The sequence below is a fragment of the Lathyrus oleraceus genome, chromosome 4, assembly GCF_024323335.1.
Source record: "Lathyrus oleraceus cultivar Zhongwan6 chromosome 4, CAAS_Psat_ZW6_1.0, whole genome shotgun sequence".
Lineage (NCBI taxonomy): Eukaryota > Viridiplantae > Streptophyta > Magnoliopsida > Fabales > Fabaceae > Lathyrus > Lathyrus oleraceus.
The window spans coordinates 11,103,183-11,175,271 of record NC_066582.1 but is presented as its reverse complement, the minus strand read 5'-3'; positions in this window follow the sequence as shown (position 1 = coordinate 11,175,271).

Here is a 72,089-nt window from a genome sequence, read left to right as displayed (position 1 = left end):
GTTAAGAGAACAACTTACCCCATTCCAGTTGACTTTAAAGTCTAACCTTGCTTGAGCCAAATTGCTTGTATATAGTGTGTGCTAATTGACTTGTGTGTTCGCTTACTTGATTCATCTGTGCATATTTGCTTGAGCGTGCCTTAGTGCATTTATCATCATCATTTGTATGTCATTTCATAACTTTGCTTTATAGCATTTTTTGCTTTGTCCATGGAGGAGACAAGCATAAGTCCATTACTTGGCAGTTGTTCCAATGATATGGTGTGAGACTAGTATAAGTCCATTGATTGGCATCTGGTATCATTGTTTTGTTTTAGGAGATTGGTGTAAATCCATTGATTGGTATCCGGTATCCGCCTTTGTTTGTGAGATTGGTATAAGTCCATTGATTGGCATCCGGTATCATTGTTTTGTTTTAGGAGATTGGTGTAAATCCATTGATTGGTATCCGGTATCCATGTTTGTTTGTGAGATTGGTATAAGTCCATTGATTGGCATCCGGTATCATTGTTTTGTTTTAGGAGATTGGTGTAAATCCATTGATTGGTATCCGGTATCCACCTTTGTTTGTGAGATTGGTATAAGTCCATTGATTGGCATCCGGTATCACCTTGCTTTGCATTAGCTTATTTGCTCTGTTACCTTATTCCAAAGGACACACTTGAATCATCTACATATGATTTCAAGAGGTGAACATCTAAGAAGTTTTACTTCCTCACCCTTCCATTTTTATGTGTGTTTTCAAAACTCCCTTTTCACATGTTAATTCAAAAACTTTGACAAATATTATGCAAACATTCTCATCTCTTTTCAAATTAGAAACCTAGGCTTTAGGCTTTTGATTTTTTCAAAACTCCATTTCATAATACTTCTTTGAATTGAATTCTAATCATACTTTGACCACTCTTTTGTGAATAAATCCTAATTGGTTAATCGAACTCATTCAATTGTTTTTGTGGCTTTGTCCATTCTTGATAAGTTTTCTTACGTTAGCCATAGGTTTGATTTATCCTAGTTGGTTGATATTAATCTCACCTTCTTGTCCTTAGTGATTGAATTGTAAGACTTCCTTGCTTATTATAGGGTTAACCCCTCACTAGCAAGTTGAAGTTGTTCTCACATGGTGGACCCGTTGTTTGTATAAGGTTGAGTTTTCTCCCGTGGATAACGAAAGACCTTAGGGCTTTTGTTTTAAAATGAACCCACTCATATTTTTTGGAAATTTTTTAGCCGAACTACGGAGTTTTGATCCTTACCTTCTATGGAGAGGTACGTAGGCAACGGGTTCCTCCGTTCAAACACAAAAATAATAACTTGTATATTCTTTTCTCATCTTCCCAATCATGTTTGCTCAATATGTCATAAACAAATAAACTTTTTATACAACAAGTGTGAAAAGGGCTCCCTAGGAGTACCTAGGACGTTTTGGGTGCCTAACACCTTCCCATTGCGTAATTAACCCCTTACCCAGATTCTCTGATCTTTTCATTAGTTTTCTATGTGTAAAACTTCTTAGGCTTTTGTTCGCTTTTTAGCCAATCCTTTGGATAAATAAAAGTGCGGTGGCGACTCGATTTCTTTGTATGCTTTGCTTTTGGTTTAATCAATAAATCATAAAGTGACGAATACACCGCTACAGAAAAGTGGCGACTCTGCTGGGGAATATCATTAGACCTTCCTTGGTGGTATTGCCTACTTTTCACCCTTGTTGTATGATATTGTTTATTTGTTATTTGACATATTTGTGTACAATTTGGGATAACTGTATTGATTGTAATGTTTGAATTGCTTGATATATAATTGCTGTTTGCTTGGTGATCTCTGTGAGATGAGTTCTATACCCGAACTCGAGTGCACTCTAGGATAGGAGAATGGCATAGTCTTGTCGACTGGTGTGGAGTATTCCTTAGCCAGTTGACTTGCGAGCCCATTCACTTGGTGGAGGTCATGTTGGATTAATAATGTCACACAAGTTATTTGTGGTTAGGCATTATTCTTTCAATCATGTGCCTTAGAAGCCAAGGACCTTAGTTTACCAAGCCCATCTTGGCCTATTTTTAGGACGTAGTGCGGAGGTCGTTCAGATGTCAGTTCTGATACGATTGTTATGCGATACTACACTCATAAGAGTCTCTCTTGGGAATATTTTTGGAATACGAGTATTCGTTCCTCCGATAATATCCGAAAGATGGGATGATGACTATGGGAACCTCTGGTAGAACATGCTCGTGACTCTCAACAAACCCGTGATTCATGGTTGAGTCGTTCAGACATCCTTAATATCAATGGAACTTGGGTGTCGATAAGGTGAAAACCATAATCCACCAAAATGGATGATTGATATTAAGGATGATTGAGCCGGTTCATGTACCGTTAATATCAATGGAACTTGGGTGTTGATAAGGTGAAAACCATAATCCACCAAAATGGATGATTGATATTAGGGATACAATGAGCTTTCCCATGACCTTTGTCTGGTGTGACTTGCTTGGTCCTTGAGTGTGATTGCTGCATTCATACATTCATGCATTCATCTACATTCATGTCATCAGAAAAATCAGAAAATTTTCAAGGAACTTAAAGGGTTTATTTGCAAAATTTTCAGACATGGAAAGACCAAAAAGGCATACAAAGAAGTACAGCTTTAGACAGCCCGATGTGAAAGAGTTAAGGAATCTGACATCCTATGTATTAGATCCCTTGGGTTTCAAAGCTCGTTATGGGAAGCTTCTTCCTCTGTTGACTACTCAGGTTGATGAAGGGTTGATGAGTACTTTGGCTCAGTTCTATGATCCTCTGTATCACTACTTCTCATTTCCGGACTTCCAGTTGTTGCCTACGCTTGAGGAGTATGCTCACCTTATTGGGATCCCGATTCTGGATCAGGTGCCGTTCAGTGGCTTAGAGAGTATTCCTACTTCTCGAGAGATTGCAGACTTGTTGCACATAGATGAAGCCTTGATTAAAGCTAGTCTGACCACCAAAGGTGGAATTCAGGGTCTTCCTTCCGATTTCCTCATCACTCAAGCTACCATTTATGGGAAGGCCAGGAGTGAGGATGCCTTTGAGGCTTTATTTGTGCTGCTCATCTATGGTTTGGTATTGTTCCCCAACATCGACAAATTTATGGATGTGAACGCCATTAGGATCTTTTCTGTTCTTAATCCTGTTCCGACTTTGTCGGGTGATGCCTATTTCTCTTTGCATCTGAGGAATGCAAAGGGTGGAGGAGTTATTGTGTGTTGTTTGCCTCTGTTGTATAAGTGGTTTATTTCTCACTTACCACAGACGGTTGCTTTCAAGGAGAACAAGGGATGTCTACGGTGGTCTCAGAGACTCATGTCTCTCACTAATGATGATATCTCTTGGTATGATCGCGTGTATGATACTGTGCAGATCATTGATTATTGTGGTGAATTCCCTAATGTGCCTCTTCTTGGTACATGTGGTGGGATCAGCTACAATCCTATTTTAGCATGTCGTCAGCTTGGGTTCCCCCTAAAGGATAAACCTCATAACATTCTGTTAGAGGGTGTATTCTTTCAGGAGGGTAAAGATCCCCAAGGCCTGAAAGCCAGATTTGTCCGCGCTTGGCGCAAGATTCAGAAGAAGGGTAGGAATGAGTTGGGTCCGAAGAACTGCATTGCTTTGGAGCCATATACCTCTTGGGTCAGACAGAGAGCTTCTGAATATTTGATGCCGTATGATTATCTGAGACCTACACCGTTGGATGTGGCTGGGCCTTCAACCCTCCCTAACCAAGATGTAGAGGAGTTGAGAGAAGAAGACCTTTCACGTGCCTGGATCCGTGAAAGAGAGGAGTTGCTCCATCAGCTTAAGGAGAAGGACGCTCTGATCGAGTTTCTCGAGCATCAGGTGATCGATGATCCGAATGATACTTGGACTTCTCTGCTTCCTCAGTCTTCCAAATTGTGGAAGAGGAAGTATGATCGACTTGCAAAGGAGAAAGCGGATATGGAAACAGCCTATGAGAGAGAGATCAAGAAGCTTTGTGCATCTCGTCTTCCAGCATCCCGAGCTTCTAGGGATCCATAGGATGTTTATTTTCCTTTTCCCTTGTAATAATAAAAAATGATGTACTTCTTTGTTTTGAATATATTTGATGAGATGTTTTCCATATGCTATTAAATGCTTAAAAAATTCAAATTTGCAAATAAATACCCTAAAAGTTCCTTGAAAATAAAAACAAAGCATATGCACAAGCATTGCATGCATCATTTTGCATAAGCAGGTATTGTTCTGGTCTTCTTGTCTGTGGCCTAACTCTGTGCTCTTCATTTATTTTGAAGACAAGCTGACTCATCGGTACTATACCAGAGCCAATTCTGCTAGAGTGATGGATCAACTTGAACAAGAGAACAAAGAGCTGAAGGAAGAAGTCGCTCGCCTGAGTGCTCTGATGGAGCAGTTTTTGTCTGCCCAGAACCAACCTTCTCCACCTCCTGCAAGTCCTCCCCAGAGGACGGTTATATCTGAAGTCGTTGCTCCGACTGTGCCAGCTGCCAGTGCTCATTTCATGCCGCATGCCATGCCAGCCGGGTTTCCGTGGGGTATGCCTTAGGGTTTCATGCCAGATATTCCACCTCCGACTTTTGCTTCCATGCCGGCATCTAGCCCGGTCCTTGCTGCTGCTCCTCCTGTCGTGCATACCATTCCCAGGGTAGACGACACCATCTATCATTCTGAGCCGTCTGAGGGCCCAGATGTTAATGAGAAGATGGATGCAATGAATGACCAATTCCTTGAGCTGCGTAAGGAATTGAAGACCCTCCGAGGGAAAGATCTGTTTGGCAAGTCTGCTGCTGAACTTTGCCTTGTTCCCGGTGTGAAGATTCCGGTCAAGTTCAAAGTGCCTGACTTTGAAAAGTATAAAGGGAACACCTGCCCTCTCGCTCACCTGGTCATGTATGCCAGGAAAATGTCTACGCAAACAGATAATGATCAGCTTCTGATTCATTATTTCCAGGATAGTTTGCCTGGTGCGGCTCTTCGTTGGTATATGAGCCTTGATAGCGCAAACATCCGATCCTTCAACGATCTTAGCGAAGCCTTCGTCAAGCAATACAAGTATAATGTTGATATTGCGCCTGACCGTGATCAACTCAGGGCCATGTCTCAGAAGGATAAGTAGACATTTAAGAAGTACGCCCAGAGGTGGCGAGAGTTAGCAGCTCAGATTACTCCTCCGCTGGAAGAGAAAGAAATGACTAAGATCTTTTTGAAGACTCTTAGCTCATTCTATTATGAGCGGATGGTTACGAGCGCTCCCTCTGATTTCACCGAGATGGTGAACATGGGGATGCGTATGGAGGAAAGAGTTCGTGAGGGACGTTTGTCAAAAGATGAGAGCTCTTCTAAACGGTATGGGAGTTTAAGAAGAAAGATGGGGAGGCACATGCTGTGCAGTCCCATGCTAAACCAAGAAGACCCTTTGTCAAGAGGAAGCCGGCGCGTCATCAGCACCAGGTGGCTCATATAGCACCTGTCTTCAGAGATAATGCTCAGTATCAGCATCCTAATCAGCATCAGCAACAACCTCAGTATCAGCAGCAACATCGTCCACAGCAACAGGCTTACCAGCCTCGTGGCAGTACCAGCAATCAGGCCAATCTGAATTATGATAGGAAGAAGATCAGCTTCGATCCCATTCCTATGTCATGCTGAATTATATCCTTCCCTGTTGGAAAGGAAACTGGTTACTCCCAGGGATCCTCCAGCTGTGCCTGCCAACCCGCAGTGGTGGTATAAGCCAGATCAACACTGTGTTTATCATTCCGGTGCTCCGGGACATAATATTGAGAATTGCTATCCGTTGAAGACTAAGGTTCAAGACCTTATGCGATGCGGTATTCTGAGCTTCGAAGACTCAGACCCCAATGTTACAAAGAACCCATTGCCCGAGCATGGGAAATCAGTAAAGAGTCCCATTTGGTAAAAAGGTTTTACACGTGAAAACAGAGAAGAAACTGAGAAAGGGAGAAGAAGAGGCTAGGGCTCAAGAGGAGAATTCACGATTGTTGAAGGTCAAAGAAGGATTTGCCGGATTAACTCAGGTAAGGGGGGTTTATCGTCGTTTAATGGGTATTATGGGTTAACATGTAATGGGTAGTAATAAGCCATTGAATCGACTCTAATTAGGATGATGAATGTTGCAAATTGTGAACTTATGGATGGATGAGATATGGGTTTATAATTGAAGAAAATTCGTAGGAATTAGATGTAATAAGGTTAGAAATTGTGAAATTGAATGGGTATGATCTGTGTTAGATAATATGAACGAATGCTGTGTAAAAAATTGGACTGTGGGAGGTTGGATCTGAGAAATCTCGTAGCAGAGAAAACCCATAGCAGATCTGGAATTTGGTTTCTGGTCATACGCGTATGACACTAGGCCATACGCGTATGAGATGGCCTGGTACGCGTATGGGGTGAGGCCATACGCGTATGAATGAAGAAGATGATGTTCTAACGTAGTTTTGTCTCTGTTGGTACGCGTATGGGAGAAGTGATACGCGTAGCATACGCGTATGAGACAGGCCATACGCGTATGGGCTTGGCTAGGAAATGTGTCATACGCGTATGGGCATGAGGCATACGTGTATGGGCAAAAGTTTGATTTTTCTGAGCTGTTGTTGTGCAGTTTTGGTCGTTTCAGTTGAGTGATGTAATTTAGCTGATGTATGATATAGTAGGGATCATTTCCCGTTGTTTTGAGCAGTATAAGTATTAGTAGAGTGTGTTAATACTGTGATTTATTATTTGGCATGACATGATATGATTATGTGATAAATATGCTGATGATGTATGATGGTATGCATAATGCTGTGAATATATCTATTATGTATGCAATTGTGGATGGACTGTTTATGGCTTAGAGTGTGAGCATATGTCCATTGTGGATTGTTGTTGATGTTTGCATGCAGGGTGATTTAGCGTGCATAGCATGGCTTTTATGGTGGTAGCTAATTCCCATGGTGAGGAATTAGTGAGTGAGTCACTAGGTCTCAAATGAGTGGGACTAGTGAGCTTGGTAGCCGTATCTGGGTTTGATCGGTGAGGTTGAACCATGTGTTCACGAATAGTCGGTACCGCATGCATGGAGTCTCATTACATAATGTATGTATGGCGTATAATATGAATGGATGTATTCCAATATTATACGTGTGTTTTGTGTTTGTGTTGAGTATGATTATGAGTTGATGTTGCCGTTGCTGAATGTGTGATATGATTAGGGTGATGAATGTGTTAATTTACTTAACATTACATGATATTTTATAATTCTTATTATATCGATTGAGGAACTCACCCTTACAACTATGTTTCAGGTAACGAGCAGTGATTGAGTAGAAGCTAGTGCTTGGAGTCTAGTGTAGTTCCTTAGTGAGTCATGCTCTGGTATATGTAACATCGGGACGGGATGTTTTATTTTGTTTTCATTTTTTTTTGTTGAACAATTTTACATGTAATGTGATACATGGTTTGTATGTTGTTAGATTTCTATCCGCTGCGAATTGTGCAATGTTTTATTTTGATTAATAAATGAGCATGACAGGTTATTTTGGTGAATGGTGTGAAGTGTCGAGTGTGACACCCTGAAATTGCATATCTACTCTGATTCATATATTGTTGTTTTAATTAATTATTGGGGTATTTTAGATGGGTGTTACATTAGTGGTATCAGAGCATAGTCGGTCGAGTCGAGTCGTAATTATTCTGTTTCCCTGTATGTGATAGGTGTTGTGTAACCCTATCAGTACTTATTGTTTTAGCTTGTTGGATTAACTCAGAATAGAGATGGCTGGAAGAGGTAGAGACGATGCTGCGATTGCGGAGGCTCTGGGTATGCTAGCTGGAGTACTTGGAGGGAATCCGAATGTTGTGGGATTAGGAGCTGCTCGTCAACTGAGTGAGTTCCAGAGGAACAATCCTCAAATGTTCAAGGGAGCATACGATCCAGATGGTGCTCAGAAGTGGTTGAAGGAGATCGAGAGGATCTTCCGAGTGACTGAGTGTGCCGATAACCAGAAGGTCAGGTTCGGTACGCATATGCTGTCAGAGGAAGCAGATGATTGGTGGGTTGCTGCCCGCACTGAGTTGGAAGCTGCTGGGAGTGCTGAGATCACTTGGGCGGTGTTCAGAGAGAGATTCCTGAGGAAGTACTTTCCAGAGGATGTCAGAGGAAAGAAAGAGATAGAGTTCTTAGAATTGAAGCAGGGCAACCGGTCTGTTACTGAGTATGCTGCTAAGTTCACAGAGCTGTCAAAGTATTACACTCCCTATGATGAGGCTACTGGGGAATTTTCAAAATGTGTGAAGTTTGAGAACGGGTTACGTCCCGAGATCAAGCAGGCTATTGGGTATCAGCGGATTAGAGTGTTTTCTGACTTGGTTGACTGTTGCAGGATTTTTGAACAGGATACCAAGGCCAGAGCGGAGAGCTATCAGCAGAGGGTTGATAGGAAAGGCAAGAATCAGAATGATCGTGGGAAACCGTATGCAGCTGGCAAAGGTTTCCAGAGACAGAGTGGGATGAAGAGACCTAGTGGGGGAGACTCCAGTGCCCCTGCTAAGTGTTACAGATGTGGTCAGGCTGGACATCGTATCCATGAGTGTACCAGTACTGAGAAGAAGTGTTTCAAGTGTGGAAAAGGTGGTCACTGGCTGCAGAGTGCCGGTTGAAGACTATGACTTGTTTCAACTGTGGAGAGGTGGGTCATATCAGTCCACAGTGTCCTAAGCCTAAGAAAGAGAACCAGTCGGGAGGCAAGGTCTTTGCTTTATCGGGTTCTGAGACTTCTGCAGATGATCGTTTGATCCGAGGTACGTGTTATATTAATGGCTTTCCTCTTGTAGCTATTATTGACACAGGTGCGACTCATTCCTTTATATCTTTGGATTGTGCGGTGAAACTTAAATTAGAGATATCTGAGATGCATGGGAGTATGGTGATTGATACTCCTGCGAAGGGTTCAGTGACTACTACTTCAGTTTGTTTAAATTGCCCTTTGAGTATTTTTGGTAGAGACTTTGGGATGGACCTCGTGTGTCTTCCACTAGTGCAGATTGATGTTATCCTGGGTATGAACTGGTTGGTGTTTAACCGAGTTTATATCAACTGTTTTGATAAGACTGTGATCTTTCCTGAGATTGAGGAAGGAAAGAGTTTGTTTCTATCAGCAAGGCAGGTGAATGAGGCAGTAGTAGATGGGGCAGAGTTGTTTATGCTGTTAGCGACTTTGGAGGCTAAAGATAAACTGATGATTTGCGATCTAGCCGTGGTGTGTGATTTTTCTGACGTGTTTCCTGAAGAAGTGAATGAATTACCGCCAGAGCGTGAAGTTGAGTTCTCGATTGATTTGGTACCTGGTACTAGGCCGATATCGATGGCTCCGTACCGTATGTCTGCTGTTGAGTTAACTGAATTGAAGAGTCAGCTGGAAGATCTGTTGGATAAGAAATTTATTCGTCCGAGTGTGTCACCGTGGGGCGCACCAGTGTTATTAGTTAAGAAGAAAGAAGGTACTATGAGGTTGTGTGTGGACTACAGGCAACTGAATAAAGTGACGATCAAGAATCGGTATCCTTTGCCGAGGATTGATGATTTGATGGATCAGTTGGTTGGTGCGAGTGTGTTCAGCAAAATAGATTTGAGATCGGGGTATCATCAGATACGTGTGAAAACTGAAGATATTCAGAAGACTGCTTTCAGAACAAGGTATGGACATTATGAGTATTCTGTAATGCCTTTTGGTGTGACTAATGCGCCTGGGGTATTTATGGAGTATATGAATAGGATTTTCCATCCGTACCTAGACAAGTTTGTTGTGGTGTTTATTGACGATATTTTGGTGTATTCGAAATCTGAAGAAGAGCATGCTGAACATTTGAGAGTGGTTTTAGGAGTTCTACGAGAAAAGAAGTTATTTGCTAAACTGTCCAAGTGTGAATTTTGGTTAGAAGAGGTTAGTTTTCTTGGTCATGTGGTTTCAAGAGGTGGTGTTGCTGTTGATCCTTCTAAGATAGAAGCAGTATCTAAGTGGGAAGCTCCGAAGTCAGTTTCTGAGATAAGGAGTTTTCTTGGACTTGCTGGTTATTATAGGAAATTCATTGAGGGATTTTCTAAGTTGGCGTTACCGTTGACGATGTTGACTAGAAAGGGGCAAGCGTTTGTTTGGGACTCAACATGTGAAGAAGGTTTCCAAGAGTTAAAGAGAAGGTTAACTACTGCTCCTATTTTGATATTACCAAGTCCGTCGGAACCATTTGAGGTTTACTGTGATGCTTCATTGTTGGGTTTGGGTGGTGTTTTGATGCAGAATAAGCAGGTTGTAGCTTATGCTTCGAGACAACTGAAGGTTCATGAGAGGAACTATCCGACACACGATTTAGAGTTGGCAGCTGTGGTATTTGTTCTGAAGTTATGGAGGCATTACTTGTACGGGTCAAGATTTGAGGTTTTTAGTGACCATAAAAGTTTAAAATATTTGTTTGATCAGAAAGAGCTGAATATGAGACAGAGGAGATGGTTAGAGTTTCTGAAGGATTATGACTTTGGTTTGAATTACCATCCGGGTAAAGCAAACGTAGTGGCTGATGCATTGAGTCGGAAATCATTGCATATGTCTATGTTAATGGTTAAGGAATTGGATTTAATTGAGCAGTTTAGAGACTTGAGTTTGGTGTGTGAGAGTACTCACAATAGTGTTAAATTGGGAATGTTGAAGTTAACCAGTGGTATTCTGGATGAGATTAGAGAGGGTCAGAAATCCGATGTGCTTTTGGTTGATAAGTTGACTCTAGTGAATCAAGGTCAAGGTGGTGAATTCAGAGTTGATGAGAATGGTGTTTTGAAATTTGGTAATCGGGTGTGTATTCCGGATGTTACCGAACTTAAGAAGAGTATTCTTGAGGAAGGACATCGTAGTGGCCTGAGTATTCATCCTGGGGCTACGAAGATGTATCATGATTTGAAAAAGTTATTTTGGTGGCCGGGAATGAAAAGGGAAATTGCGAGTTTTGTTTATTCTTGTTTGACTTGTCAGAAGTCAAAGATTGAGCATCAGAAGCCGTCTGGGCTAATGCAACCGTTGGCTATTCCAGAGTGGAAGTGGGATAGTATCAGTATGGATTTTGTTTCTGGTTTACCGAGGACAATTAAGAATTTTGAAGCTATTTGGGTGATTGTTGACAGATTGACAAAATCGGCTCATTTCATTCCGATCAGAATGGATTATCCGTTAGAGAGATTAGCTGAGTTGTATATTGAGAAAATTGTAAGTTTGCATGGTATTCCGTCGAGTATTGTTTCGGACAGAGATCCTAGATTTACATCGAAGTTCTGGGAAGGTTTGCAGAGGGCTTTGGGAACTAAGCTGAGATTGAGTTCTGCATATCATCCGCAGACTGATGGTCAGACTGAGAGGACGATTCAGTCACTGGAGGATCTTTTGAGGGCTTGTGTTTTGGAAAAGGGAGGTGCTTGGGATTGTTATTTACCTTTGATTGAGTTTACCTACAACAATAGTTTTCATTCGAGCATTGGTATGGCACCGTTTGAAGCTTTGTATGGTAGGAGATGTCGGACACCTTTATGTTGGTATGAGTCCGGTGAGAGTGTTGTGGTTGGACCGGAGATTGTTCAACAAACTACGGAAAAGATTAAGATGATTCAGGAGAAGATGAGGATTGCTCAGAGTCGTCAGAAGAGTTATCACGACAAGAGGAGGAAGTCACTTGAGTTTCAAGAGGGAGATCATGTGTTTCTTCGTGTTACTCCGATAACTGGGGTTGGTCGAGCTTTGAAGTCGAAGAAGTTGACACCTCGATTTATTGGTCCTTATCAGATTTTGGAGAGGATAGGGGAGGTAGCCTATCGTATCGCTTTACCGCCGTCACTTGCGAATTTGCATGAGGTTTTTCATGTGTCTCAGTTGAGGAGGTACATTCCTGATCCGTCGCATGTGGTCCAAGTAGATGATGTACAGGTGAGAGATAACCTGACTGTTGAGACATCACCTATGAGGATCGAGGATCGAGAGTTGAAGCAGTTGCGGGGTAAAGAGATTGCTTTGGTAAAGGTAGCTTGGGGAGGACCAGCGGGTGGCAATGTGACTTGGGAACTTGAGAGTCAGATGAAGGAGTCTTATCCGGAGTTATTCGCTTGAGGTATGTTTTCGAGGACGAAAACTCTTTTAGTGGGGGAGAGTTGTAACACCCCGATAAAATATGATAATTATTTAATTTAAGTTTAATAGTATATTATGATGATAATATGAATAAGAGGGTATTATTTTTCAAAATAAAAGATAAACCCTTCATATATATTATTATTAGTATATTTATTAATTTAATTAAATAATTGGAATATTATTGGATTATTATTATTGGAATAAAAAGTTGGAAATAGTAAAGAGTCCCATTTGGTAAAAAGGTTTTACACGTGAAAACAGAGAAGAAACTGAGAAAGGGAGAAGAAGAGGCTAGGGCTCAAGAGGAGAATTCACGATTGTTGAAGGTCAAAGAAGGATTTGCCGGATTAACTCAGGTAAGGGGGGTTTATCGTCGTTTAATGGGTATTATGGGTTAACATGTAATGGGTAGTAATAAGCCATTGAATCGACTCTAATTAGGATGATGAATGTTGCAAATTGTGAACTTATGGATGGATGAGATATGGGTTTATAATTGAAGAAAATTCGTAGGAATTAGATGTAATAAGGTTAGAAATTGTGAAATTGAATGGGTATGATCTGTGTTAGATAATATGAACGAATGCTGTGTAAAAATTGGACTGTGGGAGGTTGGATCTGAGAAATCTCGTAGCAGAGAAAACCCATAGCAGATATGGAATTTGGTTTCTGGTCATACGCGTATGACACTAGGCCATACGCGTATGAGATGGCCTGGTACGCGTATGGGGTGAGGCCATACGCGTATGAATGAAGAAGATGATGTTCTAACGTAGTTTGTCTCTGTTGGTACGCGTATGGGAGAAGTGGTACGCGTAGCATACGCGTATGAGACAGGCCATACGCGTATGGGCTTGGCTAGGAAATGTGTCATACGCGTATGGGCATGAGGCATACGTGTATGGGCAAAAGTTTGATTTTTCTGAGCTGTTGTTGTGCAGTTTTGGTCGTTTCAGTTGAGTGATGTAATTTAGCTGATGTATGATATAATAGGGATCATTTCCCGTTGTTTTGAGCAGTATAAGTATTAGTAGAGTGTGTTAATACTGTGATTTATTATTTGGCATGACATGATATGATTATGTGATAAATATGCTGATGATGTATGATGGTATGCATAATGCTGTGAATATATCTATTATGTATGCAATTGTGGATGGACTGTTTATGGCTTAGAGTGTGAGCATATGTCCATTGTGGATTGTTGTTGATGTTTGCATGCTAGGTGATTTAGCGTGCATAGCATGGCCTTTATGGTGGTAGCTAATTCCCATGGTGAGGAATTAGTGAGTGAGTCACTAGGTCTCAAATGAGTGGGACTAGTGAGCTTGGTAGCCGTATCTGGGTTTGATCGGTGAGGTTGAACTATGTGTTCACGAATAGTCGGTACCGCATGCATGGAGTCTCATTACATAATGTATGTATGGCGTATAATATGAATGGATGTATTCCAATATTATACGTGTGTTTTGTGTTTGTGTTGAGTATGATTATGAGTTGATGTTGCCGTTGCTGAATGTGTGATATGATTAGGGTGATGAATGTGTTAATTTACTTAACATTACATGATATTTTATAATGCTTATTATATCGATTGAGGAACTCACCCTTACAACTATGTTTCAGGTAACGAGCAGTGATTGAGTAGAAGCTAGTGCTTGGAGTCTAGTGTAGTTCCTTAGTGAGTCATGCTCTGGTATATGTAACATCGGGACGGGATGTTTTATTTTGTTTTCATTTTTTTGGTTGTTGAACAATTTTACATGTAATGTGTTACATGGTTTGTATGTTGTTAGATTTCTATCCGCTGCGAATTGTGCAATGTTTTATTTTGATTAATAAATGAGCATGACAGGTTATTTTGGTGAATGGTGTGAAGTGTCGAGTGTGACACCCTGAAATTGCATATCTACTCTGATTCATATATTGTTGTTTTAATTAATTATTGGGGTATTTTAGAAGGGTGTTACATTAGTGGTATCAGAGCATAGTCGGTCGAGTCGAGTCGTAATTATTTGTTTCCCTGTATGTGATAGGTGTTGTGTAACCCTATCAGTACTTATTGTTTTAGCTTGTTGGATTAACTCAGAATAGAGATGGCTGGAAGAGGTAGAGACGATGCTGCGATTGCTGAGGCTCTGGGTATGCTAGCTGGAGTACTTGGAGGGAATCCGAATGTTGTGGGATTAGGAGCTGCTCGTCAACTGAGTGAGTTCCAGAGGAACAATCCTCAAATGTTCAAGGGAGCATACGATCCAGATGGTGCTCAGAAGTGGTTGAAGGAGATCGAGAGGATCTTCCGAGTGACTGAGTGTGCCGATAACCAGAAGGTCAGGTTCGGTACGCATATGCTGTCAGAGGAAGCAGATGATTGGTGGGTTGCTGCCCGCACTGAGTTGGAAGCTGCTGGGAGTGCTGAGATCACTTGGGCGGTGTTCAGAGAGAGATTCCTGAGGAAGTACTTTCCAGAGGATGTCAGAGGAAAGAAAGAGATAGAGTTCTTAGAATTGAAGCAGGGCAACCGGTCTGTTACTGAGTATGCTGCTAAGTTCACAGAGCTGTCAAAGTATTACACTCCCTATGATGAGGCTACTGGGGAATTTTCAAAATGTGTGAAGTTTGAGAACGGGTTACGTCCCGAGATCAAGCAGGCTATTGGGTATCAGCGGATTAGAGTGTTTTCTGACTTGGTTGACTGTTGCAGGATTTTTGAACAGGATACCAAGGCCAGAGCGGAGAGCTATCAGCAGAGGGTTGATAGGAAAGGCAAGAATCAGAATGATCGTGGGAAACCGTATGCAGCTGGCAAAGGTTTCCAGAGACAGAGTGGGATGAAGAGACCTAGTGGGGGAGACTCCAGTGCCCCTGCTAAGTGTTACAGATGTGGTCAGGCTGGACATCGTATCCATGAGTGTACCAGTACTGAGAAGAAGTGTTTCAAGTGTGGAAAAGGTGGTCACCTGGCTGCAGAGTGCCGGTTGAAGACTATGACTTGTTTCAACTGTGGAGAGGTGGGTCATATCAGTCCACAGTGTCCTAAGCCTAAGAAAGAGAACCAGTCGGGAGGCAAGGTCTTTGCTTTATCGGGTTCTGAGACTTCTGCAGATGATCGTTTGATCCGAGGTACGTGTTATATTAATGGCTTTCCTCTTGTAGCTATTATTGACACAGGTGCGACTCATTCCTTTATATCTTTGGATTGTGCGGTGAAACTTAAATTAGAGATATCTGAGATGCATGGGAGTATGGTGATTGATACTCCTGCGAAGGGTTCAGTGACTACTACTTCAGTTTGTTTAAATTGCCCTTTGAGTATTTTTGGTAGAGACTTTGGGATGGACCTCGTGTGTCTTCCACTAGTGCAGATTGATGTTATCCTGGGTATGAACTGGTTGGTGTTTAACCGAGTTTATATCAACTGTTTTGATAAGACTGTGATCTTTCCTGAGATTGAGGAAGGAAAGAGTTTGTTTCTATCAGCAAGGCAGGTGAATGAGGCAGTAGTAGATGGGGCAGAGTTGTTTATGCTGTTAGCGACTTTGGAGGCTAAAGATAAACTGATGATTTGCGATCTAGCCGTGGTGTGTGATTTTTCTGACGTGTTTCCTGAAGAAGTGAATGAATTACCGCCAGAGCGTGAAGTTGAGTTCTCGATTGATTTGGTACCTGGTACTAGGCCGATATCGATGGCTCCGTACCGTATGTCTGCTGTTGAGTTAACTGAATTGAAGAGTCAGCTGGAAGATCTGTTGGATAAGAAATTTATTCGTCCGAGTGTGTCACCGTGGGGCGCACCAGTGTTATTGGTTAAGAAGAAAGAAGGTACTATGAGGTTGTGTGTGGACTACAGGCAACTGAATAAAGTGACGATCAAGAATCGGTATCCTTTGCCGAGGATTGATGATTTGATGGATCAGTTGGTTGGTGCGAGTGTGTTCAGCAAAATAGATTTGAGATCGGGGTATCATCAGATACGTGTGAAAACTGAAGATATTCAGAAGACTGCTTTCAGAACAAGGTATGGACATTATGAGTATTCTGTAATGCCTTTTGGTGTGACTAATGCGCCTGGGGTATTTATGGAGTATATGAATAGGATTTTCCATCCGTACCTAGACAAGTTTGTTGTGGTGTTTATTGACGATATTTTGGTGTATTCGAAATCTGAAGAAGAGCATGCTGAACATTTGAGAGTGGTTTTAGGAGTTCTACGAGAAAAGAAGTTATTTGCTAAACTGTCCAAGTGTGAATTTTGGTTAGAAGAGGTTAGTTTTCTTGGTCATGTGGTTTCAAGAGGTGGTGTTGCTGTTGATCCTTCTAAGATAGAAGCGGTATCTAAGTGGGAAGCTCCGAAGTCAGTTTCTGAGATAAGGAGTTTTCTTGGACTTGCTGGTTATTATAGGAAATTCATTGAGGGATTTTCTAAGTTGGCGTTACCGTTGACGATGTTGACTAGAAAGGGGCAAGCGTTTGTTTGGGACTCAACATGTGAAGAAGGTTTCCAAGAGTTAAAGAGAAGGTTAACTACTGCTCCTATTTTGATATTACCAAGTCCGTCGGAACCATTTGAGGTTTACTGTGATGCTTCATTGTTGGGTTTGGGTGGTGTTTTGATGCAGAATAAGCAGGTTGTAGCTTATGCTTCGAGACAACTGAAGGTTCATGAGAGGAACTATCCGACACACGATTTAGAGTTGGCAGCTGTGGTATTTGTTCTGAAGTTATGGAGGCATTACTTGTACGGGTCAAGATTTGAGGTTTTTAGTGACCATAAAAGTTTAAAATATTTGTTTGATCAGAAAGAGATGAATATGAGACAGAGGAGATGGTTAGAGTTTCTGAAGGATTATGACTTTGGTTTGAATTACCATCCGGGTAAAGCAAACGTAGTGGCTGATGCATTGAGTCGGAAATCATTGCATATGTCTATGTTAATGGTTAAGGAATTGGATTTAATTGAGCAGTTTAGAGACTTGAGTTTGGTGTGTGAGAGTACTCACAATAGTGTTAAACTGGGAATGTTGAAGTTAACCAGTGGTATTCTGGATGAGATTAGAGAGGGTCAGAAATCCGATGTGCTTTTGGTTGATAAGTTGACTCTAGTGAATCAAGGTCAAGGTGGTGAATTCAGAGTTGATGAGAATGGTGTTTTGAAATTTGGTAATCGGGTGTGTATTCCGGATGTTACCGAACTTAAGAAGAGTATTCTTGAGGAAGGACATCGTAGTGGCCTGAGTATTCATCCTGGGGCTACGAAGATGTATCATGATTTGAAAAAGTTATTTTGGTGGCCGGGAATGAAAAGGGAAATTGCGAGTTTTGTTTATTCTTGTTTGACTTGTCAGAAGTCAAAGATTGAGCATCAGAAGCCGTCTGGGCTAATGCAACCGTTGGCTATTCCAGAGTGGAAGTGGGATAGTATCAGTATGGATTTTGTTTCTGGTTTACCGAGGACAATTAAGAATTTTGAAGCTATTTGGGTAATTGTTGACAGATTGACAAAATCGGCTCATTTCATTCCGATCAGAATGGATTATCCGTTAGAGAGATTAGCTGAGTTGTATATTGAGAAAATTGTAAGTTTGCATGGTATTCCGTCGAGTATTGTTTCGGACAGAGATCCTAGATTTACATCGAAGTTCTGGGAAGGTGTGCAGAGGGCTTTGGGAACTAAGCTGAGATTGAGTTCTGCATATCATCCGCAGACTGATGGTCAGACTGAGAGGACGATTCAGTCACTGGAGGATCTTTTGAGGGCTTGTGTTTTGGAAAAGGGAGGTGCTTGGGATTGTTATTTACCTTTGATTGAGTTTACCTACAACAATAGTTTTCATTCGAGCATTGGTATGGCACCGTTTGAAGCTTTGTATGGTAGGAGATGTCGGACACCTTTATGTTGGTATGAGTCCGGTGAGAGTGTTGTGGTTGGACCGGAGATTGTTCAACAAACTACGGAAAAGATTAAGATGATTCAGGAGAAGATGAGGATTGCTCAGAGTCGTCAGAAGAGTTATCACGACAAGAGGAGGAAGTCACTTGAGTTTCAAGAGGGAGATCATGTGTTTCTTCGTGTTACTCCGATAACTGGGGTTGGTCGAGCTTTGAAGTCGAAGAAGTTGACACCTCGATTTATTGGTCCTTATCAGATTTCGGAGAGGATAGGGGAGGTAGCCTATCGTATCGCTTTACCGCCGTCACTTGCGAATTTGCATGAGGTTTTTCATGTGTCTCAGTTGAGGAGGTACATTCCTGATCCGTCGCATGTGGTCCAAGTAGATGATGTACAGGTGAGAGATAACCTGACTGTTGAGACATCACCTATGAGGATCGAGGATCGAGAGTTGAAGCAGTTGCGGGGTAAAGAGATTGCTTTGGTAAAGGTAGCTTGGGGAGGACCAGCGGGTGGCAATGTGACTTGGGAACTTGAGAGTCAGATGAAGGAGTCTTATCCGGAGTTATTCGCTTGAGGTATGTTTTCGAGGACGAAAACTCTTTTAGTGGGGGAGAGTTGTAACACCCCGATAAAATATGATAATTATTTAATTTAAGTTTAATAGTATATTATGATGATAATATGAATGAGAGGGTATTATTTTTCAAAATAAAAGATAAACCCTTCATATATATTATTATTAGTATATTTATTAATTTAATTAAATAATTGGAATATTATTGGATTATTATTATTGGAATAAAAAGTTGGAAATAGTAAAGAGTCCCATTTGGTAAAAAGGTTTTACACGTGAAAACAGAGAAGAAACTGAGAAAGGGAGAAGAAGAGGCTAGGGCTCAAGAGGAGAATTCACGATTGTTGAAGGTCAAAGAAGGATTTGCCGGATTAACTCAGGTAAGGGGGGTTTATCGTCGTTTAATGGGTATTATGGGTTAACATGTAATGGGTAGTCATAAGCCATTGAATCGACTCTAATTAGGATGATGAATGTTGCAAATTGTGAACTTATGGATGGATGAGATATGGGTTTATAATTGAAGAAAATTCGTAGGAATTAGATGTAATAAGGTTAGAAATTGTGAAATTGAATGGGTATGATCTGTGTTAGATAATATGAACGAATGCTGTGTAAAAAATTGGACTGTGGGAGGTTGGATCTAAGAAATCTCGTAGCAGAGAAAACCCATAGCAGATCTGGAATTTGGTTTCTGGTCATACGCGTATGACACTAGGCCATACGCGTATGAGATGGCCTGGTACGCGTATGGGGTGAGGCCATACGCGTATGAATGAAGAAGATGATGTTCTAACGTAGTTTTGTCTCTGTTGGTACGCGTATGGGAGAAGTGGTATGCGTAGCATACGCGTATGAGACAGGCCATACGCGTATGGGCTTGGCTAGGAAATGTGTCATACGCGTATGGGCATGAGGCATACGTGTATGGGCAGAAGTTTGATTTTTCTGAGCTGTTGTTGTGCAGTTTTGGTCGTTTCAGTTGAGTGATGTAATTTAGCTGATGTATGATATAATAGGGATCATTTCCCGTTGTTTTGAGCAGTATAAGTATTAGTAGAGTGTGTTAATACTGTGATTTATTATTTGGCATGACATGATATGATTATGTGATAAATATGCTGATGATGTATGATGGTATGCATAATGCTGTGAATATATCTAATATGTATGCAATTGTGGATGGACTGTTTATGGCTTAGAGTGTGAGCATATGTCCATTGTGGATTGTTGTTGATGTTTGCATGCTAGGTGATTTAGCGTGCATAGCATGGCCTTTATGGTGGTAGCTAATTCCCATGGTGAGGAATTAGTGAGTGAGTCACTAGGTCTCAAATGAGTGGGACTAGTGAGCTTGGTAGCCGTATCTGGGTTTGATCGGTGAGGTTGAACTATGTGTTCACGAATAGTCGGTACCGCATGCATGGAGTCTCATTACATAATGTATGTATGGCGTATAATATGAATGGATGTATTCCAATATTATACGTGTGTTTTGTGTTTGTGTTGAGTATGATTATGAGTTGATGTTGCCGTTGCTGAATGTGTGATATGATTAGGGTGATGAATGTGTTAATTTACTTAACATTACATGATATTTTATAATGCTTATTATATCGATTGAGGAACTCATCCTTACAACTATGTTTCAGGTAACGAGCAGTGATTGAGTAGAAGCTAGTGCTTGGAGTCTAGTGTAGTTCCTTAGTGAGTCATGCTCTGGTATATGTAACATCGGGACGGGATGTTTTATTTTGTTTTCATTTTTTTTGGTTGTTGAACAATTTTACATGTAATGTGATACATGGTTTGTATGTTGTTAGATTTCTATCCGCTGCGAATTGTGCAATGTTTTATTTTGATTAATAAATGAGCATGACAGGTTATTTTGGTGAATGGTGTGAAGTGTCGAGTGTGACACCCTGAAATTGCATATCTACTCTGATTCATATATTGTTGTTTTAATTAATTATTGGGGTATTTTAGATGGGTGTTACAGTTGACCCGTAGCGGTCGTGTGTTCTCTACACCCCCTAAGCATCATGTTGTTTCTGATTCTGCTGAGCGCCCGGTTGGGACTGCTGTGAGTGTTCAGAATCCGGCACCTGCTGTTGCCAGACCCTCCTCTGTACAAAAGACTCATGTTTCTTCTGTTGGCCCGAGTGGCGCTGTGAACGAAGAATGTGATGAGATGCTGAGGCTCATCAAGAAGAGTGAGTACAACGTTGTAGACCAGCTTCTACAAACGCCTTCCAAGATCTCTGTATTATCTTTGCTTCTGAATTCAGAACCTTATAGGGAGGCTCTGCAGAAAGTCTTGGATCTGGCTTATGTCGATCACGACGTCACCGTCGAACAATTTGACAGTATAGTTGCAAACATCACTGCTTGCAACACTTTGAGTTTCTGTGACGCTGATCTCCCTGAGGAGGGAAGAGACCACAACATGGCTTTACACATCTCTATGAATTGCAAGACTGATGCCATGTCCAACGTGCTAGTTGACACTGGATCATCTCTTAATGTATTGCCAAAGATCACACTCTCTAGATTGTCATATCAAGGTCCTCCTATGAGGCAGAGTGGTGTTGTTGTGAAAGCTTTTGATGGGTCGCGTAAGACCGTGATTGGGGAAGTTGATCTCCCAATCAAGATTGGACCAAGTGATTTTCAAGTTACCTTCCAGGTAATGGATATCCACCCATCATATAGCTGTCTCCTTGGTAGACCATGGATTCACGAGGCTGGCGCCGTGACATCCACCCTACATCAGAAGCTGAAATTTGTCAAGAACAAGAAACTGGTTGTGGTAGGGGGAGAAAAGGCTCTCCTGGTTAGCCACTTGTCTTCTTTCTCATATATTGATGCTGAGGATGAAGTTGGAACTCCTTTCCAAGCTTTATCTATTGCTGAGCCAATTGAGAAGAAGTCTCCTTCATTTGCTTCCTACCGAGATGCGAAACTGGCCATTGAATGTGGTGCAGTTGTTGGTTTGGGGAAGATGATCGAGCTTGAAGACAATAGAGCCTGGGCTGGCATTGGCTATTCGTCTGGGGCATTCAACGAGCAAGGTTTGTTCAAGAGTGGAGGTTTCATCCATGCTAATCAATCTGAGGAAGCTGCTGCTATCTTGGAAGAGGATGCAGGGGATTTGAGCAACTTCATCATACCTGGTGGTGTCTGCCACAATTGGGTCGCTGTAGATGTTCCTACAGTCATTCATAGATCAGAGTAATGGTTCACTTTGTTCAAAACCCTTCTCCCATGCCAAAAGGAGAAGTGATGACATTGTTGGCAGCATTTATACAATGATATTTTCATTCAATTAATGCATTGTTAAACATTTATTTTTCCATTTGTTTTCACTTTTTGCTTTTGCATGAAGTCAGTGATCACAAAAAACCCATAAAAACAAGAATAAAAGCAACATTTTTCATCTGCATAATGATTTGCTTGTTTAAATTCTGAAGTTTTTATTAACCAAAATCATTATGCAGGTTGATTCTAAAACCCATTGAACATAATGATCCAACGCCATCTCCCAATTTTGAATTCCCTGTATTCGAGGCAGAGGAAGATGATGTTGAAGGGATTCCTGATGAGATTACCCGTCTCCTTGAGCACGAGAAGAAGATCATTCAGCCGCATCTCGAAGATCTGGAAACAGTCAACTTGGGATCTGAGGATTGTGTTCGTATGGTGAAGATTGGGGCACTTCTTGAAGAGTCTGTCAAGAAGAGGTTGATCAGTTTGCTGCAAGAATATTCCGATATCTTTGCTTGGTCGTATGAAGATATGCCGGGTCTAGATATAGATATTGTGCAACATTTCCTGCCTTTGAAGCCTGAGTGCGTGCCTGTAAAGCAGAAGCTCAGAAGAACTCATCCAGATATGGCAGTGAAGATCAAAGAGGAAGTTCAGAAGCAAATTGATGCGGGGTTTCTGGTGACTTCTACATATCCTCAATGAGTGGCCAATATTGTGCCTGTGCCTAAGAAGGACGGAAAAGTCCGTATGTGTGTTGATTACAGAGATTTGAATAAAGCTAGTCCTAAAGATGATTTTCCTCTACCACACATTGACATGTTGGTAGACAATACAGCTAAATTCAAAATCTTTTCCTTTATGGACGGATTTTCCGGTTATAATCAAATCAAAATGGCACCCGAGGATATGGAGAAGACAACATTCATCACACCTTGGGGAACATTCTGTTATCGAGTGATGCCCTTCGGTTTGAAGAACGCCGGAGCCACGTATCAACGTGCTATGACTACCTTGTTTCATGATATGATGCACAAGGAGATAGAGGTCTATGTTGATGATATGATTGCTAAGTCCCGAACAGAAGTTGAACATGTTGAGCATTTGTTGAAGCTTTTTCAGCGTCTGAGGAAGTTTAGACTTCGCCTGAATCCGAACAAATGTACATTTGGAGTCCGTTCCGGCAAGTTGTTGGGTTTTGTTGTCAGCGAGAGAGGTATTGAGGTTGATCCTGCAAAGGTCAAAGCAATACAAGAGATGCCTGCACCCAAAACTGAGAAGCAAGTCCAAGGTTTTCTTGGCCGCTTGAACTATATTTCCAGATTTATATCCCACATGACTGCCACATGTGCGCCGATATTCAAGCTCCTCCGGAAAGATCAGTCTCATGATTGGACCGAGGATTGCCAGAAAGCTTTCGACAGTATCAAAGAATATTTGTCTGAACCTCCGATCTTGTCTCCGCCTGTGGAAGGAAGACCTCTGATTATGTATTTGACTGTTCTTGAAGACTCGATGGGTTGTGTACTCGGTCAGCAAGATGAATCAGGGAAGAAAGAATCTGCTATCTACTACCTCAGTAAGAAGTTTACTGATTGTGAGTCTCGATACTCAATGCTTGAGAAGACGTGTTGTGCTTTGGCTTGGGCTGCTAAGCGTTTGCGCCAGTACATGATAAATCATACCACTTGGTTGATATCCAGAATGGATCCAATTAAGTATATTTTCGAGAAACCTGCTCTAACTGGGAGGATTGCCCGTTGGCAGATGTTGTTGTCTGAGAATGATATTGAGTATCGAGCTCAGAAAGCTATCAAAGGTAGTATCTTGGCTGACCATCTAGCGCACCAGCCGATTGAAGATCATCAGTCTGTTCAGTACGACTTCCCAGATGAGGAGATTCTGTATTTGAAAATGAAAGATTGTGATGAGCCTACACTTGATGAAGGTCTGGAACCTGGTTCCAAATGGACGATGGTGTTTGATGGCGCTGTAAATCAGTACGGAAATGGAATTGGGGCAGTAATCATTACTCCTCATGGCACGCATATTCCGTTTACAGCAAGGCTAACTTTCAAATGCACGAATAATATGGCTGAGTATGAGGCCTGTATTATGGGACTGGAAGAGTGTATTGATTTGAGAATCAAACATCTTGATGTGTATGGTGATTCGGCCCTAGTTGTTAATCAGATCAAGGGTGAATGGGAGACGAATCAGCCAGGTCTCATTCCGTACAGAGATTATGCGAGGAGGATTTCAACGTTCTTTACAGAATGTGACTTTCATCATATTCCTCGAGAGGATAATCGGATGGCAGATGCGCTTGCTACGCTTGCTTCCATGATTGTAGTCAAATATTGGAATGAAGTTCCCAACATTGCCGTGATGCGCTTGGATAGACCAGCTCACGTATTTGCAGTGGAAGAAGTCAATGATGACAAGCCTTGGTATTTTGATATCAAGAATTTCCTCCAGAACCAGGTCTACCCACCTGGGGCATATGTGAAAGATAGGAAAACTTTGAGAAGGTTGTTAGGCAGTTTCTACCTCAGCGATGAAGTGTTGTATAAGAGAAATTTTGACATGGTTTTGCTCAGATGCGTGGATAGACACGAAGCAAACCTGTTGATGACTGAGGTCCATGAGGGTTCATTTGGTACTCATTCCAATGGACATGCCATGGCAAGAAAGATGTTGAGAGCAGGCTACTATTGGCTGACAATGGAGTCTGACTGCTGCAAATATGTGAAGAAATGCCACAAGTGTTAGATTTATGCGGATAAGATTCATATTCCTCCAACACTTCTGAATGTGATTTCGTCACCATGGCCTTTCTCTATGTGGGGAATTGACATGATCGGCATGATTGAACTGAAAGCGTCCAATGGGCACAGGTTTATTCTCGTAGCAATTGACTACTTCACCAAATGGGTTGAAGCCGCTTCGTATGCGAATGTGACCAGGCAGGTGGTTGTAAAGTTTATCAAGAATCAGCTGATTTTCCATTATGGTGTGCCATATAAGATCATTACTGATAATGGATCTAATCTGAATAATAAGATGATGGATGAGTTGTGCGCTGAGTTCAAGATTGCACACCATAATTCTTCTCCTTACAGACCTAAGATGAATGGGGCTGTTGAAGCTGCTAATAAGAACATCAAGAAGATTATCCAGAAGATGACAGTTACGTACAAAGATTGGCATGAGATGCTGCCATTTGCTTTGCATGGTTATCGTACATCTGTCCGCACTTCAACAGGGGCAACCCCTTTTTCTCTTGTTTATGGCATGGAGGTTGTTCTCTCAGTAGAGGTGGAGATCCCATCAATGAGAGTCTTGATGGAAGCCAAGTTGACTGATGTTGAATGGATTTAGAGTCGTTATGACCAACTGAATTTGATTGAAGAGAAGCGATTGACTGCCATGTGCCATGGTCAATTATATCAACAGAGAATGAAGAAAGCATTCGATAAGAAGGTCAAGCCTCGTGTGTTTCGAGAAGGTGACCTCGTGCTCAAGAAAGTCTTGTCTTTCGCGCCCGATTCCAGGGGCAAGTGGACTCCAAACTATGAGGGTCCATATGTTGTTAAGAGAGCCTTTTCGGGCGGAGCTTTGATTCTCACAAAATGGATGGGGAGGATTTCACTCGTCCTGTGAATTCAGATGCAGTCAAGAAATACTTTGCCTAAAAAAAAGTATGCAAATGAAAAACAGAATAGCTCGCTAAGTTGAAAACCCAAAAGGGCGGCTTAGGCAAAAATGAGCGTCTCGGTGGAGAACCCGCAAGGGCGATCCAGGCAAAAGTTAGAGACATTGGAAAAGAAGAATATTTGCATCCCGCTAGATTGAGTACCTCATCCTGGGGCAATCTAGGCAAAAATTAGGGATTTGGCGAGTAACTGCATCCTGACTAGACTTTCTGTTCCACAGCCATCTTTTCGTCAGAGGTTCTCGATTCGTCGTCGACTGAAGCTTCGAATACATCGAGATTCAAATTGGTAGAGAAAGGATCATTATGTTCAATGTAGCCCTCTTCCAATATATATCACTGATTTCAAATTTGTACAGATCTATGGAGTCTTGCCATTTGCAGGCTACCATTCCATCAAATCAATTTGAGCTTTTTATCCAATTATTTGCATTCTTATTTGTTTCAATTCAACAAATGTTTTGCATGTTTTAATTGATAAAATGTCATTGTTTTAAACAAATAAATTTTTTTCAAATTGTTGTTTTAAACAAAGTGAACATTCACAATGATGAAAGGATACTTAAGAATTTCTCAGTGCTCTCCCAAGGGTGGCATGATTTCCAACAGGTAAGACATTTGTTCATATTCCTGGCATGGTTGTATCCTCTTTATCCTGCTTTATTGTTGGGGTTGTTCCCCAAGCAGAATTGTTATTGGGTTGTTCCCCAAGCAGAGTGCTTGTTGAAGATTTCGTTTTCTTCTCCAGCAGTATTCTCTCCCAGCATGGGTGTTTTCCTTTTGGAAGATTCGATAGTTGGTGGTTTGAAACCCCAGTACCCCGTCACTCTCCCCAGTGCAGTCGCCAGCGGAGTTGTGGTTTCTCTCCTCAGCATGGTTGCTTTCTTTTTGAAGATTCAGTGGTTGGTGAATTGATATCCCGGTACTTTACCACTTCCCTCAGCATTGTCAGAGCGGAGTTGTTGCTATCTCCCCATCAGAGCGTTTAGCCTTCAGCAGAGTAGTGATTATTTTCATCCTCAGCAGTTGTTGATTTATTTTTGGAAGGTGTAGCATTCAGTGGTTGATCCCCAACTCTCCTCCATATCCCCAGCGGGTCCCTCAGTGGATTCCCTAGCCGTCAGTAGATTTGCGGTTTGGTGGATTGTATTTATGCAAAATCCCCAAAAGAGTTGGTATCCCCAACAAAGTCAGGATTGCACCTATGATATTCCCCTCAGAGTCTCCGCCAGGGCTGGTATCCTCGACAGAGTTGCTTTTGTGGTGGTTTCTGCTCATTGAAATCTCTGTTTCCCCAGTAGGGTCAGTTGGTGGTCTAGCATCCAGAGATTGGATTGATTTCCTAGTTGCTTTTGATCCTCAGTAGAGTGGCTTGTTGCAGAATCTACTTGTGGGATCTGTCTTTCCTTCAGTGGGTGTATCCCCGATGGAATGGCTATTTGTGTTCTCCTCAGGTAGAGTTGTTTGTGCAGTAGATTCTACATGGATGACCTGTTCTCCCTTTGTGGGTTGTTCCCCAGCGGAGTTGTGTGGAGTTGCTTTCATAGTGGTTCTCGCTTGTGCAATGAACTCTTGTTCCCCTGCAGATATCTCGGGACTTCTTCCATCTCCCCAACAGATTTGTCTTTGTGGCCGTTCTTCCCTGTTGTGACCTTCTGTTCTCCAGTGGGTTGATTATTGATCCATCACTCAGAGATTTTGATGTTTCTGTGATATCTTTGATCTTTTGCCTCCCCGCAGCTCTTTGCTTTTTAGCATATGGATCTCCGGCATATTGGCTTTCCAGTTGGATTCTCCCCTGGAAGTATAGTACCGGATGTTTGATTCCTGGACTTGTTTTGTTAGATATGTCTGTTTTGTCAGCATTCATCAAACATAAACCATACATATTCATGCATACTCATAAAACATTCAGATATTCATGTTGCATTTTTGCCATATATCTCTTGTTTGATGTCTCCTGTTATGGGTAATATAGATCTCCAATAGATCTACCCAAGCAGATGTCGGGTGTCTGATCTCTCCATATAGAGTCAGCCCCATAAGCAGAAAGTGTCTGTCTTTTCTTCTGCAGTTCCCCACTGAGATTATCCTCGTGGATGACGGTTTCTTCCGTTTCCTCCCAACACATATATTGGGATGGATTTTCATATTGAGTCATATCCTCATAGGACGAGTCTTAATTCAGTCGGTCTTTTCGGCTTAATCCCGAATTGGCTATTTGTCAACTGTTTCTCGTGCTTCCCTGTGGAATAAATGGATTGCCCAGTGACCGGCAATAATTCTTTTTATCCCCAGCGGAATCTTTTTGGGCCTCTACCCTTATACCGGTAGTTGTAAGTCCTATGTTCTCTCTTCTTGGCGGAATTGGTGGTTATATACCTTTTATTCCTCAGCAAGAGTTGATTGGTTTTCTACCCAATATTCGGTAGTTGTAAATCCTAGTTTTTCTGCTCTTCAGCAGTTGGTGGTTTGTTATAAACCCTATTTTGTTTCCCGTGCGGAATTGTGATTCTTTCATTCCCACGCGGAGTTGTGGTTTTTTGCCCAGTATTCGGTAGATGTAAACCCTAATCTTTTTATCCTCGTCAGAGTTATTGGCTACTACCCCGTATTCGGTAGTTGTAAGTCCTATCTCTTTTCCCCTTGCAGAGGTAACCTTTGTGGTTCGTTCTGGTTGATGTTGGATTTTGTGGTCTTCTGCCCAGTATTCGGTAGTTGTAAATCCTATGTTGTTGTGGTTTTATTTCCCAACAGAGTCTGTGCTTTCTTGTGGATAGTTGCCGGATGCTAGCAACCTTATCCCCAGCCAGAGTTTTGGTATTTTACCCCGTATTCGGTAGATGTAAACCCTAATTTCTCCCCTTTGCAGAGTTAACCTTGTTGTTCATCCTAACCGATGATGGTTACTCTTTGTGGTTATCTTCATCCAGTATTCGATGTTGATATTCCTCCCTTGCTTCTGGATAATTGCCTTTTGCTAGCAATTGTATCCCCAACAGTCTTCTGGATCATTGCCGTATGCTTGCAATGTTATTCCCTTTGAAGTCGCCAGCAAGTTCCTTGTGGATAATTGTTGTTTATGCAATTCATCCCCGGATCATTGATTTTGTATCAATGTATCCCCAGTGAGTCTTCTTTCATTTACCCGTTTGCTCGGTAATGTTTGTTGCTCCTTTTGATTGGTCATCATTATATACCTAGTTTTGGTATCCCGATGCCTTCTTTTCGGTTGATTTATCCTTCATTAACCCAGTAATCGGTTGTGGATAATCTTCCATGCGAGTATGTTATCCACGTTCTGACGGTAATGGATAATATATCTCATGCACTCTTCAGTCGAAGCCTGTTGTGTTTCCCTAGTCGAGTAAGATTCGTTTTTCCTTCATGGAATCGAATATTCTTTGTTTCTTGGATAATTGTCGGATGCTTGCAATTCATCCCCTGTGAGTTGTCTTTCGGTTACCCTGTTGCTTGGTATCGATTGTCTCTCTTTTTGGTTAGCCACCTATTATATACCCAGTAACCGGTATCTCTGGTGTCTCTTCCTTTCGAGTGTATTATTCACGTTCTGACGGTAATGAATAATATATCTCTTTCGCTCTTTGGTCAGAATCCTTTGTTGATCTTCCCCAGTAGAGTAAGATTTGTATTCTTTGAAGAATCGAATATCCATCCTTTAACAAAGTTTGTGTTTTGGATGATGAGTGTCTTGGCATATATACCAATTCACGTTTTCGGTAGGACACCTATTATATACCCCGGTATCCCTGGTGTTTCCTTCCATGCGAGTGTATTATCTACGTTCTGACGGTAATAGATAATATGTCTCATGCGAGTATTCTATCCACGTTCTGACGGTAATGGATATTATATCTCATGCACTCTTTGGGTTTGTGTCCCCAACTGAGTAAGATTCGTTTTCCTGTTATGGATTCGAATGTCCATCCTGTAAGTCGATTTGCTTTTTCAAGCCCTCCTTTCGGATGATGAGTGTTTTGGCATATATACTAATTCACGCTTTGGTCGGTCACCTATTATATACCCCGGTATCCCTGGTGTGCCTTCCTTTCTACTCCCTATTATGGCCTTGGTCCCCTGTGGAGTCAGATTTTCCTGAGTTGATGTACCTTTTTTGGGTCTTTCTCAGATGTTTGGTTGATTGATATCTCTCACCTTTATACTGGTATTAGATATTCATTCGTCCTGAGTTTGTTACCCTTATACCGGTAACACCTCATTTCCTTGTTGTTTCCCCAGGGGAGTCTTTTGTTAGACCTTCTCCAGTGGGGTTTCCTGTGGTGATTTTACCCTTTTGCTGTATTGGCATTTTTCCCAGTATATGCAGTTTTCCCCGGCAGGGAGGTTCTTTGTGAATCTTTTCCTTGGTCCGAGTCCGGATTTTCATCCGAAGTATCCTTTGTGGATAGTTTGAGTCAGCTTGTGTCTTTCCAATGGAGGTGTCTTCCTTTGGAATTTTTCTTTTCCCTGTTTGAGTCCTTCACTCCCCAGTAAGGTCTCTAGTCCAGTCGTGTCTCATTCACGCAGTGTCAGTTTGTCCCCTAATTCAGAGTCGTGTCCTGCTCACGCACTCTTTTTCTTTCTATCCCCAATAAGAGTCCCCGTGAGAGTCTTGTTAGAGTCTACGGTCAATGTCCCAAAAAGATAAAAAGACATTCAAGGAATACGCCCAGAGATGAAGAGAACTTGCTGCTCAAGTTAGCCCACCTGTAGGACCCCAATTTCGACCCTAAGACCCCTCATGTTATTCTCATCATATGGACTAACATTGGGATCACACCTTGGAATCCTCCTTACCCCTCATTCATTGGGTTTGCATTGGGAGAGATCACCAAGCACCATTTGATTGTATCATACTTCATTTTTCTTTATTTACTAACCAAAATACCAAAAATATGTCATTGTATAGCTTAAATCTTTTGTAGGTAGTGCACATGCTCATCTATGCTTTTTCAAGCTCACACCTAGGGTTTAAGACCCTCATTACAAGGATATCAATCAAGAATTGGTTTAATATGGCTCTAAGTATCATATATGAATCCCCATGATCTTCACATGTTATTTTGATCAAGAAATCATCCAGAGTTTGGAATTGGTTTGCCTTGGAAACCCTAATTCATCTGGGTATCTTATGTAACTTCTTCAACAAGTTTCTTCACCACTTGGTCAAATATGTCAAGGGATACTTCACATTACATCATCTTATGCATATATGATCCTCTATGAGTCCCAAAAGTCAAAATAATGTCAAGCTAGCAAGTTGGTTCATGGTGGTTGACCAGAGGAATTCAACTGGTCAAAACTGGGGTTCCCTAGACCCTATCTCCTACAATTTTTGTCATATGAAAATGATTCCAAAATACAATTTACTATAAATTACATTACAAACAACTTTCATGTTGAGGTCAAGAGCTAGTTTGGCTTTTAAAGTCATTTTTATGGTGAAAGATTATAGGTCATTTTATCTAAACCCTAATTTGGAGGTCAACTTCCCAAGACCATAACTTGCTTAATTTTTATGAGATGAAAGCCATTCCAGTTGCATGATCAAATTCAAGATGTCTACTTAAACTTTGATGTTTGGAGGAAGTGTAAATTCAACTTTTAAATGCATGTGATATGAGGAAATATTATAGGTCATTTTGGGCCAATACCATTGAACAAGTGATTTTCCTCAACTTCTAAAATGCATAACTCCTTCATGTTAAATCCAAATGAGGTCAAATTTGTGCCTAATTTTAAGGACTTTGAGAGAGCTGCAACGTTTATGAAGGAACGTTTCTCATTTGAAGTCCATATAAAAAGTTACTCAAGGTGGAAGAAGTGAACATATGGCTTAGGACTTAGATTTTTTTAAAATGTTTCGTTTTCCCAAACTTCCACCTCAAAATTCATCATGATCCAAGCTTCAACTGAAAAAGTGTTCAACATGAACATTGTTCCTCTTAATCTAACCTTTCCAAAAATTCCAAATTCATCCCATTTGGACAAAGAATGAATGATTGGCGCATGGCTTAAAGATGAAGGACCATTTGGAAGATTTGAATTTCCATTTTCCATACACGAATGCATGGCCTTTACAAATGACTTCAGCATTGCTTACACTCATTTTTGGACCTAAATGCATCATTACATAGGCCTATCACACGCCCATGCATCCATACAAAGGATATTTTTATTTTTGGAATTTTGAAAGAAGTGTGAAATTATCAATCACTTGGCCTATAAATAGAGCCCATCTTGCTCAGAATTGGGGACCCTGGCGTGCAAGCTTTGATTCAGCAGCCTTAAACCCTCACATTTAAAGGATAAGCTTGGTGATTTTCATTGAAAATCGAGTTTGAATCTCTCAACTGTTTTGAGATTGAAACTCTAAGAGTCATCCTTCTTCCTTGATCCATTTACAATCCATTAAGCATCTGAAGCAAGGCCAAGCACAATTGAGAGCAAGATCGTGTCCATCTGAACCTACATTGAAAGTGATTTTCAGAATTTTTCATCTCTTTGATTTTCACTCAATTCTCCATTATTCTTGTTGATTTTTGGTTGTCTGAAGTCCTACCAATGTAGGCAACAAGATTGAGTTGCTTAGAGGTCAAATTGAAGCAACTCAGATCATAATCCTCAAAATTCAATTCCCTGTATCTTTCTATATACTTGGAGTTAGGTGAAATTGAGGCCATATTCGAGCTCCTGAGCATTTTTACTTTAAATTCATGTCATCTTTTTTTTATTTTGGTGATGGTTGAGGGTGGACCAGTCCGATGAGGTCCACCGGAGAAGAAGACCGGAGCTCTGGCTTCGGTGGTGCGTTGGCATGCTTCTAACCACATGATCTGTTTAAATTATTTTAATTCACGTGTTGGTCTTGATTACCATCCCTGCAGCGCTGTTGACTAATGACCATGTGGAACGCGCGCTTGGATCCACTTGATCTGCCACCTCAATTAATGAGGGAGATCAAGTGGTCCATGTTTTTTTGTAATTTCTGATTTTCATTATAAATGCTTTATTTTCATTAATTCATATTAATTTTAATATTGATCCAAAAAATATGGGACTTTCACCAAAAATTCTCAAATATTTTTCTCTTTCATTTTTTGAATTAAAATTATTTTTTTGGATCAATATTAATATTTTTCATGATTTAATTGTTTTTGTGCATATTTTTAATTGTTTAAAAATACTTTTAAGTTTCCAAAAATAATGAAAAAATTTCCCCCAAGGTCCTTTGACCTTATTTGACCTATGATAAATCTCTTGGCCATTTATTTGGTGTTTTGAAGAGGTTTTAGGATTTTGATCAACCATATTTTAATTTAATGCATTTTTTAATTGATTTTTAATTATTTAATTGTAAATAAATTGTGTTGAGCTATTTTTGTTGACTTGTTGAGTTTGACTACTGTTGTTGGGCCTTGGTCAAGGTTGATTTGACTTTGTTGGATTAAAATCATTGGATTTAGGGGATTGATGAAATGTACATTTCATCTCCCAATATGAATTAATGATTTTAATTTGATAAAAGTCTTCCCATGACCAATTTGAGTTTTTTTCATTTCCCCTCCCTCTTCATCTCCAATCCCTTTCTGTCCCATCCATTCCATTGACCTATGATATCTCTATATCCTAAGGCTAATTGGTTCATAAACCAATATAAGTATGAATGAGATTAGGTCCACCCTTTTGCCATTTTATTTTAAGTGTGGTATGTTTTAGGAGTATGGTTCATAATAACATATCTCTAACATGCATTAACACTAAAATTTCTATTGCCCGACCTCAGATAGTAGTGACTTCTACATAAGTCCAATTACGATTGCTTAACATAGCACTAAATTTTGACCCAAAAGCATAGCATTCAAGTAAGTGAGATTGTAAGTCTCCCCCCTTTTCATGGTATTGTGTCGAAACTTGGCCTTTTTTCCTTTCCTTTGGAAGATGTCTTGGTTCAAGGATCCATGCTTGTGAATAGAGGGTTGAGTGTTCTCCAAAGAATGGCTTAAACAATTGAAAAGCAAAAGCAATACTAACTTCTAATTGTAAGACCCCAATTTTGTCCCTAAGATCCCTCATGGCATCATATCATATCATATCATTGCCTCAAGGATCATTGTGCACCTTGCCTTCCTTCCTCGTGGGTGGGTTAACTTTTGAGTGTTGATTCTTGATCACCAAGCATGTTTTGCAGTTGTATATCATTGTTTTTCCTTCTATCACTAACCAAAAGTACAAAAATATGTCATCTAACCCTTGTCTTGCAGATGAAGCAATCACAAGTCAAGGCAGTCAAAGGCAGCCATTGAGCAATAGATGGTGGCCATTCTTGAGAATTTGGGCACCATAATCATTCATAAGAGTTCATATGAGCTATGATGTTATTTTGAATCAGAATCTCAAGTGGTAGAGGCTTGATTTTTTTCAAGGCATTCTTCAATCAACTGAAACCCTAGCCAATCAACTGCTCGGTCAACTGTAATTTTGGAGGTGGGAAGTGATGGGAAATACTTCATTCATGTTCAAACAAGTCTCATTTGACATTTCAAACATCGACAATGAAGGATTTGAAGTCAGATGAAAACTTTCCAAAAATAGAAAGTGACCTATAATTCAAATTTGCCAAAAATGGAAAGGTTTTCTCCTCAAGATTACATCCCTAAAAATGCTTCAAATGAAATTTTGTTGAACATGACAGTTGTATATCTTTCTCTCCCATTTCCAAAATGTCCAAGAACATGAATTTCTCATTTGTGGTTGAAGAGTTATGATCAAAACATGGCCAAGTGTGGATTGAACTTCAAAAGTGCATAACTTTCAAACCATAGCTCCAAATCATGTGGCTCTTTTTGCTAAATTCTTGTCATGACCTATAATTTCATAATCTTGCATTACATTGCTTCAATTCCCATTTCATGAACATTTGCAAAATTTTGGATTTTTGGAGGGAATTTCTAAAATTTGAAATTGGTGCATAATTCAAACATTTTGCCATTTCCAATAATTTTTAAATTGCATTTTGAGTGAAATTAAGTAATTTTCGTGCACTGTTCATTAACCATTTTCATGCAAGGGTGAAAAACCACATTTTGTCCAAACACCTTGTTTTCACTAATTTCAATTACCATTTGTTAAGCATGATTAGGAACTTGACTAATTAGGAGTATATAAGTGAAAACCTAACAGAAAACACTAACCACAATTCACAAATTTCAGATCCAAAATTTTCATCAAAATCTCTCTTAATTTTTTCTCTCATTTCTTCAAATCAATTGCATAATCCTTGCTTCATTCTTCATCTAACATCATCACTGAGCAAAATTCAAGCTAGATCCAGGTGAATCCGTGCCATTCGAAGCAGCTTGAGCTTGAAGAACATCAATGGTGAATTGCAAAATCCGTGGATTCAAGCTCAATTGAACATCCAAACCTCATCCAATACACTCCACAAGCTTGCTAGGGGAAGATCTAAGCACTACAAGGCCAGGAACTCGTGGATTTGAAAGCTGCTCTCCAAGAGGTGTTGAAATCGATTCTCTCTAATCTCATTTTTGTTATGCTAAGCTTGTAGATCGTGTTTGTGTGAGCATGCTGAGCTTTAAATCGTTTGATTCCATGCATTATCCACTTAGATTCGAGGAATTGAAGTTTTCATGTTGAAATTTGTTTCACTCGATCCATGCTATTTAGGATGTTAGAAGCTTGATTAATGATTGATTCTTGATGTATGATGTGTGTGCTTCACGATTATGTGCTTGCTTTTCAATTCTGGGAGATTTGTTCATCCATGTTCTTGCTTTGTTGCTATTTCTGGAAACGCGTTGGAGAAGATGAATCAGGCGTTTTGGCCACGATTTTCTGATTGCATTAGCCACGCTTTTCCGTTTCCTAAAATGTTAAAAAAACCGTTGCCATTGGCTTGTTAGGGTTTGCATGTGCGTGCCATGAGCGCGTTCTGATTGGTTGGTTGTTTCTTTAAATGAAACGATGCATTTAGGCTAGGCGGCAATTCCACATTTCAAATTTAATTCCATAATTTCCATTAATTCATTTTCTAATTCAATTTTTATTTCATTTTTCAATTGCATCTTTAAAAAATCATAATAAATTCAATAATGATCCAAATGACATGGGAATTTTTGCTATGGTTTTCTCTTTCCCTCTAGTTTTTTATCAGCATGATAATCAAAGTTGTGCCTGGCCTGGATTTATTTTTGCCTAAGGTTTTTGTATGTGTATGCTATTTTGACATTGCTTGCCATATCTTTTATGAAATGATGAATTTTAATCCAATGCTTCTAGAAATTTGCATGATGAAACTACACTCTTTGATTGACATTTTAGTGTTGAGTTTGCATTTTTATCATTTTTGGTTTATGGTTTGTGAATTTTCTAAGTAGGTGTGACAATTTGTGTCACACCTTTGCATGTTCATCTTGTGTTATGTGTTTACCCTATCAAATGATGCTCAATTATTCTGATTTTTTGCATGCTGATCATATGAGATGTCTTGAATATGTATGAATTTTTCCAGATTTTTGTGAATCATTTCTGATTTAATTGAGATTTTTCATTCTGTTTGGTCACATTTGGACTTTAAAATTGTCTTGAACTTAGAATGATCATGAAATGCACTTGGTAAATGATATTAATGTGAGACTTTCTGCTATGTGTCAATAATTGTTTAAAGTTTCATCATGTAAAATTTGAGCTTCTGTTTTAAATTTTTTCTCCATCTTTGACCCTAGGCCTTGACCTAGTGGTTTGCCTCTCATGTTTGAAGCTTTGTTTCAGGTTACACATTCAAGTTACACAATTGATGATGCCTCATCTTGAGAGCATTTGATATTTGCTTTTGATTACTAATGTGTGTTTTGTAGGTTGATGTTGACTCAATTGAGATTGACTTGTGGCTTATGCCTTTGCCTATATTGGTTGTCTATTGCATTAACTGTTGGTTGTTTGTCTGTATAGTTGAACTGATTTGTTTGATGTTTCAACAGGTACATTAGTTGCTTAAGTTCACTTTGAACTTGTTTTTGCTTGGTTGCTTAACCACTTTAGGTATAACCTCTCTTCTTCATGTAGTCTGGAAGACCTGGCCTGTTATGTGGCCAGGCACCTGTCTGAAGTCCTCCTTAAGAGGCAATGCTTGTGATTGTTTACTCTTTGTGCCAAGCAGGAAAAGTCCTCATATGAGGCAATTGGTAGATAAAAGAGATGTGTAGTCCATCTCCTACTATTCAGTGTGTCATCCCTTTGCTCACATTACATGTTGATGCATTGTGGATATTAACCCAAGATCTATAGAGTCATTCACTTGTGGAGAGAGTTCCAACTTTTTGAACTCCCACACCTTCTATTATTCAAAGTTCTCCCTGACCAGGGATAAGAGCTATGAGGCACACTCCTCATCTCCATTTCATCTGCTTCACCTTAACCTTCAATGTTAAGGTTAAGAGCACAACTTACCCCATTCCAGTTGACTTTAAAGTCTAACCTTGCTTGAGCCAAATTGCTTGTATATAGTGTGTGCTAATTGACTTGTATGTTTGCTTACTTGATTCATCTGTGCATATTTGCTTGAGCGTGCCTTAGTGCATTTATCATCATCATTTGTATGTCATTTCATAACTTTGCTTTATAGCATTTTTTGCTTTGTCCATGGAGGAGACAAGCATAAGTCCATTACTTGGCAGTTATTCCAATGATATGGTGTGAGACTAGTATAAGTCCATTGATTGGCATCTGGTATCATTGTTTTGTTTTAGGAGATTGGTGTAAATCCATTGATTGGTATCCGGTATTCGCCTTTGTTTGTGAGATTGGTATAAGTCCATTGATTGGCATCCGGTATCATTGTTTTGTTTTAGAAGATTGGTGTAAATCCATTGATTGGTATCCGGTATCCATGTTTGTTTGTGAGATTGGTATAAGTCCATTGATTGGCATCCGATATCATTGTTTGGTTTTAGGAGATTGGTGTAAATCCATTGATTGGTATCCGGTATCCACCTTTGTTTGTGAGATTGGTATAAGTCCATTGATTGGCATCCGGTATCACCTTGCTTTGCATTAGCTTATTTGCTCTGTTGCCTCATTCCAAAGGACACACTTGAATCATCTACATATGATTTCAAGAGGTGAACATCTAAGAAGTTTTACTTCCTCACCCTTCCATTTTTATGTGTGTTTTCAAAACTCCCTTTTCACATGTTAATTCAAAAACTTTGACAAATATTGTGCAAACATTCTCATCTCTTTTCAAATTAGAAACCTAGGCTTTAGGCTTTTGATTTTTTCAAAACTCCATTTCATAATACTTCTTTGAATTGAATTCTAATCATACTTTGACCACTCTTTTGTGAATAAATCCTAATTGGTTAATCCAACTCATTCAATTGTTTTTGTGGCTTTGTCCATTCTTGATAAGTTTTCTTACGTTAGCCATAGGTTTGATTTATCCTAGTTGGTTGATATTAATCTCACCTTCTTGTCCTTAGTGATTGAATTGTAAGACTTCCTTGCTTATTATAGGGTTAACCCCTCACTAGCAAGTTGAAGCTGTTCTCACATGGTGGACCCGTTGTTTGTATAAGGTTGAGTTTTCTCCCGTGGATAACGAAAGACCTTAGGGCTTTTGTTTTAAAATGAACCCACTCATATTTTTTGGAAATTTTTTAGCCGAACTACGGCGTTTTGATCCTTACCTTCTATGGAGAGGTACGTAGGCAACGGGTTCCTCCGTTCAAACACAAAAATAATAACTTGTATATTCTTTTCTCATCTTCCCAATCATGTTTGCACAATATGTCATAAACAAATAAACTTTTTATACAACAAGTGTGAAAAGGGCTCCCTAGGAGTACCTATGACGTTTTGGGTTCCTAACACCTTCCCATCGCGTAATTAACCCCTTACCCAGATTCTCTGATCTTTTCATTAGTTTTCTATGTGTAAAACTTCTTAGGCTTTTGTTCGCTTTTTAGCCAATCCTTTGGATAAATAAAAGTGCGGTGGCGACTCGATTTCTTTGTATGCTTTGCTTTTGGTTTAATCAATAAATCATAAAGTGACGAATACACCGCTACACTAATCAACTAACATTTGACTAACTTTTAATTTCAAGTCATTTACTTTATGCACTTTAAGTTCAAGTCTTTATCATTTGCCATTATTCATACCATTTAACTTGTTTACTTTAATGACATTTCCATTTTGCTCACTTGAGCCACATCTTGTGATTATATTGTGATTGTATATATTTGTTTGTGTATTTTGTTTGTGACCTTTTGACCTTAATGTACATAATAATAACAAAAAACCCTAAAAAAATTGTGTGGACTGTTGAATTTGATCTGAGACATTGGACTTAGAATTAGTCAACATTCCCTATGCAAAAAGGACTTGGCCAATGCCAACTTTTCTGAAGCCAATCATTGTGAATTGAACTTTCATCTGAAGCAAGTATTGAGATCCCTTTTGAGTTCATCTGCAACATGGTCTTGATGAAATTGTTATTCTGAACCTGTGACTAATGCCTTATTCTGAGCCATTTAAGGAGTATGTCATTTGATGCATGGAAGCTTAAGAAGAAGAATATGAAGTTGCTAGCTTGGATGTGGCTATCTTTATTTGATGCCTCGCTCTTCACCTTACTATTTGTGTATTGATATTGCTTGATTCTAAAGTCCAAGGGAAAATTGGGGTTCTATATGACATTCTTGTCTATTGGATCTCCCACTTCTTTAATTTCAAATCTCTCCCTCCGTTCAAGACCTTCTTTGCTTGTGATTTCTAAACTTAGACTTTGTTACAAATTAGAAACTTTGGCCTTATGCCGTTGCATTTTCAAACTCTTTTTCTTAATCAAATATGTAAATGAACCTAACTATACTTGACTTAAAATTTCAAAAAAAAACAAAAAGAACTAACACTCATTCAAACTCTTTTACGCCTTTTGTGCCTTTGATAAATTTAAAATTTTGTTAAAAGCAACTCATTCACTTTGAAATTGTTACCACGAACTACGAGGTTTTGATCCCTCATTTTATGTTGGTATGTAGGCACAAGTTCGAAGGTCTTGTCAAACACAAAAATACAATTAATGAATTCTTTTCTCATCCCCACACTCTATTTATTGCAAACATCATTTTATACCAAAACACATGTACACACAAAAAAGGGCTCCCTAGGAGTACATAGGACACTTTGGGTAATAACACCTTCCCTCTGTGTAACCAACCCCCTTACTTTAATCTCTGGCATTTTATTAGTTTTGATTTGAAAACTTCTTACCTTTGGGTTTTGTTCGTACTTTTCCTTTTTCCCTTGGAAACAATAAAAGCGCGGTGGCGACTTTGGTTTAATTGACGTTAAGTTTATCCATAGCTTAATGGTCATGAATTTACCACTACACCACCCTTGGAGGAGAAGGAAATGACCAAGATATTTTCGAAGACTCTGAGTTCATTTTATTACGAACGAATGATTGCCAGTGCTCCTAATGATTTCACCGAAATGGTGAACATGGGGATGCGATTGGAAGAAGTTGTCAGAGAAGGCCGGTTGTCTAAAGATGAAGCGTCTTCAAGAAAGAAATATGATAGTTTCACCAAAAGAAGGAAGGGGAAACAAATGTAGTGACTGTAGGGAGGCAGAAGAGGCCTCATGTGAGGAAGAATGTCAAACCTCACCAGCAGCATCATCAAGTATCATCAGTTATTCCTGTTTTTACCAACAATTCAGCAAATCAATCAACTCCCGTTCAACAACAACATCAACAACAACCACAACAATGTACCAACTACAATAACGACAATCATCATCAAAATTTTGAGAGGAAGAAGGTCATTTTTGACCCTACGCCAATGACTTAAGGAGCATTATATCCTTCTTTGGTTGTCAAGAATTTGATTCAACCAAGAAATCCTCCACATACTCCTGAACCTTTGTCATGGTGTTTCAAGCCAGACCTTCATTGTGCCTTTCATCAGGGAGCACCCGACCATGATATTGAAAATTTCTATCCCCTGAAGCATGAGGTCCAGAAGTTGATCAAGAGTGGTATGGTGTCCTTCAAGGACTGCATGCCTAATGTCAAAGCTAATTCGTTGCCTGATAATGGTAATGCTTCTATGAATATGGTAGATGGTTGTCCTAGGAATTTCAGGGTTTTCGATGTATGTCATATTCACCAATCTTTGGTAGAGATCCATAGAATTTTGTGCTTGATCAGTGATTGTGAGCATGACCATGATGGTTGTGTTATCTGCAGTGTCAACCCTCGAGGATGTGTGATTATCAAGAGGTATATTTAGAAGTTGATAGATGAGGGATTAATTCAGAGTCAACAATCCAGATATATGGGTAATGATGTAAATGTTTTCGTGTCAGTGTTCAAAGCTCCTGAGCGAGTAGTTATCTAGTATGACAACAACAAGATTGACAATAGATCGGTATCACCGTTGGTAATACGGTTAGCGGGCCCAGTCTCGTATTCATCCGATAAAGTTGTACCTTATAAATACAATGCTACTATGATTGAGAATGGTCAAGAGGTTCCTCTTCCCGCTGCAAATTCAGTGGTAAGCATTACAGATGTTGTTAAGGTGACCCGTAGCAATCGTGTATTTGGTCTGGTGTCCACGAAGGCTATGGAAGATGTCATGGTTGGTAAGAAGGCAGATATTCCTTTAGTTGATCCTGTTAATGCTCCAACTTGTTAATCTGGTGAATCCAGTGGGTTGAAGGTTAATAATGATGAAGTTCTACGATTAATCAAAAAGAGTGAGTTCAACATTATGGAGCAGCTGCTCAAGACGCCATTAAAAATTTATGTGTTATCTTTATTAATGAACTCCGAAGCGCATAGAGAAGCTTTGCATAAAGTATTGGAGCAAGCATACATAGAGCATGATGCTATAGTGGACCAGTTTGATCATATTGTTGCCAACATCACTTCATGTAATAATCTGAGTTTTTGTGATGAAGAACTTCCTGAGGAAGGTAGAAATCACAACTTGGCACTCCATATTTCAATGAATTGCAAAGAGGATGCTCTGTCCAATGTATTGGTTGATACTGGTTCATCATTGAGTGTTCTACCGAAATCAACTTTGGAAAGGTTTTATTATTAAGGCGCATCTATGAGGTTCAACAGTGTGGTGGTAAAAGCGTTCAACGGTTCTCGAAAAACTGTCATTTGAGAGGTGGACCTCCTAGTCAAGATTGGTTAGAGTGAATTTACAATTACTTTCCATGTAATGGACATTCACCCGGCCTACAGTTGTTTACTAGGAAGGTCATGGATTCATGAGGCGGGTGTTGTAACGTCGACGCTACATCAGAAACTAGAATTTGTTAAGAATGGAAGGCTCTTCGTTGTTGGTGGAGAGAAGGCGCTTTGGGTGAGCCATATATCATCCTTCGCCTATGTGGAAGCTGAAGAAGAAGATGGAATGTCGTTCTAAGCTTTATCTATTGCTGATGAAACTCGGAAGGCTGGGTGTAGCGGGGTAATCGTTACCATTAGAGATATTGGCAAAACCCACTAGGTTGATCTCCCCAGCAGAGTCGCCACTTTTCTGTAGTGGTGTATTCGTTACCGTTAGAGATATTGACTAAATCCAAGGTAAATCATACAAAGTCGAGTCGCCACCGCACTTCTATTTATCCAAAGGAATGGTTAGAAAGCGAACAAAAACCTAAAAGTTTTAACAAAAACTAGTAAAAGAGAATCAGAGATCTGGGTAAGGGGGTTGGTTATGTAATGGGAAGGTATTAGGCACCCAAAACATCTTAGGTACTCCTAGGGAGCCCTTTTCATACTTGTTGCAAGGTTGTTGTTTTGTGAGAGTTTATTTGTGCAAACATGATTGAAGTGATGAGAAGAGAATATATAAGTTATTTACATTTTTTGTGTTTGGATGGATAAAACCCATTGCCTACGTACCATCTTAAAAAAGATTAGGATCAAAACCTCGTAGTTCGGGGTAAAAATCTCAAAATGAGTTGGTGAATTGATTGGTCCAAAAGCCTTAAGGTCTTTTGTTATCCAAGGGAGAAAACTCAACCTAAAACCACAAATCCATCATGTGAGGATAACTTCAACATGCTAGTGAGGGGGTAACCCTATAATAAGCATGGAAGACTCATTGTCCATCACTAAGGATGTAGGTGAGTATTACATCTACCTCAAGGATAACTCAAACCTAATAGCTAAAGGTTATGGAAAATTTGATTAAGAAAGTGACCATTGAAACCACAAAAAAGGCATTTGAATGGGTTATATTTACCAATTAGAAGTATATACAAAATGGTCAAAGTTGACTTAGAAGTTCAATTCAAAATAAGTGTTATGAAAAGAAGGTTTGAAAATCAAAAGCATAAGGCTTAGGTTTCTAATGTTTGAAAACAATGGTTATATGTTTGCACAAAATTTTTGGCTTGGGTTAGAGTGGAGGGAAGAAGAAGAATGGCTAAGTCCTAAGTAAAGCAAGAAGGTGAGGGGTAAAGAAACAAAACCACAATGGAGTTCCTCTCTTGAGATCATATTGATGATCCAAGTAGCTCCCATCCTTTGGAATAAGCAATCTCATTAACATGAACTCAAGCAATCATCAATCAAATGAACTCTTGGAAGGCTCTTCAAGGCATCTTGTAACTCTCTCTCTTGGAAGCTCATGGTAATGGTTCCTCAAATTTGAATCAAGGTGGAATCCCTAGCACAAGAACACACACATCAAAGAGTTTTATGAAGCAAATCAAGAATGGACAAGAGTGAGTTTAGAGATTTGGTCCTTCTAATCCATCTTCAACATTAGGGCCTTTTTACTCCATTTTTGCATAGGGAAAGTCCTAGAATCTAAGTCCATTTGTCCATTTCTTTGCATTTGGTCCACAACAATCAAATCAAAACACAAGCACAATAATATATACATAATTATGTGCTCAAGTGAGCAAAAGGCAAATTGCATTAACATAAACATGTGCTCAAGTGAGCAAAGGAAAAAAGCAAATGGATAATATGTGCAAGGATAGTAAATTGCATGAAAGTAAAGAGCAAAAGTAAATGTTAATGGTTAATAGTTAGTGTTAGTAGTTAGTGTGCCATAAGGCAAATTTAGCGCTATGTTAAGCAATCGTAATTGGACTTATGTAGAAGTCACAACTATCTGAGGCCGGTCAATAATAATGTAGGCAACAACACAAGTTAGAAGTCTTTATTAGTGAACCAAGTTCCAACAACTTGCCATGCCAAAAAGAAGAAGAGAATTGATCTTGTATTGGTTTAAGTCTTTTGCATGATTTAGGAAACAACCTATCCTTAATGCAAAGCCATTCATTTGATCAATTGATCAAGATGAATTAGATTTGAATCAAGGAAGATTAAGTCTCCTTAATCAATGCCAACTTATCAACCTTCAACTCATTGATCAAAAAAGAAAAAGAAGGAGAAAAAGAAAAAGAAGAATGGATAAGGAAATTGAAAGATCAAAATGCATAAGGTGAAATAAAAATGTACCAATCCATGTGTATTGACCAAATGACATTGAAAGTCAAAGTCAAACAATGAGAAATCAGAAATGAGATAAACTTGAATATCAAACAAGAAACAAAATATTTTTGGCATCTTTAATATCAAAATAAACTTGAATTAAAAATAAAAGAAAGGTCAAACTTCAAAATCACTTCAAATCAACATTGAAAGGTCCAAGTGATGTATCCCAAGTTCAACAAGGTCAAACAAGGTTTGACAAAAAATTTCAGCATTTTTAAAAGTCAGAAACTATTTTTAATCATTTAAAAATGAATAAAAATAACCTAATTGAACTAAAATCTCAAATAAATCTCAAATCAATTAAAAAATTAATGAGAATATTTTTCATAGATCCATCATCATTCAAATAGGTTAGGAAAATATTTTTGTATTTTTTGAATATCAAAAACTATTTAAAATGAATTAAAAATAACCAGAAAAGAGAAAATTCACAAAAAATATCAAATGACAAAATAAAAAATATTAAAAACCAAAATTAGAAACTAGAAATTATTTGGAGAAGAATGCAATTGGTCCCATATTTTTTGGATTAAAAATGAAGAAGATATTGATTTTTGAAAATAATGGAAATAAAAGAAATTAAATCAGAAAATTGGAAATTCAAAAAAACCAGGAGCGTTAGATCTGAGCTCATTAATTGAGTTGGCAGATCATACGCTCCAGAAGCGCGCTTCCACCATAGGTCCAAGTCCACGCGTAACACAATGAATAAATGAAAGTCATAACAAGCGAAGGCCAGGATTAGATCTGGGAAACTCAATCCAACGATCCAGATTCAAACTGGCAATGGGACGGCCACCGGAGCCACCTTCTTCTCCGATGAGCTTGTGTTTTCCGGCCAAAATTGCAGGCAACCAAAACTTAACAAAAATACACGATCCATACATCATTGGAAAGCTGGGATGATGTACATCATCCCTGTATCACTCAATTCCACTCTAGATCTCTATATTGAGAGAAATCAGAGATGGAAATTCTGTGATGTTCAAGTGAACTTCATGGATTTCAACAATTAAGTACTCCAATCAATTGCCTCTATGAAGAGGACTTCAGCCAACACAAAATCCAAGCAAATAGATCAATAGATGATGAGTTTCGAAGAAAAAACCAGTTGAAGAACAACCTTAGATTCTGGAGATTTGAGCTTGATTCCTTGCTTTTTTTATCAAAACAGAAGATCAATGAGCTAAAGGATGAAGGTTTAGAAGCTTTAGATCCAAAGATTCAACCAGATGTAGTTGAATTTTAGATCTGAAAAATTTGAAGAAAAGTGAAATAGCTTCTTTGGTGACAGGTTAGGTTTTCAGTTTTGCAGCATTTCAGGTTGATTCCAGGATCAGATTCGAATGGAGTGAGGCTCTTATTTATAGATGGAATGGCAAGGCAAGGGTGATTCAATCTGTGTGCATGAAATTGGACATTCCTTGCATGGGCTTGCATTATCATGCACAAGGCCCAAATTCAATGCCAAATGCAATCTGAAATCATACCAAAGTGAAATGGACGTGTAATCTTAATGGCAATTGCTTGTGCATGGAATTTTAAGGTGTTATGCATAATTGAACCAAAAGCTTCTCCTCTTCGAAAATACCATTTTCCAAATCCAAACATGATCATGTGAGTAATGGTTAGAAAGGTTTCGATGTAAGGAACAATTGTTATGTTGGGAAAAAATCCATTTGAAGTTTGGAAATTGGTGAAATTGGAGCTTAAAGTGCAAGGTGCAAAACATGTAAAGGCAAAGTTTCTAAATTTGGCCAATGTTCAAGCCCTTCTGTTTTGATGATGCAAGCCCCAAATGAAAAACCTCCAACATCAAAGTTGTAGATCTCTTCAAGACAATCAAAATGGACTTAAACTTTGCATCATTTGGATTATTGATGAAAGAGTTATGGGCTCTTGAAGTTGGACTTTTTTGCCTTTCAATGCATTTGGTCCAAAGTGACCTATAATGTTTTGCATTATCACATGTATTTCCTTTGAGATTTTGAAATTTTGTTCAACATAACATTTTAAGTAGACATCTTAATCTTTCAAATTCATTTAATCCCACCTCAAAATAATAAAAAATGAATGAGTTATGTCCTTGGGAAGTTGACCTAAAATTATGGTTTCAGTCAAGATGACCTATAATGTCTTGGAATGGGAGATGACCTTCCAAGCTTCAAATAAATTTTTTATGAACATGAAAGTTGTTCATATTGTCATTAATAACATTTTTTCTTTTGGAACCATCTCCATTTGACCAACACATAAAGAGTTAGGTCTCAGTGCATTTCAGAATAGTTAGATGAATTGACTGATCAACTTCTCAAGTCCATGACTCATATCTTGATGAATTGATGATTGAGGACACTCAAATAAGTTCAGATATGCATGAAATGATGAATTAAAGAACTTCCCTTGATTTCATTTGATCATGGGCTGAGGTTGCTTCAAGAGCAAGGCATTGTGGTGCACAGATGAACTAAGGTTTCCTTGGGGAACAAACCTCAAACCCTTTGACTTGCTTTGATCAAAATGATGAGTTGAAATGCTAGGGAGGCATATTTGATGGATGAGAGATTTGGGAACCATTACCATGCTTGCTTTCATCTCCTATTGGCCTTATCTTTGTACCAATGATCTCCTTGAAGCTTTGGACCTTGTGATTTGCTCAAGCTACAAACAAAAGATGTTAGTGACATATTTTTGTGCTTTTGGTTAGTAGAAAAAATGAGAAAAGCAATAATATACAATTCAAGCATGCTTGGTGATCTCAAACCACTCACAAGAGGTCCCACCCAAAGGCCAAGGGAACCAAGATGCTTATGATCCTTGAGGCTTTGCAAATGCAATGTTATGATGCCATGAGGGATCTTAGGGTCAAAATTGGGGTCTTACAGATGCCCCTATTTAAGGTCATTCTAGCCGGAGAAGTGAAGGTTAAAATCTTCGCCTCGACGGGGTAGAATGGGCTTAAATTATAATAGAGAGACGAATTTTGGTCCCTAAGAGACCTCATGATGCAGATGTATGCATGCAACTGGTAATACTCTGTGGGGATATGTGTCCACAAAGAAAGAAAGAGATCAGGAACAATTGAAAATCCCTATGAATAATTCATTATATGGGGCAGAGACTCTACCGAGGAGTAAAAGGATAAAAATGCGTGAGCAGGTCATGACTTAAAACTTACCGAGACACACAGAGATAATCCATGAAATAAATCAATGGAAGGACTTGAGCTGACTCGAAGATGCATGTATTGGGGAATATGCCAATACAGCCAAAACTATCCGCAACAGCTACTTCGGATAAAAATCCGGACTCAGGTGGGGATGTCCACTAGGGACTCAGCTGTGGAAAACAAATGAGGTATTACCGGTTACTGGGTAATAAGCTCAAAAAGAGATCATGTGATTCCACCGGTATAAGGGTGAGGAAAAACATGCTCCGGGAGAATGAATATCTAAGACCGGTATAAGGGTGAGAGATATCAATCATCCAAAACGTCTGAGGAAGACCTAAAAGGTATATTTCAACTCAGGGGTTCTAACTCCACAGGGGACAAAAAGTCATAATAGGGAGCAGAAGGAGGGGACACCAGGGATGCCGGTTACTGGGCATATAATAGGTGACCAACCAAAGCATGAATTAGAGAATATTCCCAAAACACTCATCATCCAAAAAGAGGGCAAAGAGAAAACTCGATTATGGGATGGGCATTCGATTCCGAAAAGGGATACGAATCTTACTCAACTGGGGAAGAGCAAAAGGCTTCGACCAAAGAGTGCATGAGATATATTATCTATTACCGTCAGGACGTAGATAATATACTCGCATGGAAGATTATCCACAACCGGTTACTGGGTTAATAAAGGATAAATCAACCGACAGAGAAAGGCATCAGGATACCGAAACTAGGTATATAATGATGACCATTCAGGGGAGCAACAAACATTACCGTCAACCGGTACATGAAAGATGACTTGCTGGGGATAAACTGCCTAATCAGAGCAATTATCCAAAAGAATGAGGGAATATCAACACCGAATATTGGATAATGATAACCGTCAAGGAGCGGATTACATCTATCGGATACTGGGTAGAAAACCACGGAAGAGTAACCGTCATCAATTAGGATGAACAAAAGGTTAACTCTGCAAAGGGGAGAAAATAGGGTTTACAACTACCGGTATAAGGGTAGAAAACCACAGACTCCGCCAGGAATAAGATGAATGATTACTAATTACTGAGCAATTATTCATTTATACCACAGGAGAGTGCAGGAAAAAAATCAGAAGAAGCCAATTTAGGATCAAACTAAAGAGGCAAACTGAATCAAGACTCGTCCTAGTGAGGGTATAACTCAGCAGGGAATCCCATCCCAATATATGTGTTATAAGGAAGCAAAAACAACCATCGTCCACGAGGATATAACTCAGTGGGGAATGTGGCAGGAAAGATAAACACTTTCTGCTTAAGGGCCTGACTCTATATGGGGAGATCAGACACCGACATCTTCTTGGGAAGCATATTATCCACTAGCAGGGATGGCAAACAATGCAATCATGAATATCTGCATGTTTGAAAATACATGTGTAAGACCCCAATTTTGACCCTAAGATCCCTCATGGCATCATAACATTGCATTTGCATTGCCTCAAGGATCTTTAGCATCTTGGTTCCCTTTGCCTTTGGGTGGGACTCCTTGTGATTGGTTTGAGATCACCAAGCATGCTTGAACTATACATCATTGTTTCTCTTACTTTTGTTTACTAACCAAAAGCACAAAAATGTGTCACTAACATCTTTTGTTTGAAGCTTGAGTATCATCCAAGACACTTTGTGGGTTCTATTTAGATGATCAGTCAACACAAGGGAATGGCTTGAGATACTTCCAACAGGTTCAAATGGGGTCTATTCGTCAGTTAAAACGTTAATCGTGAAGGAGCAAAAGCTTGTTCATGAACTGTCATGCTCGCTAGGCGAGCAGAATGGGTCGCCTAACGAGTCCCAAGAAAAGCCACCAGAATCACGTACGCTCAGAGGAATTTCTTGAACTGTCATGCTCGCTAGGCGAAGCCCACGTGTTTAAAAAAAAAGAAAAAAAAAAGAAAAAGAAAAAAAGAAAAACGAAAAAAATAAATAAATAAATAAATAAAATATAACAGAAAAATTTTGGACTTGGGCCTCTCTCATTTGAGCCCACAGGTCCACAAAAATCAGGTTATAAATTCAGAGTTTCAGTGAAACAAAAGGCCATTTTATTCCTATTACCCTGGCAGGAAAAAGATAGTGAGAGAAGAGCTAACAGAGTTCAGAGCAACCTCTAGAGACTGAAAGGAACTCATATGCAAAGAACCAATTCCCTCTCATATAAACCATAAGAGTGCTTTGCAAACCCAACCGGGAAATTCAATTTCATTCGATCTCTCCAGTCAGGTTTGCCCTTATTCCCATTACTTTATGCTTTTAATTTGAATGCTCTGAATGTATGAGGTATTATGGGTGAATTTGATACCCTTGTGATGCATGTGTTTGACAAGAGGTTTAGGCCTCCTACCCTTGGTTGCTTTTTGTGAGCTTTTTGTGAATTTTAATGGCATGATTCATGTGGTTACATTTTGATTTAGGGGCAACTCTTGATTACCCTATCTTGTTTCTCTAACCTGTTTGTTGATTTTTGTTTTGTGAGGGCTCATATGACTCTTGCAGAGATGACTTGCCTGGTGTTCCACTTTATTTGTGGGATACCACCTGGAGGTTTATTCCGATTACCTGTACTGACTCACTTTCTTTGATGGTGTTTAGCTTGGAAGAGTCTTTGGGTTTCTTATTTATCTAATTGTTGTTACTTTAGATCTTTATTCGTACGGTAGATCTCTCGATCTCTTTACTTTTCCCGCATGTTACCGATTTCTTAGGTTTCGTATAGCCTCTCGTGGCATGTCACTTAAGGTAGCGCGGTTCCTTCATCTAGGATTGCCTTTTTGCATGAGCATCCCTAAACACCCCAAACTCATTGATTTTTATTCTCCTAAGAACATGTTATCTTCTTCTACTACAGGCGAGTAAGTCTCCAAAGGTCGAGCATCCGGTAGATTGCGTAGTAACGTCGTTCACCCCAAAACACAACCCTTACCCCATAGGTGGTCGAACTACGTTTTGCTCTGATTTTCATCCCATATGAGATACGTAGGCATAAGACGTGATGTCTTAGCGAGCACACTCCTCTTTAACCCATAGGTAGCCGAGCTACGAAGACTCTGATTCTCAGATTCAGATGAGATATGTATGCAGTGGATGTGACGTCCGTGCGAGTCATTTTCTTTTGACTCTTCTTTTAGTAAGTAGTACATTAGATAAGCATACCTGCTTTTCTCATCCCTTCAATCATGTTTGCACAAATAAATTTTCAAAAAAAAGATAACAACCTTTGCAACAAATGTGAAAAGGGCTCCCTAGGAGTACCTAGGATGCTTTGGGTGCCTAATACCTTCCCATTGCATAACCAACCCCCTTACCCAGATCTCTGACATTTTTACTAGTTTTTGATTCGATAAAACTTTTAGGTCTTTGTTCGCTTTCTAACCATTCCTTTGGATAAATAGAAGTGCAATGGCGACTCGACTTGTATGATTTACCTTGGATTTAGTCAATATCTCTAATGGTAACGAATACCCCGCTACAGAAAAGTGGCGACTCTGCTGGGGATAAAAATAGCCTAGTGGGTTTTGCCAATTTTTCATATTTGTTGTATTGTATTTTTTTTTTGTGACATATTTTTGTGCAATTTGGGATTACTGTATTGTATGTAATGATTGAATTGTTTGAATATTAATTCCTTGTATGCTTGGTGATCTTTGTGAGATGATTTCTATACCCGAACTCGAGTGCACTTAGGATAGGAGAATGGCATAGTCTTGTCGACTTATGTAGAGTTATTCCTTAGCAAGTTGACTTGCAAGCCCATTCACTTGGTGGAGGTCATGTTGGGATCAATAATGTCACACAAGTAAGTTGTGGTTAGACATTACTCTTTCCAATATAGACCTTAGAAGCCAAGGACCTTAGTTTACCAAGCCCATCTTGGCCTATTCTTAGGATGTAGTGCGAAAGTCGTTCAAGTGTAAGATTTGATACGATTGTTACGCGATACTACACTCATAAGAGTCTCTCTTGAGAATATTTTCGGAATACGAGTAGTCGTTTCTCCAATAATATCTGAAAGATGGGATGATGACTATGGGAACCTCTTGTAGAACATGTTTGGCAGGTTTAAACCCTAGTACACTCCCTTTTGGGTGGTTCTTAACCTAAACTCCATGCTCGTGACTTACAACAAACCCTTGATTCATGGTTGATCCGTTCATGAATCCTTAATATCAATGGAACTTGGGTGTTGATAAGGTGTAAACCATAATCCACCAAAATGGATGATTGATATTAAGGATAACATGATCCATCCCATGACCTTTGTTTGGTGTGCTTTGCTTGATCCTTGAGTGTGATTGTTGCATTCATGCATTCATGCACCCATTTGCATTCATATCATCAAAATAATAAGAAAATTTTCAAGGAACTTAAGAGGTCTATTTGCAAAATTTTCAGACATGGAAAGACAAAGAAGGAATACAAAGAAGTACAGCTTCAGGCAACCAGATTTGAAAGAGTTAAGGAATCTGACATCCTATGTATTAGATCCTTTGGGTTTCAAGGCTCGTTTTGGGAAGCTTCTTCCTCTTCTGATTACTCAGGTGGATGAAGGATTGGTGAGTGTATTGGTGCAGTTTTATGATCCCTTGTACCGTTGCTTCACGTTTCCGGATTTCCAGCTTTTGCCTACCCTTGAGGAGTATGCTTATCTTGTGGGTATCCTGTTCTGGATCAGCTGCCGTTCAGTGGCTTGGAAAGGGTTCCCACTTCTCAAGAGATAGCAGACATGTTACACATAGATGAATCTCTGGTTGGTGCTCATATGACTACCAAAGGTGGATTTCAAGGTCTCCCTTCTGAGTTCCTCATTGCTCAAGCTACTATGTATGGGAAGGCCATGAGTGAGGACGCCTTTGAGGCCATATTTGTACTTCTCATCTATGGGCTAGTGTTATTCCCCAACATCGACAAGTTTGTGGATGTGAACGCTATTAGGATTTTCTCTACTCTTAATCCCGTTCCGACTCTGTTGGGCGATACCTACTTCTCTTTGCATATGAGGAATGCAAAGGATGGTGGTGCCATTGTGTGTTGTTTGCCTTTGTTGTATAAGTGGTTTATTTCTCACTTACCTCAGACGGTCGCTTTCAAGGAGAACAAGGAATGTCTACGGTGGTCCACGAGACTTATGTCTCTCACTAATGATGATATCTCTTGGTATAACAGTGTGTATGATGGTGTGCGGATTATTGACTCTTGTGGCGAATTCTCCAATGTACCTCTTCTTGGTACATGTGGTGGGATTAACTACAATCCTGTTTTGGCACGTCGTCAGCTTGGGTTCCCCTTAAAGGATAAACCCAATAACATTCTGGTAGAGGGTGTATTCTTTCAGGATGGTAAAGATCCCCAAGGCTTGAAAGCTAGGATGGTCCGCGCTTGGCGCAAGATTCATAGGAAAGGAAGGAAAGAGTTGGGTCCTAAGAATTGCATCGCTTTGGAGCCTTACACTGTTTGGGTTAGGAAGAGGGCGTCTGAGTATCTCATGCCTTACGAGTATCCGAGACCTACACCTATGATTATGGCTGGGTCTTCAACCCTCCCTAATCAAGGAGTAGAGGAGTTGAGAGACGAAGACCGTTCACGTGCCTGGATCCGTGAACGTGAAGAGTTGCTTCAGCAGATTAAGGAGAAGGATGCGTTGATTGAGTTTCTTGAGCATCAGGTTATTGATGACCCTGATGATGTATGGACTTCTCTACTTCCTCAGTCTTCTAAGTTCTAGAAGAGGAGGTATGATCGACTCGCCAAAGAGAAGGCCGATATGAAGGCAGCCTACGAGAGGGAGGTGAAGAGGCTTCGCCCATCTTATCTTCCTGTGTCCCGAGCTTTGGATGATTGTTTCTAGGGATCCATAGGATGATTATTTTCCTTTTCTCTTGTATATGATTGACGATGTTGCACTTCTTTTTCCTGATATTCTTTGATGAGATATTTCCATATGTGACAAAATGCTTAATATTTCCAAAATTTGCAAATAAAACTCTAAAGTTCCTTTGAAATAAAAAAAACAAATCATATGCACAAACATTGCATGCATCATATGCATAAGCAGGTTTTGTTTCCGGTCCCTTGCCCTGTGGTCTAACTCTGTGTCCTTCATTTATTTTGAAGACAAGTTGACTCACCGGTACTACACTAGAGCCAACATTTCAAGACTGATGGATCACTTAGAGCAAGAGAACCGCGAGCTGAAAGAGGAAGTGGCCAGATTGACTGCCCTAATGGAGTCACTCATGGCTGCCCAGAGCCAGTCTTCTCCGACACCTTTAACTCCTCCCTAGAGGACAGTTATCTCTGAGATTATCTCCTCTACTGTGCCCGCTGCCAGTGCACACTTTGTTCCAACAGCCATGCCAACCGGGTTCCCGTGGGGGATGCCTCCCAATTTCATGCCTGAGGGTCCTGTTCCTACCTTTGCTTATCTGCCGGCATCTAGCCCGGTCCTTGTCGTTCCTCCTCCTGTCGTGCATACTTTGCCCAGGGTAGACGACACCATCTATCATTCTGAGCCGTCTGAGGGTCCAAATGTTTATGAGAAGATGGATGCTATGAACGATCAATTTCTTGAGCTTCGCAAGGAATTGAAAACTCTCAGAGGGAAGGATCTTTTCGGCAAGTCTACTGCCGAACTCTACTTGGTTCCAAATGTGAAGATCCCTGTGAAATTCAAGGTCCCTGATTTTGAAAAGTACAAAGGAAATACTTGTCCTCTCAGCCACCTGGTCATGTATGCCAGGAAGATGTCGACTCAAACCGATAATGACCAACTACTCATCCACTACTTTCAGGACAGTCTGTCCGGTGCCGCTTTGCGTTGGTACATGGGTTTAGACAGCGCGAACATCCGATCCTTCAATGATCTCGGCGAAGCCTTCGTCAAGCAGTACAAGTACAACGTGGATATGGCTCCCGATAGAGATCAATTGAGAGCCATGTCCCAGAAGGATAAAGAAACATTTAAGGAGTACGCCCAGAGGTGGCGAGAGGTGGCAGCACAGATCGTGCCTCCGCTAGAAGAGAAAGAGATGACTAAGATCTTTTTGAAGACTTTAAGTTCTTTTTATTATGAGCAGATGATTGCTAGCGCTCCTTCTGACTTCACCGAGATGGTGAATATGGGGATGCGTCTAGAAGAAGGGGTCCGTGAAGGACGGTTAACCAGAGAAGAAGGCTCTTCTGCCAAATGTTATGGGGCGTTTGCAAAGAAGAAAGATGGAGAGGCACATGATGTGATCTCCCATGAGAAACCAAGAAGACCCTCTGTGAGGAGGAAGACTGTGCGTCCCGCCAGTAACCAGCACCAGGTGGCTCATATATCACCTGTTTTCAGAGACAATCAACAGTATCAGCAACATAGTAACAATCAGCAACCACATCCGCAATATCAGCAACAACAGCACTGACCGCAGCAGCAGGCCTACCAGCCTCGAAACAGTAATCAAACCAGCACGAGTTACGAGAGGAAAAGGGTCACCTTCGATCCTATTCCTATGACGTACGCAGAGTTATATCCCTCTTTGATAGAAAGGAAGCTGATTACTCCGAGAGACCCACCAGCTATACCTGCTAACCCCCAGTGGTGGTATAAGCCTGAGTTACATTGTATTTACCATTCTGGTGCTCCCGGCCACGACGTGGAGAATTGTTACCCTTTGAAGACCAAGGTTCAAGACCTTGTGAGGTGTGGTATTTTATGTTTTGAGGACGTAGGCCCTAATATGAAGAAGAACCCATTGCCCGAGCATGGGAAATCTGTCAACATGGTCCAAGGTTGCCCTGGCAAATACAAGGTCAAATATGTCAGTCATATTCGACAGTCTCTAGTCCAGATACATCGTTTGTTGTGTGACTACAGTCATTATGAGCATGACCATGATAGATGCCGAGTCTGCTCTGTTAACCGATTGGGTTGTTGCCAGGTGCGCAAGGATGTTCAGGAAATGCTGGACGAAGGAGTCATTGAGATCCTTCAAAACAGGAATGTTGATGAAAATGAGCCTGAGGTCAACGGGATTTCCCCAGTGTTCCGGATACCCGAGCCTGTTATCATCAAGTACAATGGTAGCAAGCAGAAGGCTTCTCCCGCTCTGATCATTAAGCCTATTGGTCATGTGCCTTACTCTTCTGAAAAGGAAGTTCCCTATCGCTACAACGCCGTAGCAGTAGAGAATGGGAAAGAGGTGTCCTTGCCCTCTTCTTCTATTGTGAATATTGCCGATGTTAGCGGTTTGACCCGTAGTGGCCGTGTATTTTCAGCACCGCCGAAGCCTCAAATTAATGCTGATTTTGTTGAACGCCCGATTGGGAACGTTGTGAATTCTCCGAATTCGGCACTTGCTGTTAAGCCCTCCTCCGTACTGAAAACTCCTACTTCTGTTGGCCCGAGTGGCAATGTGAAAGAAGACTGTGATGAGATGCTGAGACTCATCAAAAGAAGCGAGTACAATGTTGTAGACCAACTTCTACAAACGCCATCCAAAATATCGGTGTTATCTTTGCTTCTGAATTCGGAACCACATAGAGAGGCTCTGCAAAAAGTTTTGGATGTGGCATATGTGGATCACGATGTCACTTTGGAGCAATTCGATAGCATTGTTGCAAACATTACCGCTTGTAACAACCTGAGCTTTTGTGACTCTGATCTCCCTGAGGAGGGAAGAGACCACAACTTGGCATTACATATATTTATGGGTTGTAGAGACGACACCATGTCCAATGTACTGGTGGACATCGGTTTATCATTGAACGTATTGCCAAAGTCCACTCTCTCAAAGCTATCATATAAAGGGCCTCCCATGAGGCATAGTGGAGTAGTTGTGAAGGCTTTCGATGGGTCTCGCAAAACTGTGATTGGGGAAGTTTATCTCCCAATCAAGATCGGACCAAGTGATTTCCAGATTACCTTCCAGGTTATGGACATTCACCCATCGTATAGTTGTCTCTTAGGCAGACCATGGATTTACGAGGCAGGCGCCGTGACGTCCACCCTACACCAGAAATTGAAATTCGTGAAAAATAAGAAGCTGGTGGTGGTAGGGGGAGAAAGGGCTCTCCTGGTTAGCCACTTGTCTTCCTTCTCTTATATAGATGTTGAGGATGAAATTGGAACTCCTTTCCAAGCTTTATCTATTGCTGAGCCTATTGAGAAAAGAGCTCCTTCATTTGCTTCCTACAAAGATGCAAAGTTGGTCATTGAGCGTGGTGCAACCACTGGTTTAGGAAAAATGATTGAGTTAGAAGACAACGAGTCCCGGGCTGGCATAGGTTTTTCTTCTGGTACTTTCAACAAGCAAGGGTTATTCAAGAGTGGAGGTTTCATCCACACTGGTCTAGATGAGGAGGTTGCTGCCGTTTTAGAAGAAGATACAAAGGATTCTGGCAATTTCATCATCCCTGGAGGGGTCTGCAACAATTGGGTCGTTGTGGATATTCCAACAGTTGTCCATAAGTCAACGTAATGATCACTTTGTTTAAAAACCCTTCTCCCATACCAAAAGGAGGAGTGATGACATTGATGGCGCATAAATACAATGATATTTTCATTCAATAAATTCATGTTAAATGTTTGTTTTTCCAATTATTTTCCCTTTTTGCTTTTTGCATGAAATTGGTGATCACATAAAACCCTAAAAAATAAGAATAAAATCAATCTTTTCATCTGCATAATGATTTGCCTTGTTTAATTTCTAAAAGCTTTTCATATCCAAAATCATTATGCAGGCTGATCAAACCCATTGAACATAATGACCCAACACCATCTCCCAATTTTGAATTCCCTGTATTTGAGGCAGAGGAAGATGATGTTGAAGAGATTCCTGATGAGATCACCCGGCTACTTGAGCATGAAGAGAAGATCATTCAGCCGCATCTTGAGAATCTGGAAACAGTCAACTTGGGGTCTGAAGATTGTGTGCGAGAGGTAAAGATTGGGGCACTCCTGGAAGAATCTGTTAAGAAGGGGTTGATTGAATTGCTACAAGAGTATGTTGACGTCTTTGCCTGGTCATATGAAGACATGCCTGGTCTAGATACTGATATTGTGCAACATTTCCTACCTTTAAAGCCTGAGTGCGTGCCTGTGAAGCAGAAACTCAGAAGAACTCATCCTGATATGGCAGTGAAGATCAAAGAGGGAGTTCAGAAGCAAATTGATGCGGGGTTCCTGGTGACTTCTATATATCCTCAATGGGTGGCCAATATTGTGCCCGTGCCTAAGAAAGATGGAAAAGTCCGGATGTGTATGGACTATAGAGACTTGAATAAAGCTAGTCCAAAAGATGATTTCCCCTTACCACATATTGATATGTTGGTAGATAATACAGCTAAATTAAAAGTCTTCTCGTTTATGGATGGATTTTCCGGATATAATCAGATTAAAATGGCATCCGAGGATATGGAGAAGACAACATTCATCACACCTTGGGGAACATTCTGTTATCGAGTGATGCCCTTCGGTTTGAAGAACGCCGGAGCCACGTATCAACGAGCTATGACTACCTTGTTCCATGACATGATGCACAAGGATATTGAGGTATACGTTGACGATATGATCGCTAAGTCAAGATCGGAGGTTGTACTCCCTGTAGAGGTGGAGATCCCATCAATGAGAGTCTTGATGGAAGCCAAGTTGACTGATGTTGAATGGGTTCAGAGTCGTTATGACCAACTGAATTTGATTGAAGAGAAGAGATTGACTGCCATGTGCCACGGTCAGTTATATCAGCGAAGGATGAAGAAAGCTTTTGATAAGAAGGCCAAGCCTCGTGTGTTCCGAGAAGGTGACCTTGTGCTCAAGAAAGTCTTGTCTTTCGCGCCCGATTCCAGGGGCAAGTGGACTCCGAACTATGAGGGTCCGTATGTTGTTAAGAGAGCCTTTCAGGCGGTGCTTTGATACTTACAACTATGGATGGGGAGGATTTCACTCATCCTGTGAATTCAGATGCAGTCAAGAAATACTTCGCCTAAAAAAATAATAAAAACTGAATAGCTCGCTAAGTTGAAAACCCGAAAGGGCAGCTTAGGCAAAAATGAGCGTCTCGGTGGATTGAAAACCCGAAAGGGCGATCCAGGCAAAAGTTAGAGACACAAAAAATATATAATAATGATATATGTATCCCGCTAGATTGAGTACCTCATCCTGGGGCAATCTAGGCAAAAATTAGGGATTTGGCAAGTAACTGCATCCTGACAAGACTTTGTTCTACAACTGTCGTCCGTCAGAGATCCTTGCTCATTATCAGCCAAAGCTTCAAATACATCGAATTCAGAATTGGTGGAGAAATGGTCATTATGTTCAATGTAGCCCTTTTCCAATATATATCACCAATTTCAAATTTGTAAAGATCTATGGAGCCTTGCCATTCGCAGACTACCATTTTATCAAATAAATTTGAACCTTTTATCCAATTATTGGCACTCTTATCTGTTTCTATTCAACAAATGTTTTGCATGTTTTTATTAAGAAAATATCATTGTTTTAAACGATCAAATTTTTTATAATTTGTTTTTAAACAAAGTGAACATTCACAATGATGAAAGGATACTTAGGAGATCCTCAGTGCTCTCCCAAGGGTGGTACGATCCCCAACAGGGTAAGATTTTTGTCCATATTCCTGGCATGACTGTATCTCCTTCCTCCGGAACCCCTTGTGGTTTATCCTACCAAGTGGATTGCTTGTTGAGAGTCACCTCTCTTCCCTTCAGCAGAGTAGCAATCTTTCTTCCTCAGCAGCTTGGATCTCTTTAGGCAAGAGCGGTATTTGGTGGTTGATCCTGATAAATCCTTTATCTCCTCAGATAGATTCCCCAGTAGAGTTGTTGGTGTGGTGGACCTTGTATGTGATAACTCTCGTCCCCAGCTGGAATGATTGATGATTCATCCCCTACAGAGTTCTTTGCTTCCTGGTATCTCTTATCCCCAGCAGATTGGATACTCTCCGGTGAACTTGGCTTTCTCTTGAGATGTAGTACCAGGTGGTTGATTCCTGGACCTGGTTGTGTTAGATATGTCTGTCTGTCAGCATACATCATACATAAACCACGCATATTCATGCATAATTATAACATTCAGATATTCATGTTGCATTCTTTGCCATATATCGTTGTTTGCTGTCTCCTGCTATTTGGTGATATACTTCCCCGAGTAGATGTGTGTGTCTGATCTCTCCATATAGAGTCAGCTCCATAAGCAGAAAGCGTCTATCCTTTCTTCCATATTCCCCACCGGGTTATATCCTCGTGGATGTTGATTGTTTTTGTTCCTTCCCAACACATATATTGGGATGGTTTTCCCCATTGAGTTATATCCTCATCGGGACAAGTCTTGATTTGGTGTGCCTATCTAGTTTGATCCTAGATCGGTCTCTTGCGACTCTTTTCCTGTTTCCCCGTGGTAAATGAATAATGGCTTAATAATTAGTAATCATTATCCCCGGCGGAGTCTGTGGTTCTCTACCCTCATACCGGTAGTTATAAACCCTATTTCTTCCCTTTTTGCAGAGTAACTATTTTTGCTTATCTTTAATTGGTGACAGTTATCTTCATCCAATATTCGGTGATGATATCCCCTTATCTGCTTGGATAATTGCCCTGATTACGCAATTTATCCCCAGCGGGTCATCTTTCGTCTACCTTGCTGTTGTTGGTGACAATTGTTTCTCTCCTGAATTGGTCATCATTATATACCTAGTTTCGGTATCCCGATGCCTTTTCTTTTCGGTCGATTTATCCTTTATTAACCCAGTAACCGATCGTGGATAATCGTCCATGCGAGTATATTATCTATGTTCTGACGGTAATAGATAGTATATCTCATGCACTCTCGGGTCTGAAGCCTTTTGTTCTTCCCCAGTTGAGTAAGATTCGTATCCCTTTTGTGGAGTCGAATATCCATCCTGTAATCGAGTTTGCTTTTAGCCCTCTTTTGGATGATGAGTGTTTTGGGAATATTCCCCAATTCACGTCTTGGTTGGTCACCTATTATATGCCCAGTAACCGGTATCCCTGGTGTTCCTTCCTCTCTGCTCCCTATTATGACTTTTTATCCCCTATGGAGTCAGAATCCCTGAGTTGAAGTATACCTTTTAGGTTTTCATCAGACGTTTTGAAGTTTTGATATCTCTCACCCTTATACCGGTCTTAGATATTCATTCTTCCCGAGCATGTTGTATCTCTCGCCCTTTCGTCGGCGTTCAGATCACATGTCTCCTTGAGCTTATTACCCGGTAACCGGTAATACCTCGTCCCGCTTCTTCCCCAGGAGTGTCCTTGTGGACATCCCCAGCGAAGTCCCTTAGTGGATTGTTTTCATTCGGATTTTATCCAAGTATCCGCTATGGATAGTTTTTTGCTGTATTGGCATATTCCCCAATACATGCATCTTCGAGTCAACTCGAGTCTTTCCATTGGATCTTTTCCCTTTGGAATTCTGTTCCCCACGCTTTGAGTCGTGACCTGCTCGCGCATTTTTATCCCTTTTCTATCCCCAGGAGAGTCCCCAGGGTCTTGGTCCCATGGAGTGAATTGCTCATATGGATTATCAGTGGCTTCTGATTTCTTTGCTTTTGTGGACACATATCTCCATAGAGTGCTACCATTTTTCATACCTACATTTGCATCATGAGGTCTCTTAGGGACCAAAATTCGTCTCTTTGTTATTATTTAAGCCCATTCTACCCTGTCGAGACGAAGATTTTAACCTTCACTTCTCCGGCTAGAATGACCTTAAATAGGGGCATCTGTAAGACCCCAATTTTGACCCTAAGATCCCTCATGGCATCATAACATTGCATTTGCATTGCCGCAAGGATCTTTAGCATCTTGGTTCCCTTTGCCTTTGGGTGGGACTCCTTGTGATTGGTTTGAGATCACCAAGCATGCTTGAACTATACATCATTGTTTCTCTTACTTTTGTTTACTAACCAAAAGCACAAAAATGTGTCACTAACATCTTTTGTTTGAAGCTTGAGTATCATCCAAGACACTTTGTGGGTTCTATTTAGATGATCAGTCAACACAAGGGAATGGCTTGAGATACTTCCAACAGGTTCAAATGGGGTCTATTCGTCAGTCAAAACGTTAATCGTGAAGGAGCAAAAGCTTGTTCATGAGCTGTCATGCTCGCTAGGCGAGCAGAATGGGTCGCCTAACGAGTCCCAAGAAAAGCCACCAGAATCACGTACGCTCAGAGGAATTTCTTGAACTGTCATGCTCGCTAGGCGAAGCCCACGTGTTTAAAAAAAAAGAAAAAAAAAGAAAAAAAAAAGAAAAACGAAAAAAATAAATAAATAAATAAATAAAATATAACAGAAAAATTTTGGACTTGGGCCTCTCTCATTTGAGCCCACAGGTCCACAAAAATCAGGTTATAAATTCAGAGTTTCAGTGAAACAAAAGGCCATTTTATTCCTATTACCCTGGCAGGAAAAAGATAGTGAGAGAAGAGCTAACAGAGTTCAGAGCAACCTCCAGAGACTGAAAGGAACTCATATGCAAAGAACCAATTCCCTCTCATATAAACCATAAGAGTGCTTTGCAAACCCAACCGGGAAATTCAATTTCATTCGATCTCTCCAGTCAGGTTTGCCCTTATTCCCATTACTTTATGCTTTTAATTTGAATGCTCTGAATGTATGAGGTATTATGGGTGAATTTGATACCCTTGTGATGCATGTGTTTGACAAGAGGTTTAGGCCTCCTACCCTTGGTTGCTTTTTGTGAGCTTTTTGTGAATTTTAATGGCATGATTCATGTGGTTACATTTTGATTTAGGGGCAACTCTTGATTACCCTATCTTGTTTCTCTAACCTGTTTGTTGATTTTTGTTTTGTGAGGGCTCATATGACTCTTGCAGAGATGACTTGCCTGGTGTTCCACTTTATTTGTGGGATACCACCTGGAGGTTTATTCCGATTACCTGTACTGACTCACTTTCTTTGATGGTGTTTAGCTTGGAAGAGTCTTTGGGTTTCTTATTTATCTAATTGTTGTTACTTTAGATCTTTATCCGTACGGTAGATCTCTCGATCTCTTTACTTTTCCCGCATGTTACCGATTTCTTAGGTTTCGTATAGCCTCTCGTGGCATGTCACTTAAGGTAGCGCGGTTCCTTCATCTAGGATTGCCTTTTTGCATGAGCATCCCTAAACACCCCAAACTCATTGATTTTTATTCTCCTAAGAACATGTTATCTTCTTCTACTACAGGCGAGTAAGTCTCCAAAGGTCGAGCATCCGGTAGATTGCGTAGTAACGTCGTTCACCCCAAAACACAACCCTTACCCCATAGGTGGTCGAACTACGTTTTGCTCTGATTTTCATCCCATATGAGATACGTAGGCATAAGACGTGATGTCTTAGCGAGCACACTCCTCTTTAACCCATAGGTAGCCGAGCTACGAAGACTCTGATTCTCAGATTCAGATGAGATATGTATGCAGTGGATGTGACGTCCGTGCGAGTCATTTTCTTTTGACTCTTCTTTTAGTAAGTAGTACATTAGATAAGCATACCTGCTTTTCTCATCCCTTCAATCATGTTTGCACAAATAAATTTTCAAAAAAAAAATAACAACCTTTGCAACAAATGTGAAAAGGGCTCCCTAGGAGTACCTAGGATGCTTTGGGTGCCTAACACATTCCCATTGCATAACCAACCCCCTTACCCAGATCTCTGACATTTTTACTAGTTTTTGATTCGATAAAACTTTTAGGTTTTTGTTCGCTTTCTAACCATTCCTTTGGATAAATAGAAGTGCGGTGGCGACTCGACTTGTATGATTTACCTTGGATTTAGTCAATATCTCTAATGGTAACGAATACCCCGCTACAACATGCACATGCGTGGTTTATGTATGATGCATGCTGACAAATAGACATTTCTAACACAAACAGCTCCAAAGAATAAGCACACCAACATCCGGTACCACATCTCAAGAGAGAAAGCCAGGTTCACTAGAGAGTATCCAATCTGATGAGGGCAATATACCAGAAGCAAAGATCTCTGCCGGGGGATGATCGTCAGTCATTCCAGTCGGGGACAGGAGTTATTGCACAGATAAAATCCACCACGTAAGCAACTCTACCGGGGAATCTGTCCGAGGAGGTAAAGGGATTCTGGGGATCAACCACCAAGTATCGTGCTCACCAAAGAGATCACATCTGCTGAGGAGGAAAGATCGCTACTCTGCTGAAGGGGAAAAGTGGTGAATATCTTACCAAACACTCAAACCAGTAGAAAAACCACAAAAGGCTTCGGAGGAAGAAGATACAGTCATGCCAGAAATATGAACAAATGTCTTACTCTGTTAGGGATCATACCATCCTTGGGAGAGCACTGAAGATCTCTTAAGTATCCTTTTGTCATTGTGAATGTTCACTTTGTTTAAAAACAAGTTATGAAAAATTTGATTATTTAAAACAATGATATATATTTTTTTTCAATTAGAACATGCAAAACATTTGTTGAATAGAAACAAATAAGAGTGCAAATAATTGGATAAAAGGCTCAAATTTATTTGATGGAATGGTAGTCTGCAAATGGCAAGACTCCATAGATCTTTACAAATTTGAAATTGGTGATATATATTGGAAAAGGGCTACATTGAACATAATGACCATTTCTCCACCAATCCTGAATCCGATGTATTTGAAGCTTCGGCTGATGACGAATGAACAAGAATCTCTGACGGATGACAGTTGTAGAACAAAGTCTTATCAGGATGCAGTTACTTGCCAAATCCCTAATTCTTGCCTAGATTGCCCCAGGATGAGGTACTCAATCTAATGGGATACATATATTCATTTTTTTGTCTCTAACTTTTGCTTGGATCGCCCTTTTGGGTTTTCAATCCACCGAGATGCTCATTTTTGCCTAAGCAACCCTTTCGGGTTTTCAACTTAGCGAGCTATTCTGTTTTTATTTTTAGGCGAAGTATTTCTTGACTGCATCTGAATTCACAGGACGAGTGAAATCCTCCCCATCCATAGTTGTAAGTATCAAAGCACCGCCTGAAAAGGCTCTCTTAACAACATATGGACCTTCATAGTTTGGAGTCCACTTGCCCCTGAAATCGGGCGCAAAAGACAAGACTTTCTTGAGCACAAGGTCACCTTCTCGGAACACACGAGGCTTGACCTTCTTATCAAAAGCTTTCTTCATCCTTTGCTGATATAATTGACCATGGCAGTCAGTCTCTTTTCTTCTATCAAATTCAGTTGGTCATAACGACTCTGAACCCATTTAGCATCAGTCAGCTTGGCTTCCATCAAGACTCTCATTGATGGGATCTCCACCTCTACTGGGAGTACAACCTCCATGCCATAAACAAGAGAGAAAGGGGTTGCCCCTGTTGAAGTGCGGAAAGATGTACGATATCCATGTAAAGCAAATGGCAACATCTCATGCCAATCCTTATACGTGACAACCAGCTTTTGGATAATCTTCTTGATATTCTTATTAGCAGCTTCAACAGTCCCATTCATCTTGGGTCTGTAAGGAGAAGAATTATGATGCGTGATCTTGAACTCGCTACACAGCTCTTTCATCATTTTGTTGTTCAAGTTAGATCCATTATCAGTAATGATCTTATCTGGCACACCATAACGGCATATGAGTTGATTCTTGATAAACTTCACGACCACCTGCCTGGTCACATTTGCATACGATGCCGCTTCAACCCACTTGGTGAAGTAATCAATTGATAAACTTCACGATCACCTGTGACCGTTGGATGCTTTCGGTTCTATCATGCCAGTCATGTCAATTCCCCACATGGAGAAAGGCCATGGTGATGAAATCACGTTCAGAAGTGTCGGAGGAATATGAATTTTATCCGCATAAATCTAACACTTATGGCATTTCTTCACATATTTGCAGCAGTCAGGCTCCATTGTTAGCCAATAGTAGCCTGCTCTCAACATCTTTCTAGCCATGGCATGTCCATTGGAATGAGTACCAAATGAACCCTCATGGACCTCAGTCATCAACAGGTCTACTTCGTGTCTATCCACACATCTGAGCAGAACCATGTCAAAATTTCTCTTATAAAGTACATCACTATTAAGGTAAAAACTTCCTGATAATCTCCTCAGAGTCTTCCTGTCTTTCACAGATGCCCCAGGCGGGTAAACCTAGTGCTGAAGGAAACACTTGATGTCGTAATACCATGGCTTATCATCTTTCACCTCTTCTACTGCAAACACATGAGCTAGTCTGTCCAAGCGCATCACAGTGATATTGGGGACTTCATTCCAAAGTTTAACCACAATCATCGAAGCAAGTGTAGCAAGAGCGTCTACCATCTGATTCTCATCTCGAGGAATATGATGGAAGTCAACCTCAGTAAAGAACGTTGAAATCCTCCTCGCATAATCCCTATATGGAATGAGGCCAGGCTGATTCGTCTCCCATTCTCCCTTAATCTGATTAACAACGAGGGCCGAATCACCATAAACATCAAGGTGCTTGATCCTTAGATCGATGCATTCCTCCAATCCCATAATACAGGCCTCATACTCAGCCATATTATTCGTGCATTTGAAAGTTAGCCTTGCTGTAAAAGGAATATGTGTGCCCTGAGGAGTAATAATCACTGCCCCAATACCATTTCCATATTGATTTACAGCGCCATCAAATACCATACTCCATCTGGAACCAGGCTCTGGCCCTTCATCGAGTGTAGGCTCATCGTAATCTTTCATTTTCAAATACAGAATCTCCTCATCTAGGAAGTCATACTAAACTGACTGATAATCCTCAATCGGCTGATATGCCAAGTGGTCAGCCAAAATACTACCTTTAATAGCCTTATGCGCTCGATACTCAATATCATACTCAGATAACAACATCTGCCAACGGGAAATCAACCAAGTCGTATGATTTAACATATACTGGCGTAAGCGCTTAGCAGCCCAAGCCAAAGCACAGCATGTCTTCTCAAGCATTGAGTATCGAGACTCACAATCGGCGAACTTCTTGCTCAAGTAGTAAATAGCATATTCTTTCTTCCCTGTTTCATCTTGCTGACCAAGGACACAATCCATTGAGTCTTCAAGAACAGTCAGATACATAATCAATGGTCTCCCTTCCACGGGTGGAGACAGAATCGGAGGCTCAGACAGATACTCTTTAGAATTGTCGAAAGCTTTGTGGCAATCTTCGGTCCAATCATGGGACTGATCTTTCCGAAGGAGCTTGAATATCGGCGCACATGTGGCGGTCATGTGGGATATGAATCTGGAAATATAATTTAAGCGGCCAAGAAAACCTCAGACTTGCTTCTCAGTTTTGGGCGCAGGCATCTCTTGTATTGCTTTGACCTTTGCAGGATCAACCTCAATACCTCCTTCACTAACAATAAAGCCCAATAACTTGCCGGAATGGACTCCAAATGTACACTTGTTGGGATTCAGACGGAGCTTAAACTTTCTCAGACGCTGAAAAAGCTTCAGCAAGTGCTCTACATGTTCAACTTCCGTTCTTGACTTAGCAATCATATCATCAACATATACCTCGATCTCCTTGTGCATCATATCATGAAACAAGGTGGTCATAGCTCGTCGATACGTGGCTCCGGCGTTCTTCAAACCGAAGGGCATCACTCGATAACAGAATGTTCCCCAAGGTGTGATGAATGTTGTCTTCTCCATATCCTCGGGTGCCATCTTAATTTGATTATATCCGGAAAATCCATCCATAAATGAGAAGACATTGAATTTAGCTGTATTGTCTACCAACATATCAATATGTGGTAGAGGAAAATCATCTTTCGGACTAGCTTTATTCAAGTCTCTATAGTCCACACACATCCGGACTTTTCCATATTTCTTAGGCACGAGCACAATATTGGCCATCCATTGAGGATATGTAGAAGTCACCAGAAACCCCGCATTAATTTGCTTATGAACTTCCTCTTTGATCTTTACTGCCATATTAGGATGAGTTCTTCTGAGCTTCTGCTTCACAGGCACGTGTCGCGGCGGGATTTTTCATGAGATTAAGTATTGATTGAACTTAACCCGTTTGAAAAATATTTTAAATGCAAGAGTCGCCACCGTCTTTTATTTTATCCAAAAAGAGGAAGGGAAAAATAACGATAAATCCCTTTAGAGTTACGGGTTCGGGGGTTTGTTATGCAAAGGGAAGGTATTAGCACCCTCTACATCTGTGGTACTCCACAGGAACCTTTTTGCTTATGTTTATGTGAATGCTTTGCTTTTTTCGCTTTGATCGTTTGATTGGGGAGATGAGAAAAGAACTTGATTTTATTGCTTTTGGACTCGATAAAGTCGTAGACTTCATGCCTACGTATCTCCAAGGCGCAATGGAGAAATCAGAATTCACGTAGTTCTCCCAAAAGAAAAGGGGAAAGTCTGTTTTGTTGATTTTAGATTGGCGTGTCTTGCCATCTCTTGCTCGACCTAGGCGGGAGGCTTCAAGACTGACACGTCCTTTTGAAAATGTTTTTAAACTGAAAAGCCAAAGCTGGCAAAAGATTTGAATGAGCCTAAACCCTGAAACAATAAATAAATGGGCTCATTATAAGGAAGCCCAAGAGTAAGCTTGTGAGTGTGTGAAAAGGGTTTCTTAAACGGCAACCGTTGGAATCGCATCGGGTTTCTCTTTTTTGGATTTTTCGATTTTTTAACATAAAACGTGAACAATACGATTAAACACACAATATAGAAAATAAAAAATGCGAGAAAGTAAATTATTACAACACAGTTAGCTATGAATAGTTAGTATTACGAATAGTTAGTGGAGTTAATCGAGCTGAAACTGAAACGAAACGGTTAGTAACAACATAAACAAATATAAGAAACAATATAAACATTTACTTTAGACAAAATAAACATTTGATATAAATAAACATTTTATTAAAATAAACATTTAAACAAATAATTAATTTAACTAACATTTAAATAAAACATATATGCAAAATAATAATAAAAGATAAACAATATTTAGTAAACAAAAGTAATATATATATATATATATATATATATATATATATATATATATATATATATATATATATATATATATATTTTAGACAATAAATATATAGTAGACAAAAATAATATATATGTACATTTAGACAAATAATATATAATAGACAAAAGTAATATATATATATATATAGATAAATAATTTATTAAAACACATGTCGGCAAGTCGGAACTTTGCCGATTTCAGAGATAAGTGAAGAATATTACCTTGTGTGAAGAGGATGAACTTCTGATCGTCCAAATGATCGACCGAAAGCTGGAAACCGTCACCGACGCAGTGTTGGCTCCCTTCGTGAGTACCTGACTTCAACGTCGCTTTTGATCGGTGAAACGACGCCGGAATGAAATGAACCTTGGATATTTGTGACCTGGACTCAACGAACTTCAAAGATATGAAATCGGTTTTGTGTTTCGGTGAATAATCGGGACGATTTTGGGTTACCGAAAATGAAGAACAAGTGAAAATACGGTAATGCTTTTGGAAAAATATTTCTTTTCAATTCTCTGCTTCTCTCACCACACGTTTTTTCCTTACTGATCCACCTCCTTTTTTTCTCTTTTTTCTTACTAACCACATTTATATATATATATTTAGATTACTTAAACAATAAGAAACCTAAAAAATATCTAACATAAATTAATAATATATATTTAGATTACTTAAACAATAAGAAACCTAAAAAATATCTAACATAAATTAATAATATATATTTAGATTACTTAAACAATAAGAAACCTAAAAAATATCTAACATAAATTAATAATATATATTTAGACTACTTAAACAATAAGAAACCTAAAAAATATCTAACATAAATTAATAATATATATTTAGATTACTTAAACAATAAGAAACCTAAAAAATATCTAACATAAATTAATAATATATATTTAGATTACTTAAACAATAAGAAACCTAAAAAATATCTAACATAAATTAATAATATATATTTATATATTATATAATAATAATAATAATAATAAACTAATATAATATTAATCCTAATTAAATAAACTAATTAACAACTAAACACAATTAATATTAAGCACAAATAATATTAAACGGCACACGATTAAAATACGATAAAATCGAGCGACACGAACGCGATAAAAACGATGACAATTTGCACAGCAAAACAGACAAATTGATAAAACCAATAAACCAGTAAACCGGTAAACCAGTAAAATCAACAACACGACTCAAACAGACTCGATTAAATCACACGGCACAACACGTAATTAAATAAATAACCCTAGGCAATAATAAAATCAACACGACATCACGAAAACGCTGACAAACACAATCACAAATAATCGGACAATACGAAAACTCTAATATATTCGAAATACAGTCAAAATACCGACAAACAAACAATTAAATAGATAAAAACGCACAAAACCTAATCGAAGCGATGCCACGCACAACAGAGATAAGCGAGATAAATACGAGGCAACGATATCGGCCAGGTTTTGCTAAAACAACGAAATACAACACGGTAAGCAACGAAAACACACAAAACCTAATCAAACCAGTTGTCACGCGAAGTTTAAGAAATTGAGATGAATACGAGACAACGAGATTAATCAAGATGTGGTCAACAAAGCCAAAGTCAAATTTTGGGGTGCGACAGATGCCCCTATTTAATTAACTTAGGCCAGATAGCCGGATGCTATCGAATGGCGTAAGGTAATTAAATATGACAAACGCCACAAAATTTGACCGCAAATGCATGTATGCATGATGCAAAAGACAGACAGACACAGAGACACAAGAGTGCAAACTCTACTGGGGAAGGACATACACCGATTCAATGCATGAAGGTAAACACTGAGAATACTCAGCTGGGGAAGATTCACTACCTATTCATAGATGGAAAATAGGAGGAAAAGAGATATCGACTCAATGTTGACGATACATCACTATCTCATAGATGAAAGTGGGAAAAGATCAATATAACAAGAGTACTGATGTGACAGTACATTACCAACTCAAAGATGGAGATAGCAGAAAAGATGAATACCAACTCAAGGATGAAGGTATAACAAGGGCATAATAAGAATCGAACTGCGTTAACTCACGGTTGACAGCTCACTACCCACTCATTGATGAGGTAAACAGGACATGCCAACTCAAAGTTGAAGGCAAGCTTCAAAAGATTGATAATAACACTGCTAGGGAAATCAAATTCCAACTCATTGATGATGGTGTAGATGAAGAATCAGATCTAAGGATCATTGTGCAGACTTACAGTTGAATGCACACTACCAACTCATTGATGAGGTAGACAGAGAAATGCCGACTCAAAGTTGAAGGCAACCACCGATTCATTGACAAAGGTGTTTAAAAGAATTTAGAACATATTCTCCTGGAGATGTTTATCATTACCGACTCAAAGATGACGGTGGAAGGACAAAATGTACCTAACTCATAGATGAAGGTACTCCATCAACTCAAAGACGAAGATGGAATCAGAAGTTATCTGTGCAGACTCAAAGATGAAAGCACACTATCAGTTCAACAAGGATCAAACATACCCTACTCATAGATGAAGGTACTCCATCAACTCGAAGACGAAGATGGAATCACAGAAAAATGTGCGAACTCAAAGATGAATGCATATTACCAGCTCAAAGTTGCAGGTACTTTACCAACTCAAAGACGAAGGTGGAATCAAAAGGAATCTGTGCTAAATTCAAAGACGAAAGCACGCTACCAGCTCAAAGTTGCAGGTAGTACCATGGAACTTTCTGTGAGGATGTTATCAACTCATAGATGGAGATAGTAATTAATTTATCCGAGGGATAACAAAGGTTACCACTCATGGATGTAGGTAACTCAAGTTTGTAACGGGTACCAACTCAAAGATGAAGGTATAAAGGACTTGGACACAATATCTGTCATGTCTGTTTTACTGAATGAGAGTCACAAAGACTATATTGTTGCCTTCTTTTACTGGAAATTTCTGAATATTATCTGGAGATACGAAGTTCAAACTAGGATAGAACTAGAATGAATCGGTCAAACAAGACTTCAATTGAAGAGGAATGAACTTATCAGGATTTACAACTGAAACAACCATCATCCACGAGGCATAGATCTCTGTGGGGAACATGACCAATAAAAGGTATTTTGCTGCTTATGAGGATACTCTATATGGAGAGATTGACTCAACCCACAATATAAACAAGGAAACAAGGTGCATATGAATGCAAGCATGATATGTCATAGATATGCATGAATATTTAGTAATGAATGCATGATGGACAGACAAAACTAGGAATAACTAAAAATGTTAACAGCTGCATAAGGACTTGCTGGAGATTTGCACTGAGACTCGCTAGGGAGTAGTACAAAGACTTGCTGGGGAATTGGTACAAGAGCACCATATCCAGGTTTCTTTAAAAGTCTGTCTCGGCTGAGGATTCCGTAGAAGAATGGAGATGCCTTCTACTTCAAAAATGCAGGAGATTCCCTGTGGTTCTTGAATTTGTGAGGTATATGAGGATTGGACCTTTCTGAGGACTCCGCTGGGGATACAAGGTGTTATCCTCTGGAAATAAGATGATATTGTAAGAGAAGTCCTGCAATTCTTGAATTTGCTGATAATGCAGAAGGGATTATTCTTCTGGAAGACTCTGCTGGGGA